The sequence below is a fragment of the Photinus pyralis genome, unplaced genomic scaffold (genome assembly GCF_008802855.1).
Source record: "Photinus pyralis isolate 1611_PpyrPB1 unplaced genomic scaffold, Ppyr1.3 Ppyr1.4_LG8, whole genome shotgun sequence".
NCBI classification, from domain to species: Eukaryota; Metazoa; Arthropoda; class Insecta; order Coleoptera; family Lampyridae; genus Photinus; species Photinus pyralis.
Genome location: NW_022170819.1, coordinates 33509085 through 33579690, shown reverse-complemented (window position 1 = coordinate 33579690; position 70606 = coordinate 33509085). Strand labels below are relative to the sequence as shown.

Below are 70606 nucleotides of genomic sequence, written 5' to 3'. Positions count from 1 at the left end.
TCGTACTCGCGATAAGAGTTTATAAATACGATGCGCAAGGTTTCAGAAAGCGCACTGCAATTTTATTTACGCGGTCATCTTTTTGCTTTTCGGTCGTCGAAATTCGGTATAGATATTTTTTAACATTAGATAGTTGCTTCTTCGTAACTTAACGCGTCGTTTCGTTAGCCAATTAATTTTGCGTAACTCAAGCAACAAAAATCTGCACGTTTCACAGCTAAATTGTTTACCCGAACTGTAGCCAACTTTGCTTTCAGTCTTTATCCGTCTCCCTCTTTTCCTTTTTCTTTCGCTATTTATGGTAGAGGCAAACGGAACCACCGCGACCGGCTTCCCCTTTAAACCAATAGCAAACTTGCATTTGCATTACTCGGCTTCGCCTAAACGGGCCGAACGAAGTTTCCCGCTATCTCGAAAAAAACTACATGTTCTAAATACGCACGCTAATAAACTGATTCGCGCCTACTACCCTCATGAAGCGGTACATATGCAATTTTATCACTTATAATTGCACAAGAGGTTTGTATTTTACCGAGTAAATTTGGGTTGTTTAGGTAATGAAAATCTGTTGCCTAGCAATTAGACGAGAAAAACTGTCAACTAATAAAAATGCGACACCGCAGGTGGAGCATTTTTAGGTTGACAGTTTTTCGAGTCCAATTGCTAAAAGGAAACAGATTTGAATTGCCACAACCCAAATTTACTCGGTTTAAATACAAACCTCGAGTGTAATTCGGCAGGACAATTTAACGAACAAGAAATTCACCAACTAATCAATTATTGACAGACGTCAAACTAGTCATATGGGAAAGGATAATGCGATAATTGGTTCGAAAATGAATAAGTGAAAAAACCACTAGTGCATTTGTCGCTGGAAAAGTTGCAGGTAACTTTTGCCGCTGTCAAAGTGACAATTTCACTGCGGCTTATGCGATTTTTTATACATGAGTTGAATTGTCCATATATAAAATTCGAAAAATTTAGACTGCAAAGCGGGCTTCCGTTACAACCTTAATCTCGATTGAAGTGAAATTGTCCAAATTTAAACCACTTCGTTTAATGTTTGTGATTTGTATAACACAACTACCATAAACTATAGCAGAGATTGCCACTATTTGTAGTATATAAGTAATGACTTTTAATTTACTTAGTTTCGACAACATTTTGAGGGTCGACATAAATGTACGCAGTTTCAAGGTTTCAATAAACACCGACAAAAGGTGCATAATGGTGTATTTCTTTTTAACTTACCTTATTTGCATAATGGTAATGAAGATTTGAATATTTCATGGGGCATGAACAGAGAAAAATTAGTGCACTTAATAAATTTGAAAGTGAAAATAAACTTATGGTTATGTATTTGTCTTGTGCACCCAATGCTCCCTAGTTCCATTTCCCGAAATTTAATCATTCTCGTTTTTGTTGTTTGGCTGAAGAAAAGTGGTGCAGCCATTTAAAAAAAGTGGTGCAGCCATCGCATACGCAAGAACGACTAAAGTTCATCATTTATTTGTAATCTTTCTCAGTTTTAATGTGAGCTATTTACAAGTCTTACGAAACTCTAGGACGATAAGTGTAAATCCCAATACTTCACATGGACCTTCCCACAAAACAGGAATCAATGCAGTGGATCGCGACCTATGATGCCTATCGCAGGCCTCGAGTGTTTACTGCAGCTGTCAGCAAGGCCAGAATTGAGCTTTAAATTTAGGTTCGGTAAAATACAGGCCATTTCACTGCAACTGGAAGTAGGGTCACAATTGAGCGGGTGTCGGTCACTAGAGTGAAGCGTAGCGGAGCGCATTTTCGTGCCCATGCGCCTTAGTGGCACCATTTTTGTATTATCATATTTCACTTTCAAGGTTATCAGGGGCCAACGACCCCATTTTTTACACTGCAGGGGAGTGGTTTTTGCCCTGGTATTGACTGTGTTCCTAATAGTTAACTATGAGTCGAATAGGGTAAGCCTGATCTGGGTGCCAACGCACTGCCGAATAGGGAGCAACGATAGTAGTAGTGTCTTCTTCGCGCTTGAGTCCACCCAAGGGATTGTTCCCCCCGTTATTAAGGCGAGGATAAAAGACTAGGTGCCCAGTCCATTCGGCGTAACGGTTTAAGACTCGAACTTTCACCTCACAGGTTGTGAGTTCGAATCCCATAACTTGCCAGTTTTTAGTGGTACAAAAACGTCTCTTGACTACCATGATTCGGGGAACATATAAAACTAGCGGTCCCAGCAGTCATACTACGACTGCCCTTTTTAACATCTCCCCCCCCCCCGGAAAATCTGGGTATTCTAAGCTTCTTAAACTCAATAGCAACCAGATTACGAAGGAACCGGGAAGAGTGAAACAAGAAAAGGGGTAGATTCAATAGCAGTGGCGTAACAACAATGCCTCAAACGTACGCAATGAGAACGAGTCCCGAATTAAAAGGGGCTCCGGCAAAAATATACAAACAATTTAATTCGATTATACAAAATAATTTAAAAAAATTTAAATTTTCCGAACTCCTTCAATGGTATGCTTCTATTAATTATATACATATTTTCCGTTACTAAAGGAAGAGATAAAACTTTAAAAAAAGCCTAATGCAAATGCTGGCAAACGTTTAATTTACGAAGGGTCATGCACCTGCTTTTTTTACGGTTTACAATTACAGTCCGAAGAAAATTCTGAATCAATGTTCACGGAGGGTAAATATAAGTAAAAAGTAAAAAGTCTAGAGCAATGTCTGCAATAACAAAATTAACAAAAATTAACAATCCAAGGAAGTACCTCTTGAATTTGAATAATTTTAATCTGACTTTAATCTAATACAAAATTTGATATGCTCAAAAGTAGCCACTCGACTCCTTTCCATTTGTGAAAAATAACATTCAAGTTTCTTACATAACGTAAATGAAATACTTTGTTAATTAGCGGGACCTTCTCCAATCCAGAAGGTATCTGGAGGTCCTGGATACGGTAACCTTAGAGTGAAGTTGTATTTCGAGATGAATGCCGCTAAATAATTTTAACACTCCAGCATTTACCTCTGCACGGAGAAAACAGTTAAAGACATTAAAAAAAGGCCGATTCATACACAAAGAATTGAAGTCGCTAATCAAACTAAATGAGTTTAAACATCGAAGAAACTGGCTAATATTAAACAAATCAAAATAAGAATAAAATTTTAAGTGAAACAATGAAATAATAAACAAATTCAAGGGTTACCTACCCCTATACTCTGTTTTTTAACTAGGAAGACGAATTTAAAATTTCCCGCAAAAAATCTTAGTTTCTATTGACTCGCGCTGCGCCCGTTTTACACCCGGTAAAATTACTATTGACATGATCCCAGAACAAAAAAAAAAAGTTTGTTGTTCTATGGACATGATTTAACTGTCAAATTTAATCGCGATTCTCATCCTTAACTGTTGTACTTATTTTTGAGTTTTCGTGTGTTCCGAGTCCTTTTGCATAAATTTTAACAAAGTATAACAGTTCTTTTTTTTAAGAACTAAAGTTGATATTTCGCGTCCTAAGTGTACTGGCATTGGTGATGGATTCAACTCCAAGTACCAGTAAAGCAAGCTTGTCTCCTTTGAAAAAACGTTGTCGCTTAAACTTAGGTCATTTTATCAGTCTCCGAAAAGCAATTTATTATAAACACTTATAAACAAATGTTATCTGATACTCCGGATATGAATTTTGCTACGCTTGTGTTGAAGATTACATCTATCACAGGTAACGTAAATAATGATGTAGGTATATATTTAGTTATTAAGTATGACACATATTAGGAGTTGCACGATCAACAGTATACCGGATAATTAAAGAAGATCGAAGTACTGGGATTGTTACCCCTTCGAAACGTTCCGGTGGTCATAAGGCTGTTGCAAATGTGAGCTCTGACGATTGGCGGAAGTGTGTGCAACACGTTATTAAGGAAGAAAATAAGATGTGTAGATTGGATGGCCTAATGGATACACTTATAGAATCATTAATTATTTCACTCGGATCGGAGGACAGTGACAGTTTTAGTGAACTTTCGGAAGACAGTGTCTAAATCGCTTATACATAAAACAGTGAACTGTGCTGTTTAATAATATGAATATAATTCCATTGCTCTGAATTTGTTCAATAACTTAACATTTGTTGTAAATTGTAATGTGGATTGTGTAGTATTACAACTGATAAAACATTTAAAACTACAATTCAAAACAATGTTTCAAAGGTCAAAAAATGTGTGCAGCATTATTACCTATTATCAATTATTACCTATTTATTATAATTCGCTTTTAAAAGTGTGATGTATGCATAATATAAAGTAGTTCCTATCAAATAATAACCCAAAAGCATAAATAATGAAATCTATCCAAATGTGAAAGAAAAACACATCACGCAACACACAATACATGTCTGTATAAAATGAGTCTATTATTTTTGTTACTAGATTCTAGTGACATTTTCAGTGTAAATCAGGTTTTTAAATCCGTCTTCCTAGTTAAAAAACAGAGATTAGTTACAAATAGCTGAAGAGTTACAATTAAAATTAACTACATTCAGAGCTGGGTACTGCTCGCGAGCGTTTCGCTCGAAAAAGCGCTCCAAACGGAAAAAGCGCTTGCGAGCGGTCCCCTCGCGAGGACTTTTCGGAGTGGCCGCTTGGTGCTCGATATTCGAGCGTTTACTTAAAGTGCTCGACGCTCTGCTCGCGAGCAGTTTTTCCGGTCATGAGTGTTTTTCTCGTTTGCAAGCTCTTTTTTCCCTTCCCGAGCGGTTTTTTCCGCTTCCGAGTGCTTTTTCCGCTCTTGAGCGTTTTTTCCGCTTACGAGCACTTTTCCCGAGTGCTCGCGATAAACCGCTTAGCAAAATAGCTCGATACCCGCGAGCATTTTTGAGACGATTAGAGCGCCCGTCCCTCGTCGCTCGAGCGGTTTTTTAAAACGCTCGACCAATACTCAACCTCCTTCGAATTAACAGAGGATTTCCTATGTCCAGCCTGACGATGCAACACGCTGTATACGATATGTAACAGGCATATATGGGTTAAATCCAATGATCCGTATGGTCACTCCGAAGTGCTCTGCCGCTTTTTTAGCGCATTTTTTTTTAAATTATTGTTTGCGTTTTGTCCGACTATCCGCCCGTCCGTCCGGGCCCATTTCTGCCATTTTGAATGGCCCTATAGTCCTTGATTTTTTTGCACAAGGTAGCCTATACCTTGAAGCTGTGTCAGAAGGCCATCAAATTTCACTGTCTTAAAGGTGGGGCCCCCCATGAATTATTTCGTTAGATGCTGTTTTTGAACGTGCAGAACTTTTACATACGACAACCAATTAGTCTCAGAATTTGCATATGCATGCCTTTAGTGGTGCCAAGTTAAACTTTTGAAAATGAGGGGGGGGGGGGGGATAGAAATTAATTTTATCTTTCATGGTATTATAATTAAAAGTCTCAACGAAAGGAAACGTTTTATATACCAACTGCTGCTGACTTTCTGGGCCCTTATCAATAGAGGGGGGTGGAGGAAGGGCAGTGGAACTGGTTTTATCCTTCATGGTACTCTAATGAAAGGTCTCAACAAAAGGAATTAATTTCTACCAACCATAATCCTCCTCCTCAACCCCTTATCGTGATCGGATATAAGAACGGATGGACGGAAAAGGGTACTCACAAAGGGCGATTGTGAAGAAATATATCCATTGGAGATTTCAAAACTTTAAGAACGAATATCTGGAAAGCGATTTGTCAGAGGAACGTACTCTTACAGGAAAAATGAATCGACTGGACGAGACATATTTACTGGTGAAATCGAAGTTTTCGGTACAAATATCTGCAGAATGGAGTGTCGGAGGATTTTGAATGTATGCCAGGCGGTGTTTAAATGTTTATATGTAAAGAGTCTCCTCTCCTTATAACCCAACCATTTCCTAAGCTATTTAGATTTAAAAAAAATTCCTTTCCTTTTCTTTAAAGAATGAATTTTTGGATTGGGCCCAATTTTTAATTGCGATAAGTACAAAGATAGTCCGTTATCTTAACAGACGCAAATCGGCCCTGTGATGTATCAGAAACGTTAAACTTAGCGATAATTTTAAAGTTTAATTAGGTACACGTGCTCAGAACTGTACATGATCAATATGAGAACCTTTTGTGACACGACAGATGTCACATACAAACTCTGGCCATTAAGAGTGTCATGATCGATTGTTTCGATGGTCCGTTGCTGTGCTGTTGAAAACGACTAAACTAAAGTGCTAACGTGTGTAATTATAGTAGGAAGCCGCTCCTTACATTTTCATCGCCATTCCTTATCTAAAAATGGCACTTTTTGCACAATCCGTAAAAAACTACACTTTGGACCTCTAAAAAGCAGCACTTAAAGGTTGAGTATAACTATTCTATAGGTATTTATAGTAATCGGTCTTCAGATAATAATTCCTGAGGTAGCTTCGAGGGGTCTTAAGGGACGAGCAAAAAACTATTTAACCCACTTTTATACAAATATCTACACAACAATTCTTCTACTGTCTTGGCTACATCATAATTTATCAAAACGCAAATGAGCTATATAAATTACAATCACGTTCGCGTCTAAGTAAACAAAAATTGAATAGAGCTATAATATTGTTAAACCATAAACGTTTACAACATTATACGATTAGCAAGTACATTAACTTCATTCGAGTCCATAAAATGGCGCTATGTGTCGATTATATCACAAATTCGAGGGATTACGTGGTGAAAAATTTCTCCTGCCTTACTTTACATTAGCATCCTCGGATCGAATAATTTAAACAATTTGTATTTTAATAATTTTCACGAGAAAGTTGTGTAATGTCAAGGTAAGAGTGAAATTTTACTTTCGTTGTCGGTTTTAATCCGGTTTTTAGAGGGGAAAAAAAATTCTTACCTGACGTATCAACGTCCCATAAAACAATTTTCGCGTTCAGTTTGGCAAGTTTAAGGGCTACGAGCCTTCCGATGCCGCCGGCGCCACCGGTGATTAGAACGATTTCGTTTTCGAAATTCTTCTTCTTCTTGTAGGATTTCGGTAGGCAGCCATAGATGATTGCTTTAATTACTAGTACTGTCGATACTAAAAAGAACGATACAAGGTCCATTATCGATTTAAGCACGTTAAACTCCATCTTTGTCATTTCCATTTTTATACAATAAGGCACACGAAAACGGGTCAATCACAGAATCGATTTCGGTATACGCGATGCAACCAGTTTGTTTAAGTAATTTTTACGTTAGCAACGCCACAAATTGAGCGCAAATGGAAAATTGTACAGTGAAAGTTGTCTGATCAATCTCAATTTGCTGCTATTATCAACTGTTAAAGAACCGAGGATCTACGGCGTTTTACACAAACCAAAACACAATCCATCAGTACAATAGCACTGTTTGCTTTAAAACAATATATAAATATTTAAACGGCTTCAACAACAAACACGCGGCGTGCGTACGCCTTCACCGAAAATCGGCTACTGAACGTATACCTTGCTATTTCAGTACGGAGAGAATGTTGGCGTCGCGACGCTTAACGCTAACCGTATTGAACGAGTGAGGAGTGAATTGTGTTGCTTTATTTAATAAAGCGCCGCATTCTACATTGATAACCTTGTTGGAACTGTGATAAAGCGTAACGTATCGCTCAAGACAAACTTTGAAAATGTACCTCTATCGAAAAGCCATCGAACTCTTTTCTAAAAACAAAACAAAATTGGGGATGATAAGAAAAAATGTTTAAAATACAATCACATTAGTAGGTATAGGTTACATGTGGAACCTTTCGGAATTAGCGTCCGTTTCCGGTACCGTTGACCATGCTCCCAATCTTCGGGTGAATGAGCACCCTTGTGGCCAGCGATTCACTCTTAATGGGGTTTCATGAAAAACATTAAATTATTTACAAAGATAAGTAAAAACGCGTAATCTGAGAAATTAAAATGAAGACGCATTTTTGCCTAAACAAAAGAGTGCCATTTCAAAAGGTAGACTATTATTATTTATTTATTGGCACTTGATTATTTTCCGCTGCGATTTCGTACCCTCGATAGTCGATATTGACGGATATATGATGACGGAAACAAGTACGTCACAAGTGACTTGAGGCGCATGTATCGATCGGTACGCGAAACAGTAGAGTGCGGCATCAACGAAAAAAGAAGTTTTTAAAAAATCCTACAATCCGATCGAAACCATCCGATGACAGACAGAGGCGCATAAAAAAATTCATCAAAATCCGTCCAGCCGTTTACAATCACAACACACGTACAGAAGAATTTTTTACAGTGAGCGGCTAAAATATGGAACAAATTCATTTAAAAATGAAGTGTTGGGTTAAAAAAAAATGGTCGCACACGTCTATCATAATTTTTTCTTGTGAATTTTATGCACTAAAGAGAAAATATACAGGGTGCGTCATACCGCGTTGATACCAAGTTTTTTAATGGAACAGTAATTTTTAAAATCCATTTCCGAATTATTTTTATTATGACGTACAATTCGAAAATGAATTTTAAAAAATACTGTTTCATTTAAAAAAATCAACTTTGGTATCAAAATCTACTTTTTACGCACCTTGTATATTTTCTCCTTAGTGCAAAAAATGATACATTTTTGAATTACCTTGTATATAAACTTACACAATACCAAACGTTATAGTGAATAGGTATATTTTTCATGTGTAATTTAAATTTAAAACGAAGGTTTCTCGGGTAAACGAGAACGTGTGCGCCATGCATATTCATTCGCTTGAGGCAGGCGCGTTTTACGCATTTATATGGCGTCTAATTGGCCATATTTAGTAGAAAAAGTGCTAATGTTGTTCCAAAAATGGTTTTCCACACACATCAACGAATAGAAACAATTTTCAACTCCAATCGAGTAAATTAGGACTTAGGAGAGATATTTACGTAGACCCCATGCGTAGACCTACTTCCACTTCATGTACGGGGAGGGCCGCTATTACACGGAAAGCTTTTGTTGTTTATGAAGCATTTGTCATTCAAATTGAAGATTACCTACTGATGACTGTGAAAAGGATGTAAAATTGGAAGGAAACCTTTGCCGTCATAATCTTGCGTTTGTCGTCGTTTCTACTCCGTAATTGTGTTGGAAACCAGGGTCGTTTATCTGCATTTTCCGTTAACGTAACAGTGACACGTATAGCTAGTATGCATTTCACAACTGAATCATCCGCCTGTGTCCTCCGCCATTTTGGAGCCCACTGATAATTAACGCTGGCAAATCGTTGCATGTCTTGCATGTATCATTTTAAGATAAACCATTGATTTTTTAACGTTTATTAATACATAAAGGTAAGACCAGTTTTATTTTTCTGTGCACAGATTTGGATTGTCAGTGGGCTTCAAAATGGCAGACGAGTCTGTTACTTTAATCAAGTATTGTAGTTACACCACCTGGTTTGAGATAAGGTACGGCTTGCATTATTCGTATATTAAACGAATTGCGTTTGCGTTTCTCTGAACAATTGTTTATATTGCTGCGCGTAAGACTTAGGGATAAAGTGTAATTCAATTTATCATTAGAATATTCTTTCAAATTAAGTAATGATTTTTTGTGAGCATTTAAATGTTACATAGAATTGTTTATACTGTAACCTATAACGTTTGCATCATAAATAAACTGCACCAATACAGACAACAAGCGGCATAGTTACTTCCGCTCGTTAATAAAGCAGACGATGTATTACCTGCATTTGACAGTATTTATTGATTTAACGATACAGGTAACATATTGATTTTGATCTTGCTGGGATATTTAAAATTAGCGCATTCATAATTTTTGCGTTAGAAGACGTACATCAGCTCCATATCGACGAAAATACAAAACCTTCCATGAATGGGAAGACAAAAATAACGTTTTGACTGTATCAAATTTATTTTATTAAATACCCAAAATCGATTCGGCTCATTCACAGACAATAATACAGTCTGTGTTAAAATTCTTCACGAATATTAACAAAAGTGTCTCTTATAACTTTTCTACATTTATGTGTTATTCTTGTGAAGTTTCCTGAAGTTGTCAGCGCTTTAAGCGCTTTAAGATACCTTGGTAGGTGTTTTAATCGATACATCGAATTTTTTAATCATTTAATGACCGAATTAATTCCAAATAACAAAATATCGACTCAAACCGTTAATCTTTTGTTTTTGCGACATTGTCAACCAACACAATGCGAAATTATGGCTTACTAGTAGGCTTGGGACACTTCGCGACCCGAAGGACCAACATTCAAATGAGTATAACTTTTGTTTGAAAAGTTATATTAAAAAACTGTTCGACAGTTTTGTTCCTTAACTCGTTTAGTATGTACACAACAAATTTCGTGGAATTATCTCTATTTTCGTTGTCCCGCCAAGAATTGCAGTGGAACTTTTTTTTTTTCGAATTTTCAAAAACTAATTTCAGATTCGTGATTTTCATGTTAAAAAAACCCCAGATACCAAATTTCGTCGAAATCAGAATTTTTTTTTGCACCCTAGTTTAGGGGTGCGCCCTTTAGGGGTAGGAATTTTGAAAAAAAAATTGCAAAATCGGAAAGAGCATACCCAAAAACCTATTCAAAGACATGCCACCCGACTTTGTAACTCTTATGGTTGCTGAGAAAAAAATTAAAGAAGAAAAGCAGATTTCAACACTCTTTGGGGGGTGGCTCCCAAACGAAACACGTTGGACCCTCGGTTTATTTGGAAAAAGTGCTTGTTTTGATGCCCTCTACAACCCGATTTTTTTTTTCGAACGGTCGTGTAACACCCTGTATAATACACATCATCGTGAAACATCATAACACTCCTTGTTTGCTGTTCATAAAACTCTTGAAAATTGCATTTAAAACAAGATAATAGTGGTAATAAATTTTCATTAGCAGTACTTGTCTCAATTAATCGCCATAATTATGTACTTTTTTTACTTTATTGTTAAAACATTCAATTTTTTGTTACAGCTGAGGATGTGCACTATGGACCCCCACCGAAATTATACACATTTTCAAGTAAACAGTTTATTTCTTGAAAAACGTTTTTAAATCAACAAAAAAAACTATGTTTTTCAGCCACCATTGGCTAAAATTTCTACCAGTAACGTCCCTATTGGGTAAATTTGAATTTGCTTTAGCTTAACGCGGATCGCCTTTTTCCTATTGACAAAAATCCTAAATCTCCTAATCTGTTTTTGTGCTTGTAATAACGGAAGAGTCGAGTTCTAGCATAGAAGATACTGGGATACCGCGATTACCAAATCATCCTATTGAGGCCACTTTGGAAGAAGAAGAATATTTCAAGAAAAATAGTCGATCAGTAACTAATAGTGCGTTTATTATGTTACTGTTGCCAAATAATGAACCCAACGGATCCAAACGATTGACCAACACTTGCGATTGCAATAGTTGAATAGTAATTCATTCATCAAAGGTCATTGATTCAAAAAGTATGACCAGTTTCCATTACATCCTTCATCTACGGCATAGATTTCACATGGCCGTTTTGAAATTCTGAATATTTCCCGATAAAATCAGGTCAATTCAATTTTCAATTATTGAAATGGATGTCAAGTGCACCAAAGTAATTGGTTAAACTTGGTGGGTTCTACCTAATTAGGTATACGGTTCGGTGATCCAAGCTCATGGGGTGCATACGAAATAGTAAAAGGTGAATGTCTAAATATTGTTCTTTGTTTTTCGCTGCTGTTAAATGTTTGCTTTAAGTACGTACATGTAACTTTTTACGCAATGATTAAACAAGTGATCGTAGAGATTTGTTGTAAATAAAGTTTGACCTTGTGCAATTTATTTTTATTGGCGCTTTATTGTTAAATTAATTGATGTAGGAATAATGTAATCGAGACCATACGCTGTGATATTCTCTGGATGTCGTTTAATTGCAAGTTCTTGTAATACTAGATTATCTAATATGTAATTTCATATACTTAGCGCGGAACGAGAAATACCATGGCTTTTTGCCCTTTCTGTTGCAACAGACAATTTACAAAACATCATTATACGAGATGTAAGCAAAGCGTGCGTGTTCATATAAATTTTCTGTATTTATGAATATAATACACAGTAACCAATAGTTTATAATGTTACACTTTCTAATTCGAGCCGAGTTCGATGCACCTGAGAAGTCTACTTATTCCCTCTAGAAAAATACTTCTGAAATCTTCACATTGTGACATCAGAATTAAATTTTTAAAAGTAGGAGTAGGTACTTCTTTAGATTGCAGAGACATCCTCTTCTGCATAAGGCATAACTCAAAGTTGCAGTGTGGATCTGTACAATATGCCGGTTCCATGTCTTTATAAATAATGTTTGAAAGTGAAACAATTCAAACATAAATGACGAGAGCGTATTTTGCTCCCAATAATATTAATGCTAATTGCTAAGGACAGGGAAAATACTGGTAGGAGCGGTAGGCACGAGATCCTTACCCAATTCTCTTTCAATAATGACCCGCCTATCGTCGAAGTCTATAGTTTTAAGTGTTCGTAGTGTTTACATATAAAGTTTCATTTAAATACTTATCTTCATACATAAAAGTTAGCATTTTTGACACTGTGTACCAAGCTCTTTCAAATGAGCCCTATATCGCCCAAATCAGTTCAGTGGTGTAGGAGTACGTGTGACGCACGGACGGACGGACGACAAAGTGCAGCCAATTGTCATTTTTCACTTTGAGGAAAATACGCTAAAAACCACCAAGTTAACTAAATCTTTGAATATAAACATTCAAAGACAGGCAAAACCTATAGCAAATAATTACCTAGGTACTGTTCAAATCATCTCAATCTATATGTATTCAAATAAGCTCATTAATTCGATGCAACCTCCGAATCAAGGGCAAAACATAAAAAGTTCCAAATTTAATTAATTTGCCATTCTATAAAGAATGAGAATGAGATGAGAACCTTCCTGGCACTCAAGGACGTCTACTACATTCTTACATAAAGGAAAACAATAGATAACAATTTTAATGGAATTGCAATTGACAGGTTCTGGAGGTCTGCCTCCTGGGATGATTCCGTAAGTGGACTAAGCGGGACTGATCGTATACAATATAAATCTAGAAATAAAATCATATGTACACCAATTTCATTATAAAAACGCCGATTTGCTTTATCTAGATGTCAAATGGCGAATTTTGCCAAAAAAAAGTAATTAGTCGATATTTAGCAGTTCTTCTTCTTGGAGTCCACAATCCTAGGATTGGTTGGACGCAGTCCTCCACCCTTTCCTCTGCGCTAATCTTTTCACTTCTACATAACTACCCTTGCCTACTTCCCTAACACTTTGGTATATGTATCTAAGCCTGTGTCGTCTTATCCCTCTCTTGCCCTCTGTCCTACCTTCTATAGCTAGCTGTACTAATTCTCCGTGTCTGAGCACGTGCCCTACCATTATATCTTGTCTTCTCTATATGGTTTTCCACATTTTCCTATTTTCCTGTACTAGCTCCAAGACTACTTGGTTTGTTACTCTGTCCATCCAGCTAATCATCATTATATCCTCCTCTAGCACCACATTTCGAATGCTTCTATCTTATTTTTATCTTCCCTGCCTATCGTCCAGGTTTCGCATCCGTATAGAGCTACACTGTAGGTACGTTTTTAGCAGTATTTTATTTCAATGTTTTTAGCAGTCTCTTCCTAATTCCTATATGTATCCCGGATCTTAGCAGATCCCGCGCTTTTGTCAAATTCATTTTTAGCCTGCGCCAACCTGGATTTTATATCTTCCTTGCTACGATTATCTTGTGACTTGTGTAACCTTTTACTACCTAAATGCAAAATTCCTTTACATTCCTGCTTCCCTCTATGTACCTACGGGTGACAACCTACAGCCCTGTCTAAGCCTCCTCTACACCTTGGCCTTCGCCTTCTCACCCTCTACGTTAATCATCGCTCTCTGTTCCTGTTGTAAATTACCCTCCTATTTTTATATACTATCCCCGACGCCTTCATTATCCTAAATAAAGTGTTCCAATTGACCCTATCGAATGATTTTTCTAAATCTACGAAATAACGAAATGCATGTAAGTTGTTTTTCCTACTCTTAACCTCTCCTCCAAGATTGTCCTATAGCTTCGCAGTGGCGTATTTACGGGGGGGGGGGGGTGTGAAGGGGATATATCCCCCCCCCCCCAGAAGAATTGAGTTATCATCATAGCTATTAGGTATTTAGGTAATACTCCGCTATCCGCTCCGCCCACTTTAAAATAAAGGCAATAATATATAGATACCTATATATAGAGAGCAATTTTGGTTTTGGTTAAAGTCTAAAGTCACTAAAATCTAAATATTCTGTAGTATTCAGTATTCACTATTCAGTGAGTGATCAATGTTGGCAGTCAACGATTTGGCTATTCGGCATCGATCGGCAATTAACTACATTGATGCCCAAAATAACAAATAGGTATCAGGTACTTAGTACTGCTACATGAGGTGAGGTACCTGCGTCCTGCCTTTCACGAAATGACGAAAATAAGAATTTTAAATTTTAAAGACAGGAATTTTTTTGCCCATAACTTTTGATTGAGACGTCTAATCGAAAAAGTACGAATCGTTTTGGATTTTACGCACCCAAATTAATAAGAAAAAGTTTTTTCCCGAGAAATTTTGGTGCAGTCGATTTTTGGAAAAAAAGGAAGGTTATACACTGCCTTTTTTTTGCCTCGAAAAAAAATTGTCTCAGATCGACCGGAAAAAAATATTTTCTTATAGAATGTTGCCTGTAGAATCCATAATTTCAAACAGTTCCAAGATCGGGCTACTAGATCAAAAGTTACAGCCCTTTGAATTTTTTGTCGATATTGGTGTTTGCCCATAAATATACCTATTATTCAAAGTTTTCGTTGACTAATTAAAGTAAAAGCAATAAAGGGGCCTGTCAGCAGTAAGAAATAATACCGTTCTAATCTAATCTTTTTCGCCTGTGCAACCCAATTTCTATTTCTTGGGGTAAGCTTCAGCTGGGTGCCAGGAATATGAGGCAACGAAAGGGCGGACAAATTGACTCGCTAAGGCAGTAGGACTGTCAGGACCGGACAGTTCAACTTTTTCAAGGTCTTCTTATTGGGGCCCTCGGGAAATCTGAGTCTTAAAACTGAATAGCGGTCAGATTAGGACGATCATCAGAGTCTTCACGGGTCAACTATCACCTGCAAAACATTGGCCTTATAGGGGAGCCAAAATGTAGGATAATTTATGAATAAGAAAATTTATTTTCTTTAACCTTGAACTTAGTCAAAACAGAACGGATTTGTTCGCACCTCCCTGTATATAATTATATTGTTGCGCAGTGCTGGCAACGAGACTTAAAAAATTCCAAGAACACAAAATGGAGGACTTAAAATTGACAGATACTTTGCAACGATATTTTTCCGATTTTTTTGTATGTTGCGACGAGGAAAATACTGGAAAAGTGTCAGTTAGCAAAGCTTTAGAGTTAATTAAGTCGGGGAACGTGCCCCAAGACGTCATACTGCAAGTAAGACGATATAAATTGGCCTTTCCGTTTTAACCTATCTTCCGCTAGATTTCAGAGCTATGCTGGAATCAAAACACAATCTATTTAAATAGGAAACAGTTCTATTCGGCTTTAAAATTAGTAGCCGCCTATCAGTTCAATATGCCATTGAGAGGCGAATTAATTAACGCACCATTAGACTTACCCTTACCGAGGTTCTCGTGGCCAAACTCGGAAGTGCAAAGCCCGTATAAGGATCTTATAGAGCTCAGGACTGAGGACCATAATGAATACATTGAGCACATCGACACCACTAGTACAGATTCCGAATTTGAAAATAGTGATACTAATGTTACGTTACGTACGGGGTCTCCCGAGATATCAAGTGCCGCATCCGACAGTCCCACGCCTACTAATAGCGTGCAAGATAAAAGTTGGGCCATTACGAATACCTGGCAGGGTTTAGTGTCCGAAGAACAGAGGCAACTTCTCGGTGAGTAGTGCATTTCTCAAGGGGCGATTCGCAGACAGAATTATGAAATTCTAAAAGTCCTTAGAATACTTTACAGGTATGTCTGGATGATTGCGACTTTACTTAAGTGTTATACAGGAATCTCAGAGAGTTTTAACAGTTAATGTAAAGAGACTCGGCCTATCTGAGGCTGAGGATTTCAGCAATGAGAAGTTGTAGAAAGCTTAGTGGGATCTAGTTTGATAGTATATGGTTCCCCATTATGCATCAATTTCATTGGGGAACTCGTAAAACATTACACCCTCTTTTTGATTAGGTTTGTGTTTGTGGGTCCAAATGTGACCTAATCAAAGGAACATAAGATTTGCTTCCTGTGCATCAGAGCAATGTAATGTGTTTAGCTTTTTCCACGAAGAAATTGGGGATAAATGAGATATTTCTCTTTCAACCATGCTTTCAATTTAACCATAAGAAGAGCATATTATATAGCTCCTGTACATCAAGGAAATGGGTTTTACTATTTTTTCAACGAAATTGTGAAGTTCTTACTGTTCCGAGACATTCTCAGAAGTATTCGATATGTTGTTGTTACCAACTGCAGAGCAATTAATACCTAAATTATAGAAGACACTGCATTAACATTTGGAGCATACTATTGGTGCTTTTGTTTTATATGAATTCTTAGGAGGTTCTAGGAAAGCCAGGTGCCAAATTATAGACAGAACAGCTTCCTAGCCCAAACCAGATATGTCTAATGTGGACTGCCAAAGTGTTAACGAAAGCAAAATAACTTTTCGTGTGCTCTTTTTTGAAGAAAAATTCTGTAATTGTTCCCCTTAGAACACTGCATTATTCGACGACGGCCATACCACATTAAAAACACCGAAGTTAAGCAATGTCGGGATCGATCAGTACTTGGATGGGTGACTGCTTGGGAACACCGCGTGCTATTGTCTCTCTTTTTTTTATTTTTGCTTATGTTTGTCTATTGATTTTAGATTTTATTTTAATGTCACAAAGCAACATACAATTAATAATCGTAATTGATAATTTGAATTACCTAATTTACGTTTTATTTATTATTTAAGATCGTTATTAGCTAAGGTATGATTAACAAAATTGGGATTCAGAGAAGGCCGTGGAAATTTTAGATCACCTCTACTATTCATTAAGTTGACAGCTCCCATTCAAAGGTAAATTAACTAATAATAATAATACTTCTTTATTTCTTACTATATACAAATGAAGTACTTTCAATGCATAAGAAGTAACTAATCAGTAGACCAATTTCGAAAGAAAATTCAAAGGGCTGTAACTTTTGAACTAGTAGCCCAATCTTGGAACTGTTTGAAATTATGGATTTTACAGGCCACGTTCTATAAGAAAAATTTTTTCCGGGTCGATCTTAGACAATCTTTTTTTCGGGGCAAAAAAAAATCAGTGTATAACCTTCCTTTTTACCAAAAATCGACTGCACCAAAATTTCTCGGGAAAAAACTTTTCCTTATTAATTTTGGTGCGTAGAATCCAAAACAGTTCGTACTTTTTCGATCAGACTTCTCAATCAAAAGTTATAGACCAATTTCGAAAGAAAATTCAAAGGGCTGTAACTTTTGAACTAATAGCCCAATCTTGGAACTGTTTGAAATTATGGATTCTACAGGCCACGTTCTATAAGAAAAATTTTTTTCCGGGTCTATCTGAGACAATTTTTTTTTCAGGGCAAAAAAAAGGCAGTGTATAACCTACCTTTTTTCCAAAAATCGACTGCACCAAAATTTTTCGGGAAAAAATTAATTTTGGTGCGTAGAATCCGAAACAATTCGTACTTTTTCGATCAGACTTCTCAATCAAAAGTTGTAGAGACCTAATGTATTACATGCATCTACTATTCTAAAAATTCGTTATTGGAATAGGGTTCCATGTTTATTAAAAATTGTTTTAATCTTTTTTTTAAATTCGTGAATATCCATAATCAGTTTAATACTTTTCGGAAGATGGCTATAGAATTGTATTGAATTCTAGTAGGTGCTCCTCCTAAACAATGACAGGTGGTATTCAGGCAGGTGCAATTCACTACAATTCCACATGACCGATACATCTATCTCCATGTTTCAGGATCAACTCGAATCACTTTTTTGTTGACCATACCTTATACACTGTGTCCAGGATAAGGAGGTCTATCAGACCAGAAAAGTCGAAATTTGCCGATTTCGTTTTTATTTGTTTCTGATGTTATTTGAACAGATACAAAAAATAAAAACCACTTTCTCATTGTTACTTTTTGAGCTCTACAAGACACTATCGTTTCGGAAAAGTCATCAACTTTCTTTTTTTATATGACTCGTAAAAAAGTACATACTGTATTAAGTAGCATTTTTTACAAAGGAAACATCGATGGTACGACACAAAAAAAAACAAAAGTTGGAAACTTGGTTTGAACAGGATGGTGCACCCATGCACAACGCCCAAATAATGCGAGAATACCTATAGAAAAATTTTACATTTTCCAGGAAATTTGTTTAACACCGAGACTAACACCATTAAGGTGTTTTTCGCGGGTACACCATCCTCTTGATAACACCATAATTTTTGTTTTTATTGTGTGCCGTACATCGTTGTATTCGCGCATAATAAAAAAAAATGTTTACTTTTGACTTACTCAAAAAAAAGGGTTTCCAAAAAACTCGCGATTTCTTGAAATTGGCACAGTAGTTTTCGAAATCAAAAATTTTCGAAGGTGATAAATCGTGTTGGTCACTCCACGGCAGAGCTGGGTACTGCTCACGGGCTCGAAAAAGCGCTTGCGAGCGATCCGCCCGCTAGCACTTTTCGGAGCGGCCGCTTGGTGCTCGATACTCCCGTTTACTTAAACTGCTCGGCGGTCGATCTCTGCCCGGGGGCGGTTTTTTCCGCTCGCAAGCTCTTGTTCCGCTCCCGAGCACTTTTTCCGCTCATGATCGTTTTTTGTTCTCGCTCGCAAAGCTCTTTTTTCGCTCGCGAGCGCTTTTTCCGCTCCTGAGCGGTTTTTTTTTGTTCGTGAGCGCTTTTAACCCTCAAGCGCTAATGGAGCGTTTGTTCCGCTCACGAGCACTTTTCCCGAGCGCTCGCAATAAACCGCTCGGGACTCGCAAGCGGTTTCGCTTTGCAAAACAACTCGATGCTCGCGAGCATTTTTGAGAACATGAGCGCTCGTCGCTCGAGCGGTTATTTAGAACGCTCGACCCTGCTCTGCTCCACAGGTCGCATTTATCGGCCGATTCGAACAGTTTTAAAGCCAATACGTCCCAAATGTCTTCCGATTGGGGCCGTTACTTTCGGTTACCTGAATTTTGTCGACAGTTTTTTCGAAAAAAATTTATTAGTGAAGTGATGTTTTTTTTTCGAAAAAAAAAATATCTTCTCAATCCATGCAGCTATCGGGCCAATATTCGGTCAGCTCGTTAGACCCATCTACTGTATAAATTTGATCGGAATCGCACAAGTGGTTTTTGAGTGATGGCAAAACAAGATCGAAAAAAACTCGACATTTTGAGCCGTCATTCGCATTTCTGCCTACACAGGTCACATTTTTTGACCGATTTAAAAGTTCTGTTTTTTTCGAACGTGTGCAACTGCTGTTCACACGACACCCTTCTCCACGTCAGACCTCCAGGTGCTCGCTGAAGTGTTTGTGACCACTACCGAGATCTGCGGCTCCAGAAGACCTCGCTCCCGGTCCTTCCGCGCCCACCGTCCCGACCCCCCCATGCCCATGCCACCGATGGCGAAGTATAAACACGACGTTTAAACGCCATCCATTTTTAGAACTGATAACTTCGTCAGGTGAGTTGTTCCACACGCCTTAGCGGATTCCGCCTACCATGGTCACCGTCCTGCTTACCAACGCCTTTTCTGATTTCTAATGAGCGTGGATTTGGGCACTTTAACTTCACGTTTGGTTCAATTGGCAAATTGCCTACTTGGCACTCCAGATCCGATCTCGCGCTTTCGTATGTCGGGCAAGCCGGAGATCTCACACATTTAAAGTTTGAGAATAGGTTGAGGTCAATGACATCGCCTGGGTAAACGAGTCTGTCCGAAGTTGTCCGATTAGACACGATTTGAGACTGTCAACCTATAAATTAATAAACGTCAATTAATAGGGGCTTCATTTTTTATTTCTGATCTACAAAGTACAATAAAAATAAAAAGACCCGTGTGTCCTCAATTTTTATTTGCGAGTAAAATAAACCCAAAATAAATTATTGAACAGCTGTGTTTTTAGTCCGAATTTGAAACGCTTCAGTCTAAATACGTCACAAACCTGCAACCAATCACGTAGAAGTGAGCCGGCAACCTTGCGCGAGGGTCTGACGTTTGTCGGATTTGACGTTTTAAAAGGCAGATTTAACTGCATCTAAAGCCTAATTTACATTTGGCAAGTTTACTGGCCGAAAGTACTTTCTGCCAGTAAACTTGCTACCCTATTTCTACTTAACTGACACTTTCCGCGCATTTACACGTGGCAAGTTTACTGGCCGACAGTACTTCCGCCAGTAAATGTAAATTAGGCTTAACGCGAAAGTGAGCGACAAGTGATAAGTGCCTGTGACAGGTGACGCAAGTTACAAATGACATTCTCCTGCAATATTGCCAAGTCGTGTGTCATCTGAATGGTTCTAGGCCTAGCAGCTGATTGGTCGGGCTTATTACGTCACAGAGCCCACCACAATCATCTCGTTTTGAATAAACCCCTAATACCGCATATGCTCATTGTTTTTTTTCTAATCGGCCACTATTTTTAAATAAACTTTTACTGTCTAAAAAATTGTTTTATGGTTTCAGGTATACGCTTATTAAATTAGAACTACGGAATTCAACTATACTGTAAACCCCTATTAATCGCCTAGATATGCCAAAAAACCAAACCTATTCTTATTTGTGGACGTATAGAGGATAAGTGCTTGTTTACAATGAACGTATACGTAAGAAATACATAAAACGTAAAAATTTCGCAAAGTTGAACTGTGTAGAAACATACGAATGTGTTTACAATGAACGTAATTTGTACGTACGCATACGTAAGCGACATGTAAGTCTTGCGCATAGTCGCAGAGGTTGAAAATGTTTCAAAGTTACGTATGGTCAAAGATCATAATACATATAGTATGATCTTTGGTTTATTGTAAACAGCGAAGTAAATTTACGGAAACGATACGGATATGTACGAGTTACGGTTTATGAAATATTTATGTATATGTTCATTGTAAACAAACACTAATCAAGCGATTCACTCACCCACGACTACGGTGCCCTCTATCCGTGACCACCCATTTGGTATTGATAGCATAGGGCTAATAGCAGTCCATGTACTATATGGTCTAATCTAAGGTAGACATAGGAGAAAAACAATACACATAAATCCCTATGTCTACTTCGCTTAATAAATATCACTGTAGAATCGTACTCTATATTCTGTAGCGTTACGCATGAGATGATTTTACATATTCCCATACAAAACATTATAGTTATCAAGCGATAAGAAGTAGCCACTTCAGCAAAGAGAAGAGAAAGGTTTTTAGGTCCCTGGAAAATGAGATGAGGGCATGTTTTTCAAAAGCACATATTAATATTAAATATGTAAACACTATCATATCAGACGCATAGGTACTTCACATTTTAACACCAGATGGCAAATGTCCGCAAAATTTGTCCCTCTGTATGTGAGCACAATAACTCACGAGGAGGTCTTAGGGTCTTGGTATAGATATAGGTTCCTCTTGGTTTAAGAAGGAACCCTCAGAGGATGATTAGAAGTCTCTTATAAAGATATTAAAAGATTCTTGACGCGCAATGTATAAGGGGCGGACTTTAATTTACGAATCGCCCCTCCGCATTATATTGTGTATGTGTTTTGATATGTTGTTTTAGGCACCGAAGAGGAATCATCAGATCGACATAGCAGTGAAGATGATACGGAAATCTCAAATGAAGTGTGGACAATTACAAGAGAACAAAGAGAATATTATACAGCCCAGTTTCGTTCACTTCAACCAGACAGCAATGCTCTACTTGCAGGTTCAATAGCGCGTCTCTTTTTCGAAAAGTCTCGTCTGCCTGTTCAGGAATTGAGAAAAATTTGGCAACTGGCGGATGTCACAAAGGACGGGGCTTTAAGCCTGACCGAGTTTTTGACCGCAATGCATTTGGTAGTGCTTCGGCGCAATCATATTGAACTACCCGAAGTGCTACCACCACAACTGCTACCCAGTGCCGAAAGATCTCGCTCTATGAGTCCCGAAACGGAACCAATCCTATCCCCTCAAACTAAAGACACCTCAAAAGAGTGGACGAAATTTGTCGACAGCCCTACAAGTAGTATCTCATCACCTGGTCCAAAACCTGTCAATTTTGACTTCCAGAAGGGAGCCGTTGAAAAGGACCCCAAAATTTTACATCCAGTCCCCTTGCGACTAACGCCCGAATGTACAAACATTCAGCCGGAAGACCAGCAAGAAACTGAACCATCAAGCCCGCACAAATTCTTAGATATTCACCACCAGAATAATCTATTACCACAAAATTTAGGCCAAGCAAACGATATTAGAGGCATTCAACGACCACAACCAAAAAAGATAAGCGTGCCGGGTCCCGGTGCGATCCCCCCTCCTCCCGTCACCTCCCAATCCTCGATCGAGGAAGGTCCGGTGAGCTTACCCGTTTTCCCTCCTCCCAAAAAGGAAAAGCCACCACCTCCGCCGCCCCGACCCTTTAAAACACACGGCCGAAGTTCCTCCTTAGACCTAAATCGTTTAAACAAAAACCACTTGGGCGCCCCGCCGTCGGTACCGCCGCGCGTCAGCCCGAGCGTGCAGTCGTCCAACAAGAAACTGCTCGCGCGCCTGGCCGACCGCGAGAATCCTCAGTTCGCCAACTTCGAACAATTCGAGCAGAGCGAAAAGTACGAAAACGTCTCCGAAGGCGTGTTTCCGGGTGACGTTTACGAGGCGGAGCGAAAAAAGCTGTTCGCGCAGTTTTCGGTGCCAGAGAATAGCGATTTTGTGGACGCGCCCCAGAGGCACGGCGCGTTCGAGGTGTACCGAAAGCCGAAAAGTAGAGGCAGCCCCGAGGCGCAACAACCCCTCGACCAGTCTAAATGGGAACTGTTTCATAAATTACAAGAACAAAATACAGTCTTGCTGAGGCTTTGTCAGGAATTGAGTCAGGAGCTGGCGGATATTAGGGAAGAAAAAATGACCTTGAAAGTCAAACTGCAGATGCAACAGCAGCAACAGTTGAAGCAAAACGGGGGGTAGTACCACTGTCATTGACCCCTAATAAAGATCGGTAATTTCAATTGTGTCATATCTAAGATTAACGTCGCCGATCAGTGTACTCGATTATTTATTGTTTTGTTTTTTATTTTACTTTGTAAACACTGTTATCATTTCTAAGTTTACCGTCGAATATAAGCATGGAATACAAAACTTGCCAATTTTTTCACACTCGCTGCCTAATTGAATTGAAGAAAAATATATATTTGTTAATTTTAATCTGAGAAAAAGTAATTGTACGATAAGAAAATATATATATTATATGGTGATAAAAAAGAAAACTATTGATATTTACAAATTTTATTAAATCTCGGTAAGATTATTTTAGAATTTATTTGTTGTTGTACGTTGTTACCTCTTGAATTATTACGCATATATTTTTTTGCGTAGCTTAGCAAGACTGTATTTTTAATTTTCCTGAAGGTAATAAAATGAGAGAATATCTTATTGTTTTGAGTGGATATGTTGGAAACCAATCAGAAAATAAGCAGTTTGTTTTTAAAAAATCGATTACAACAAATCCCTTTCCGTTCCACTTTCAACTGTGTCTTCGAATAAATTAAACACCAGTGTTCACTGCCACAAAAAAACATCTACGATAACACGTGCTTATCCTGAGACTAATTAGCCTACGCCGCGATAACGTTCTTATCGTAATGACAGGAGATAACACAAAACAATAAATTTAGTATTTTACAATTACATAAAGAAAAATAGAAACGATTATTTAAACAAAAATTTTACGCCAAAAGAAAATTGAAACTCACACATACCGGGTGACCCATCATTATTATAGGTGCTGAAGTCAAGTATATACTGTCGAAGGAAGTTCGCCATGTCGATGGTTACAGTAGCACAGCAACAGTTCCATTTTCAGAATATCATTAAAAAGACCATTGCCTTATGTGTTGTATTTACAGCATCGTTGTAGATGTTTATTTCTGAAGTTCTTAAGATAGCACCCCATTGACTTGTTTCTTCATTTGGTCAACTGTAGGTATAGAAAGGGTTCATTAACATATAGCGTCGTTACAAAAGATGGATGTTGCACCAGTATAAAAATTTTTATTCCCCTCAGAAAGTCACGTATATAAAATGTTTTAAGAGCTAAAAGGCGGCACAAAACCACCAAATGCAGACTCCAACTCTCTAGCGACAGCAATACACAGGTGATCTTGATAAGGAGCTGCCACCACTTGAACACCAATAGGCAGGCCTTCGGAATCCAAACCTAGTGGCACTTGTGTTACCGGAAACTTCAGCAAGTTCCACACGGCGAAATATCCAAAATTATATGGACGCAACAGTGATGTGTTGTGGTACCTCGCCGACCACGGCGCAGATGGGTAGATCAACACTCCGTTATCACCCAGCGCGTCCTGAAACCGATCACTGAGCCTCCGTTTAACAACTGCAATATTTACCATAAGCGAATCCTTAAGTTGTTTTGTGAGATCGCGTGCTTTTTTCTCGTTCATTAACGGTAAATATGTGCCTATCAGATTGAAAATGGCGCCGCTGTTAAATTCGCTGCATTGGAATACCCACTTTAACACCTCCCAAATTGGAGATACCTAAAGGGAGTAATGGAGATGCGCTATTTAAAGAAGAGTAGACGACGAACCTGGCCCTTTCGATCGGTCAAATCTCGAGCGAAATTGGCGTTCGCTTCTTGGGTGAGCCAGTATCTCCACAACGCCATTCCGTATTTGAGCTCGGGTACGATCAGCTTTTTCGGTGATGCTTTCAAATCCACTTCAAAGTGCTTGACAACTCTGCAAAGGATTTAGTTTGTTTATTGAAAGCTGAGAAATGACAGAGCATTTTGTCCAAAAATGACAAAAACCATGTTGCACTCACTTTAAGATAGCTGCCGTCATTTCCCTTGTAAGTAAGCTCATTTTTGAATCCCCGGAACTGAGCATATAGTGTACCTTCAAATCCTTAACGTTCACTTGCTTGTCAAGCTGAAGTCTATTTACATTTTTGTCGAGGAGGACCTTAAGGAACGGAATTATATCGGAGCTGCTTCGTGTTAAGGTACCGGCACTCATTATCGTAGACGGCTCCTTTCCAGTTCTGTAGGTCAGACCTAAATATTCAATTAGCACGCCGTCTGCATTTGTGGTGGACAGTGTTACCTCTGGTTTGTATAAGTTCACCCGTTGGTTTGTGCCCGAAGATGCCACATTTAAAGGCGGGTATGCGTATAGAACCGCCGATGTCGGTACCTAAACAAATCTAGTGTAATAGATGTGCTCGTAATTTCGAGAAAATGTGGCAAATGAGCGAAGAGGAAAAAGGCTTGCAACAAGGGTTCCTTAGATCATTATTTGCAGTTCTTGGATAACTTAGATCTTGAGTAGTGCAGAGGCACGTCCCTAGGGTGATGGCTGTGTTATACAGGCTACCAGATGAGACAGCTCGAAGCGCCTTCAGAGGCAAAATCCAAGATTCTGATGAGGCATTCTTCTCCATAGGCTCTATGGATGATATTCTTCCACAAAGGAGCCTGGTTGAGTCCTCCTTGCATTTAGCGTCGATGAGGAATCCTATCGGGCACTCCGGAGGCAGAATGCCTCATAAGAATCTTGGGTTTACAGGGGACGCGTAAAAGGTCTGGGCCAGATGGAAGACTCCCTTAGACAGCCAATTGAATTGAACCCTAGGACTTGTATTTATGGTGATAGAGAAGGGCCTGGAACCTTAAACAAGCCCTTAAAAAATTAACAGATTGTTTGACAGAACCTTAAGGCTGCGTTCAGACACGGCAATAATCGCGGGATGATCACGCGGATCATTTTGGAACATTTTCATGATGATTATCGCCGTGTCTGAACGTAGCCTTAAATTCTGAACTCTGAAGAAATCAAGGGACATACAGATCAAGTCTTTTCAAATGGTCTATTCATTTTACCTTTACATTTCATTTGCCACATTTTTGAATTATCTGGCTTACCTATTCCGAACGGTACACCGCAGGCGGCAATAATTGCGCCCTCCCCACCGGACGACCCACCTACATCTCTGGTGGTATTGTACGGATTATTCGTTCGACCGTAAACCCGATTGTCGGTCTCCTGCCACATGTTCAAAACTGGTATGTTCGTGATAGCTAAAACGGACTAGATATCAGACTGTATGAGTTATTTAAATAATAACCGAACCGATCAAAATTCCACCAGCATTCTTCACTAAGCGCACTGCCTCTGCGTCTTCCTCGGCGCGTTTGTCCTTGCGGCACACAAGCCCATACGTACTCCTCATTCCCTTACATGCTGAGCTTTCCTTTGTACTGAATGGTACCCCTGAAACGGAAAATGAATACATACATGTCACCTCAGAGGAAAGGTCCAATTTTCATAAAACCTCCCCTAAAATTGGGACCTTGATGTTCACAAAGGACACTTAGAAGTGGTGTACTGAAATGCACCCCTGTTTCTTCATTCTAGTTATGAATCTGTCGCATATACTGAATAGCCGTTTTTGAAAAATTTGCATTTATAATTTATGTTATTTATTTTTTGACTTTATTTTTCAGTGGGCGGGGTTTCAGCCAAAGCTGCTCTAGAAACCCAACCCGCTATACATTTACAAATATCCATGCCCGAACCCGGAGTCGAACCAGGGACTCTTAGTACCGCAGTCGCGCTACCACGCCACAGTCCCACACAAATCGTACTTAGTTGCCATGACAAAACAAATGATTTGAGCACATAAATACTTGGTTATTTATTTTGCTGTTATTTTATTCCATTCCATCTATAACATGGGTTAAACAGAAGGAGAAAAGGTAGAAATAGTTGGCTTATACAGGGTGTTTGTTACAAAAAATAAAGAGGTTATTCTTTTTACTATTCTAGGGTTATTATATTATATATACTTTGCTGATTTTTGAAAAATACACTTTGTTGCAAAGATATACGAATACGAATTGTTATCTTAGCAACATTCCGAAGTTCGCTGCATTGGTCGAGGTAAACCTCACTTGTTACCTGCTTGATTCCGGACTTAAATCCCTTGGTTTATTTCATATGGGACTATCTAGAATCATTAGTTTACACTAGACCAGCGAAAGATTTAAGAGATCAAATAACTGCTGGGTGTAACTCAATAAGAAATGACCCTGGCCTTTTTGAAAGAGTCCGGGAGTCGATGTGGAGAAGATTGGATGATTGCATCCAAGCTGGAGGTAGCCATAGATTACGAAATGATAATTTTTAGTTATAAATTGATATTATTGTTGAAAAATGTTTTGCCATATATCTTCGCAACAAAGCACAGTTTCAAAAATCATCAAAGGATAAAATGTGCTTAGAATAGAGCATCTGAATTACCTTTTTAATTTTTGCCGCATGTTTAACAAACACCCTGTATTACATTACAACAAAATTTTTTTTGTTTATTTTATATTACAAAAATATTACAAAATTGTAAACGATCTCGAGGATCGTTAATAATGCAATCCTAGATGCAGTCGATCTCCCAATGTAATGAAATTTCCTTAATGTTATTTGGTCCAAATTTGCGACCCCATTGTAGCTCATGGGATCTCAATATGCTTCCCCCTCAGAAATTGTATAGATTATTTTGAATTAACGTGAATTAATTTGAATTAACGTGAATTCATTTGATATAACGTGAATTCATTTGAATTAACGTGAATTAATTTGAATTAACTTGAATTAGCGTGAATTAATGTGAATTCGTGTGAATTAATTTGAATCAACGTTAATTAATTTGAACTAACGTGAATTAATTTGAATTTGAATTTTTGGTGTAGGTACACCAAAAATGGTACTTGTTTCCCCCTAGTCTACATACGCAGTGACAGTTAGGCGGCGCTGAGGGCCATGTCAGCAGACAGGTTCTGATGGGCTATGGCGTATGATTTGTTTTGCCATATATTTTCGCAATAAAGCACAGTTTCAAAAATCATCAAAGGATAAAATGTGCTTAGAATAGACCATCTGAATTACCTTTTTAATTTTTGCCGCATATTATCAATCACCCTGTATTACAACAAAAAATTTTTTTGTTTATCTTATATTAAAAAAAAAGTCAACAAATATATTTTTGAAATCAGAAAGAAAAGATCTATTAAATTTTTGAAAAATATACAAGGCGTTCTATTAAAAATTTATCAACTTTGCGATATTCATTTGTTTTTTTCTGGCGATTTACAACCCCCCCCCTGTTGTATTTAAATTTGTTTATATCTCTTATAATAAACGCGCTGTCTATGTATACGGTATAACCGAGTACAGTGCAAACTCTAAAATTGGGACAATTAAATGCAAGAAGTGTTTCTAAATTATTAAATAGTAGGCTAAAAGTGTGTGAATGTACGTTAACAACTTCAGACACATTTTATAAATTTGTTTAATACAATAACAGCATAAATTCTCATGAATGAAATATATAATAACTAAACGTGAACATAGAGGTAATACCTTCGTTAAAAAAGTCATGGCACAAATTTTCTGGTCGCTTTTCGAGCCTTTTTTTTCCTATTTGCGCAATGGCAATCCAACCTGTTTATTTAATTTTCTTTAAAGTTTATCCTATTTGTTTGCAACTCTTATTGTACTTCCTCTACATACGTAAAATGCACATGAAGAAAACTTTTAAGCAAACAAAGATGTATATGTACGCACATATCATTCTGACATTAGCGCGTCCGGATTAGCATCTGTCTACTGCGACTACTGTAATTTTCGCAATATCCCATATGTTTTTGTTTCCTTTTTTGATTTTGTTTACACCGTCCACAAGCCACAGATTTATGTCTGTTGAACGACTGCTGCGGGGTAATATGTACAAACAAGTTTTGTAAGCTTTTATTTTTTTTAGGGATTTTGTTATAATGTTTGTTATTCAATCAATTAATGGGGTCATCCCGCCTTCATTTTTTATTTCTGATCCACAAAGTACATTAAAAATGTACCCATGTGTCCTCAATTTTTATTTCCGAGTAAAATAAACTCAAAATAAATTATTGAAAAGCTGTGTTTTTAGTCCGAATTTGAAACGCTTCAGGACTAAATACGTCACAAACCTACAACCAATCACGTAGAAGTGACCTGGCAACCTTACGCGAGGGTCTACCGTTTGTCACATTTGACGTTTTGAGAGGGATGTTTAACCGCATCTAGCACGAAAGTGACAAGTGCCTGTGACAGATGACGCAAGTTATAAATGCCATTCTCCTGCAATATTGCCAAGTCGTTATGTCATCTGAATGGTTCTAGGAGCTGATTGGTCGGGCTTATTACGTCACAGAGCCCGCCACAATCATATCGTTTTGAATAAACCTTTAAAACCGCACATGTTCATTATTTTTTTTGCTAATCAGCCTCTATTTTTAAATAAACATTTACTGTCCAAAAAAGTTTTATGGTTTCAGGTACACGCTTATTAAATTAGAACTGCGGAATTCAACTATACTGTAAACCCCCATTGTGTGTTTATTCGAACCCGGATAGTTTCCATGTCAGATTTTTCTTGTCGTGCCCAAGAATTATTTTTTATATTATTTTTGACCTTTATTTTTGAGTGGGCGTGGTTTCAGCCAAGGCTGCTCTACCAACCCAACTCACTACACATTTACAAATATTCCCGCCCGAACCCGGATTCGAACCAGGGACCCATAGTACCGCAGTTGAGTTGAAACTCAACTGCACCACACGGGCCATCAGGTGTTAATTTTAGGTAAATTTTGAAAAAATTATTGCTTGACGAGTTAAGCGAGGAGTTAAGTTAAAAAATATACAGGTGTTGCATTTCTCCATCTTATATGACGTGTTTCATGTAGGAAAAGTTCGTGCAATTCTTCTATCCGTTTTCTTTGCTTCCTGTAAAATGTTCCATTTTTCTACAATCTTTTCAAGGCATCCATGGACCATGTTACATTATCCTACCCAAACAACAATTTTATTGTAATGAAGTCGCTCTTTTAAAATTAATAATTTGGAGCTTATTAAAGGGCTATTTAGCTGTCCCTTGTCAAAAATTCAAAAATGAAAAAAGCAGGTTTCATCTATGTAAACTAGGTTTTTCTTTACTAGAAGCATCGCTATGGTTAAAATTTCAAAGAAATCTCTCCATGAATAAGAAAGCTGGCATTGCTCAGTCTGCGCACATTTAATTTTTACTATATGCGATATGTTTATCTTTACTATTTTCAACAAATTATATTAATAAATCAGAAAGTAGGTATTGCGCATGCGCACATTAATCGCCAAGATTATTCTTGACCCTGGTACCAGAGCTATGCTATAAGCTACCGAATTTTAAAAGAACAAACTAAATATATTAAAAAGCTGTATAGGAGTAGTCAATACCTTATACAGAAGGAAAGGGAAAGGGGCCATAATAGCGCCTAAAATGCGTTGAAAAGGCAATGCATTTGAGCATAACATTAGCGCTTCTATACGTGCCCTTGATCGAGCATAGATATTCCAGTTTCAGAGGAAGCCAAGATGCAGCCCCCTCTAAAACCAATACGAAAAGGTAACATTGGTGCCAGCACATTATACTAGCACAAACAAATGCAGCAAACCTGTTGATAATTTTTGCATATTGGGACATACCCAAAAATGGCTTCTCTGCAAATTCCTCCGAACTAACTGCACCATTCCTGATTCGCTCGTCGAGCTGCTTGGCCTCGGCGAGTGCATCCTCGAACCGCTCATCGACCACAGCGTTAATAAGCGGATTGACCTGCTTGATCCGATCGATGCAAGCACGTACTAGGGCCTCGGACGTGAGGTTTTGTTCGCGAATTCGCTTCGCCAAGGCGGTCGCAGATTCGATTACTATCGGGTTCGAGGGCTTAGGTACGATCTGCACGCGCGATTTGTAGTAGCAGCCGAAAACAAAGTCGATCAGTCTATCCAAGTATATTCGAACGAAGACGAACACTTCCAAAAGAAGGCTTTTGATTTTTTTGCAGGTGGTCCTATTGGGCCTTTGCTAAAATCGGGAGATTACGTTTGGGTTTTGATTTTTGTTTAATTACCTTAACTGCAGGAGTGCACATTGCGTACGTTGAGTTATGATTCACAGAGTTCAATGACAATTCAATATCCACTTCAGAGGTTCAGGTGCAAGTGAAGTGGGACGGAGTGTGCTGTACAGTAATTAATTTAATAATGTGCAGTCATTATGACCTGCACAAGGCAACTTTCACTTGAGAAATCATTATCAGTATCACACTGATTAGGTACTTCTTATCCTTACTAAATGACAACATTTATTGTGTACAAATTGTATCGATACTCGATAGTACCTATACTTAGTAATATAGTAACAAAAATTACTATTATTACAGATTTAAACACTCTTAAATCTGTGTTATTATTAATTTAATTCAACTGACAGTGTTAAATTAATTAAATGGAAGGATTTCTACAGTCAAGGACATGACCGTAGTCTGCCAAAAATCTACTAATAATCTAATCTAAATTTGAAATATGTACGTAGGTACATAATTACATTGAATTTAACCAATGTGTGATTAACATTAATGACCTTCATTTTTTCGATAAAGGTTAATTCACTCAACGGTTAAGTTCACTCAACGGTTAAGGGCATGCATCAACATCAGCTGATAGAACAGCTGTTTGAAGCCTCTGGCTTTAACTATAGTCTAGCTAGATTCTAGAATAGAATGCTAGAACGATGGTCTGTGGCTAGAACTATAATCAAAGAGCCATTTAGGGGCAAATAGGTATAGGCTTATGTGATGAGTAAGGGCCTAATTTTTTCGTTTACGGCACTCCCGTAGTGACTCGATTATTTTAGGTCTTTTCGGAAATTTAGAAATCCTGAAGTTGCGTCAATGAAGGTTTTTCTCTGAAAGTCTTCGGAAACAGCTCCGATTTGGATGATTCTTTTTAGCCCATTTTTTAAGAATAAAAAAAATGTGCTATTGGCCCATATGAATAAAAGTAAGCAAATGCTTATACCTACTTACAAAATTCAAAGTAAATACTCGTAAGTGCTCCTTCGCACTGGGCGACTTAGCAGCGCTGCTAAGCAGCAGGACAGGACGCAGTGCAGCGCTGCTAAACAAACCAGTATAAAGGGGCACTTACGAGTATTTACTTTAAATTTTGCAAGTATAAGCATTTGCTTACTTGTATTCATATGGGCCATTGTTTGCGTTTTGTCCGTCCGGACCCACTTTTGCCGTTTCGAACTACTTCTAGGGGAATGGTCCTAGCATATAGAGTCCTCGAATTTTTTGCAGTAGGTAGCCTTAGAGGTAGCCTATACCTTGAAGGGGTGCCAGACGGCCATCAAATTTCGCTGTCTAAAAGGGGGGCCCCCTCACGAATTATTTACAGAGATGTTTTTGAAAGTAAAACGTGCATAACTTTTACATACGACAACCATGGTCTCAGATTTTGCATACGCATGCCTTTATAGTGGTGCCAAGTTAAACTCTAGAAAATTGGGGAGAGGGGGGGAACACATGTTCTACCCTTCATGGTACTCTAATGAAAGGTCTCAACGAAAGGAATTAATTTCTACCAACCATAGCCCTCCTCCCCGACCTCTTATCGTTATCGGGTATATTCCCTTATACCTCAAGAACGAATTGTCGGAAGAGGGTAGGTAGGTACTCACAAAGGGCGATTGAGACGTCTGCAAAAAATATATATCCATTGATGATGCCAAAACAAAAGCTATTTCGGTTAAAAAAAAATGCGCTTTATCTGCACAAGAGTTGTGCAATTTATACTTGTTTTTAAATGGTTTCGAGATCATGAGCCTCGGCGAGAGTCTCGATCTAGACTCTCGTTTGGTCTCGAAATTTCTTTGTATATTTATGTTCACGTTCAAGTAGCACCAATTCCAATTGGTTAGGTACATAAAAAATCGCCGACCTTACTAATTTATGACATAATTATTATACCATAGGTGCTATACAATAACTTAAACTTTTCTTAAATACAGGAAGCCTTCAACAACTTTATTTTATTTTATTGTCAGACAATTGATTATTAACTCTATACCTACTTATTGTGTTTTCACGAGTTTATAGCAATAAATCCAATCGTTTCTAAGTACTATACAAAGTATGATTTGTAAGTAACTTTGTCAGATGATCTTTAAGTATATTTAAGTAACAAAGACTTCAATCTGTCTTTCCTAGTTATATCGTTAGGTACATTTTATGAAATCTAATATTTCTGCAGAGGTGTGAATGGTAGAGAAATCCTGAAAAAATTAAAATACGCATAATAGAAGAAATTATATTTCGTGATTAGCAGATAGCTAAGGAAGATCATCTATTATTATTTACTTGTCATGTTGGTAGAAATTTTGTTGAGATCCTTAATTAGAATACCATGAAAGATAAAAGCAATCCTAACACCTTCCCCCCCCCCCCCCAAACACATCTTCTCAAAAAGAAGTCTCGTATAGTAGGAAAGTTATAGTTTAGAAACCAGTTCACTTCGATGAGACCTTTTATTAGAGTACCACGAAGGGTAGAACGTCTGTTTATCCCCCCCCCCCCCCTTTGCATAAGTTTTACTTGGTGTCACTAGAGGGATGCGTATGCAAAATTTGATACAAATTGGTCATGTAATATAGAAGTTATGCACGTTTCATTTACTATACTTCAAGGGATATGCTACCGCTTGCAAAAAATTCCAGGACTCTAGGACAATTCCTCTAAAAGTAGTTAAAAATCGCAACAGTGGGTCCGGACGGACAGGCAGACAAAACGCTAATAAATAGCACTTTTTTTAATTCTTAAAAAAAATGTTCTACCTATACATACAAAGGAAATACATATATTGTTTTAACAGTAGAAATAACTATCCTCTCCCCCTGAAAGGCTTCTGATTTTATATAAAACAAAAAACCAAATTATTAAAAAAATCAACGAAATCAGAGCTGTTCTTAAGGACTTCCGAAGACTGCCTGTTTTATGTGTTCATTGACGCGACTATATTGGGACTATTTCTGCCTGAAAATTCATACAGACTGACAGAACACAGAACCGACTTGCTTTAGGGCTTAGATTGACAGAAAAATAACATGTTTGAAAGATTATAGGGTCTAGAGCAGTGTTTCTCAAAGTGGGTGAATATTTCATAAGGGTGTCGCGAAATTTTTGAATACATAATTAACGTAAAATTACATAAATTAAAAAAGGGGAGGGGGGCCTTGCACGTGCAGTTTGATATAGAGTATTTTTTTCGGATTTAAAAAATGTAAACATCAGTATTTTTTGATGTTGTTAAAATATCTTCTTTTCTGCATGGCAAACTTTGTCTTGGGCAGTGTATGTTCGTAGCTTTTTGCGTTTTTGCGAATTAATAGCGCCATTTATTATTAAAAAATTGTGATATTTACATTTTTGAAATTGGAAAAAATGCTCTATCAAATAACACAAAAAGTAAAAAGTTGTATTCGTCACAAGATGCAGTTGTTGATATGTATCTCAAGGGTCCCTGTGGTAGGGTCAGCCCTTTTCCTCTTTTACATGACTGATCAACGATCTCCAACTACACTTGGATCACGAAAAAGCAAACTGTTCTGTATCTGTATGCAGATGACACATCATTATTCATTGCTGATACTAACGGGATAAATCTTTAGAAAACTTATGTAACAAAAATTTATGTTACCTATAATTAATTATAGAAATAATTATACTTTAACTCTAAATCGCATAAACTACAGGAAGTGACCAGCACAAAATTGTTAGGTTTACATATAGTTGTGCAATTGAATTGGCAAGTACATTGTACTATAATAGTGAATAAGTTCCAATTATTTAATTAGAAACTTACAAATGTGCTCTATGACAATTACCTAGACTTCAGAAGGCACCATCTTCTATTATCCGTTACGGAATTTGTTTATGTTGACCATCTCCCATTATTCTAGTTGTCTTTCTCATTTACTACTATTACTTGGAACAGTTAATATATTTGCAAATTTGATTCTTGCCAAGGATTCCTCAGAAAATATCAACTTTTTCCTCTCACCACTGACTTTCGCCATAAAAGGGACCGAACTTCTATTCCTTTTCGCTTCGCCCTCATTAATCAATCTGCAAATTCATGAAAAAAACTAGTTGTACAAATAACTATTATGTGTGACATTACGTGGAGGCAACTTTTGTTTTTAAAAATAGCAACAAATTTGTTGCACGACAACATAAAATATATGCATATAGTTAATATACAAAAAAAATGGAGCAATTCGTTATTCCATATTTAGAAAACTTATGGAATCGAGTAAATCCGTGTGCTGCCAGGATGTGTGGATCGGTGTTACACGGGGATCGTATCGCGCAAAAGTAACTCTTCAAAACGGAACATTGAACAAGACTTGATGTAGGTCTTCTCTGTGTAACACAACAGACACCGCGCATCCTGACAGCACACGGTATGCTAGATTTCCCAAGTTTTCTAAATATTGAATGACGAATTTTTCCATTTTTTTGTATATCAATCATTTATGAATAATTTATGTTGTCATACAGCAAACCAAGGAAATTACACGCTGTTGCTGATGCAATGAAATCTCATGTGTATATTAAATATTTTTAATTCCAACACATTTTAAAGTTTCTATATTTTATAAAAGAACATGTACAAAAATTGGTCTATAAATAAATAACATTGGCACGAACTATTGTCGTGGATATATAAATTGCGTTTCGCTTCCCTTTCCTCTTGAGATTGTACGTACTTGAGTTCGTTGTTACCAGATAGACTTCGAAAATTTACAGTCAAAAGACCAACAATACAAAATAAAAACAAAACACCTCCCTTTTTTTATCACCCAAATAAAATCACAACGAAAAAATAATAAAAATAGACACTCTCTTTCTTCTTAACGATTAACCGTCTTTCTCCAATAGCTCCGCTTGCTCCAACGAGTCGAGGGTGTCGTTGGAACTGGAATGTGTCAAATCTGTCAGTTCGTCCAGGTGCTTCTGGCGTTTTCTGACATTCCAATGCAGACATTCGGCCAACGAGTCGAACCAATCCGATATTTGATCTTGGGCGCAGATGCTAGGTACCGGGTATATTGATGTGGTGACGCGTAAACTATAAATTTAATCAAGAGTTGTAAATGTATTTAAAATAACATAACCTTCTAAAGTTATATCAGTAGCATATTTAAAAAATGAAATTCGCGCATGCGCAAACCCAATTTTTAATAGCATGAGCACATGTTGCCGTAAATGATTTCGAATATTTACGTTTATAAGCAAGTAGCTGCTGTTAAATTTTTTTTAATATCCTCAACAATACGAACGTTGAAGCCTTTTCAAGAAAATTCTTTTAGTCTACCCACAAGCGTGGGTGAACTTAGGCATAGGCGAAGTAGAGCAAAGCCTAGGGCGGCATGTAAAACTGTGGCGAATCCGAAACATTTACAGGAAATTTTGGAAGTTATCATACAAGACGAGCGAGGCGACATACACGTAAAAGGGAAAAAATGTGACATGATCTGTAGACTTCGCAAGGCATTATAGGGATTCCATCAAGCAGGAGGAGGAGCATACACTAATCGCCGTTTATGTTGACGATATAATTGTTGCGTCCAAGGCCCCGTATACTCATTTTGAAAACATATTATTCAACAATCATTATAAAGAAACTTTTGTCATAAAAATTATTCTATATCTCTATTAACTAAGAATTCTAAAATTAACAATATTTTGATTTTCCCTGTATCTCATAAGAGCGAATATTTTTAAATTTTGAAATTGACAGCAATAGCAGATGAGTAGATTTCAGTAACTGACAAAACCCTATAAAACCACTTTAAAAAGAGTTTCATAGTTAATAAACGGAATCTACGTATCTAAAATAACTATTAAATTTCTATTGGCATGTACTGCTGTCAAATTGGTGGAAGGCGGGTTGCATAGCTGTCAGTCAAGTCAATGTATTGACTTGTACCTATATTTAAGAATAGAACATAGAAGATTTGTATCCTGCAACTTGTATGTTTTTAAAAATGGACGTATGGTCTATTTTAAGTGTATCAAAAAAACTTTAATAATTTGAATAGGTAGTGTGATTCTGCATAAGCTACTTAGCTCTTAATTAGCAACTGAATTACAAATGAGTCTCAAAGATTCCATACCTATCGCCATGCAGCAACTCTTGTCGCTTTCTGCCATCAAACGAAACCCACGCAGTATTTCGGCTGTCGGGCGATACAGACACCTGCAATAATTTTATAGGGTGGAGTTGAGGTGTCAAATACCTACCTTAAGTTCAACGCCGGCTGGTACGACAATCGGCCTAAAACTAAGCGAATGTGGACAAATTGGCGTGACCATTATCGCGGGCACGCTCGGATGTATCATCGACGCCCCGGCCGCTACAGCGTACGCAGTGCTACCGGTCGGCGTGCTAACTATTAAACCGTCACCTTGGACGCTCGTGATGTGCTTTCCGTCCAGGAATAGATCGACGTTTGACAGATAAGGTGACGGTCCTCTGTCCACGACAACCTCGTTCAGAACCAGAAGATTAGTCGACCCCTTTTTCTCTTTGGAGTTTTTATCCGACGCGTCTACCTCCCCTTTCTTAATAATTATACACCTCAAACGGCTGCGCAAGGTGAGCGCCGCGTTTCCCTCGAGCACGTTGTTGACCTGATCTTGAAAGTTGTTAAAACGGAACGGCGTCAGAAATCCTAGAGATCCCAGGTGAAAGGCCATAATCGGCGGCACCGACTGTTGAAACAGAAGGCTCGCGTACAGTAAGGTACCGTCGCCGCCCATGCAAATAATGAAGTCTATTTTGTCGGTGAGATCGTCCTTGCCATCTCGAAACGTCATCAGTTTGTCTTTCACGTTGCTAAAACTGGGAAACTGATCGAGATGGGTATCGTCGATGACGGCCGCTTCCACAAATACTACCATGTGCTTTTCCTATAGCCGATAACACATCATAAATTTGTGGTCAGGATTAGAATTGTTTCTTATTTAAGCAAGAATTCCGTCATTACTACAATAGTTAGGTCAAAGATCTCATACATATAGCCAGGAAAGCTGGTAAGACAATATGTGTACAGGGTGGCCAATTAAAAATGCGAAGTACTGTATCCGAGAATCTATCCATCGTATAAATCGGCTCAGTCGTTTCGAAGATACAGGGTGTTCTTTACGGAAACCTTTGAATACCCCCCACCAGTTCATTTTTAGAGGTACAGGAAAAATTGCCAAACAAAACGAGTTCAGATTATCGTCAACTTCAAAGACCGGACATTTTTTTGTTAGGTTAATATAGCGGAATTCACAGAAAAATCACTTTTTGGATTCCAGATTGCAGTTACGCCTCCTAGCGGCCATTGCAGAAACTTAAAAATATTTTCCAGGTTTTTCTCGTGGCCGTTTTAGTAATAAATTTTTTTACCGCAAGCCTCTACGATTGGCCACCCTGTACAAAGTTATACATCTTAAAAATTCATGAAAAATAATCAAAAAAAAGCTACAGCTTAATCTTGAAAATGGTATATTTTTTAGTAATAAAAGTCCCTCTGAAGGTTTCAAGGGGAATTCCATTAGTCCATGGAAAACAAAAGTATTTGAAAAACTTCATATGGCAAGATGCGATTGTAACAATTTTACACTACATTGATATGCAGCGTGTGTACGGCTAGTCAAAGATAGTACTCGTTATCATAGTAGACAGTACGAAACCTTTTTAAAAATCGCCATCAAAAAATTTGAAAAATCGCGGAAAAAAAGTTTTCCTTCAGAAATATTTTTCCTTTAAAGAAAAATCCTCAGGATTCTTCTTACTCATTCAAAACTGTCCAGAACTTTCTTAAATTTATTTTTTGAAATTTGTCGTTAGTTGCTCTAGGAATTTTGAACTACAAACTGCAAACCTTTTGCTAAGGAATTTCTTGCAATAAAACATTCTAAAAAAACGTCTTTTCTTGTAAACTTAGAAATTCCTTGAGAAATTTTCAGTCAACATGTTTAAAAAATGTTCTTGAAAACCTTAAAAAACATTTGTCGAGAATAGAAGTGTTGAAGGGCATTTGTTAATGAAAATATTGAGATCTGCACAAGTGAAAGCCTTGAGCGGTATGTAACCTCCAACCTCTGGGTGCAATAAACAGATCAACGAGTAAATAAAACCGTTTTACTGCCTAAATTTAATGCCGAGAAAAAAAAATTACCTCTATCAGCCATTCGACGAGTTGAACGAATGGCGAATAAACAGACAGATCTTTCACCTTTTTGATCACTAGGACGGTTAGTGGTGGTTTGTACCATGTCAACCTTTGACTAGCTGGATCTTGAATGGTCCTAAAACACACAATGTATATAATTCACGGAACAAGTACGCACATTTCTAAGAAAATACCCATAATGTAGAAATTGAAAACTTTGTGAAATGACAATCTCCCCTTTTGCCACCATTTTACATTTTCTGCTAAGCTTTCATTTGTAATGGTGAAAATCGCAAATCACTCTAGCAACAATTCTGATTTTTACAAGTAAAACGCGCGACTTTTTGAGTGTCCAATGCATGCTATCGAAAACAATGGTAATCAAGACTGAAACCACAATCAAATTGTAACCACATCACATCCCCCCTATCTCGCGCGTTAATAAAAGCAGTAAGTAGCGCGTTTATCAATACAAATAAAATGTCATCCACAATAAAAAGATTATTCATATCTCAGAATTAACATTTAGTAAGTAGGTACATATTTTTGAGAATATTCTGGAATTTTCCAAATGTTTTATTCCTGAATACTTATGAAAAAGAGTTAAAGTCCAATAACGTTCAATACTACGTGATTTTGTGGATTGTATGCAAATTTGTGCGTGAATAAATTTTTCACGTTTGTAAAGGCGATAGCCGCAGGCATATTTGACAACATTATTCCTACAAGTCTACAGAATGGTTCAAATTCGTGGTTCACCATTGGAATCTCCGTAACGGTGACATATGTAGTTCAGGTTAAGTGGGGACACAGTCTCCCCTCGTTTTATTACTAAAAAAGTTTTTTGAAATTTTTTCTTCATTCTTTCTACCTTAAACGGTCGGGAATGGACGTTTCCCATTAGCGCATTTTTCAGGCACTTTTTTTAAAGGAGAATCTGAAACTGTTATCAGAATTTCCATAGCACGCTATATATAGAAGTTACAGGCTACGACTTTCTTATTTCTTGTGGACGCCATATTGGATTTTTACTGAATGAGATAAAGAACAAAAAAGAAACATAATAACGTGTCACACTCTATACTTTCACATAAATTTACAAGAAAAATTTCAAAATCTAATCTAGTGGATGAATGTAAAACATTTGAATTTGAAATTTTTCTTGTATCTCATCTCTTATGTAAGAGTATAAACTGCGATACTGCCAATTTCAGTTTTAGGAGCTTATGTGAATATTCTTTTTACTTTTTGAAAATAATGCATCGCTAACTAGACAAAGCGTAAAAGTATTTTTGTCATTATTTCAATTTGTGCCTCATGTTTCGTTACTATTTGACTTTAGAAAAAGTTTCCTATCAAATAGTAGTATCAAACGTCTATCATAATTTTTTTCTAGCGTATTTTTGCCCTAAAGGGTACGTCAAAAAGTAGATCTTGATACCAAAGTTGTTTAAAAAAAAAGTTTTAAACCCACTTTCGAATTCTGTGTCAAATTCTACGCATAATAAAAATCTATTTCGATTTAAAAAATCAAAATTGGTATCAAAATCTAAAAAAATTATGATAAACGTGTGCGAGCATTTTTTTAAAAATCCAACACCTAATTTTTAAATGAATTTGTGCGATTTTTAACTGCTCAGATTGATTCCTTTAATAATTTTGTGATTACTGTCAATTAAATGTAACGCAATTTCGTAAAGAAAACCGATTGTTATTTTTTTATATAAATCAAAAAATTTACGTTACCTTAATTATAGCGTTTCCTATAATCAATGGTGTCCCTATGGTACAAAACGCTACAACTCTTCTCGAAACGATGGTGCCACAAAGCTTGACAATATAGAAACGAAATGTGGATCTCCTAAAGAATTATTGATGAAATTTTCTGGATATTAAGTATTTACGACTCCTTCGCCGTATGAAAATGATCGGAAAATGATCCTACTACTTATACTGTCCGCATTTAACCAGAATTATGGTCTCTCAACATAATTATTAGCACACTGATTTATGCGCCGGAAAAGTCCGTTCGTACTGTTATAAATCTTAGCTTTAGTTATACGTAAATAATTTCGAACGTAGACTTGCATTACTAAGACAGTTTATGATATAGAATTTTTTATGACACTCTCTTCTGAATAAGGTCACCGAACACTCCCGATTAACTTAGTTGCCAAAACACCTCTATATTCACGATGATTCACGTGGTTCTTCAATTTGATTATTGACCACCGTTCCAATTTGGAATGGCGGACGGTTTAGTTTTCTGACTTGAGCTCCCAAAACGAATTAAAAATCACGGTTATTTTGACGTGAGCTCTATGACGAGCCAACTCGTATTAATCTTTATTTTGCCCGCAATGAGCTCTCTCCGACGGCTCCAAACGAATGATTTTTTTCCGCTCGCTTCGAATTTACTAATCCCCCCTTATCAACGATCGGATATGACTCAGCTTTACTGGACCTTATTTATCGTGAACCTGAGCTATAGCCCCTAAGTTGGCGCTGATAAATTTTTATCAGAGCGCTAAAATAATATGTTAAGGTCCAAGATAAGGATGCCTATCATGAAGATCTCCAAAATCAAGAAGATATGACGATGGTCAAATTAGAGAAAAAATATACAATTAAAGAATTATTATCATGCTTTAAACAAAACCAGACAATTCCAATTACTGCCGAAGATATGACAGAAATACAGACATTTGCAGATTTCGTTTTTATTTTTTTCTGATGTTATTTCGAATAGATACAAAAAAATAAAATACCACTTTCTCATTGCCACGTTTTGAGCTATACAAGACACCGTTAAGATATTTTAAGTACAACGTTTCGTTTCTGAGAAATCATCTAAACTTTATTTTTTATATGACCCGTAAAAAAAATACATAATACAACGATGTACAACAAAAAAAAACAAAAGTTTGAAACTGTTGGTTTCAACAAAATGGCGCACTCGCACACAACGCTGTAATTGTGCGAGAATACTTATGGGACAAATTTCCTGGAAAATGGAAAATATGTCCGATAGCGTTGTGCGTGGGTGCACCATCCTGTCGAAACCAACAGTTTCCAACTTTTATTGGTTTTGTGTACGTTGGATTTGGTAAATCAATTTTAAAAAAGTTTACATTAAGGTCGCCCATTACTACCATTTCGTCAGGCAGATATACACTATTGCATAAGATATCCTCAAGTTCATGGAGAGAAGTATAATGAGCAGACGGAGGTCGGTAAAGAACGCCTAAAACTATACTTACTTATTTGCATTTTATTTTATCAAAATTTTTCGTAAACTATCTAGCATGTGACACATTAATATACTAGTATTATTTATTGATACAGTAGCAATCACATCAAACTCAGATATAATGTACTTTCAGCTACCTATCTAAAGACATTTAGGCTAATAATAATAATGCACGCACTGTTTATCACATAATAACACAAAAAGGTACAGGGTGGTTCAAACTCGTGACTCACCATTGGGATCTCCGTAACGGTGAGAGATACAGTGTAAGTTAAATGGGGGCGTAGTGGCCCCTTTTTGTGACAAAAAAAACATACCTACCTATTTAAATTTTTTAAAAAATCTTTGAAAATAACTGAGATATCACCGAAAAATTGAAAATGTGAAATTTCGTGTTCATTTTCCCTAGCTTGAACGGTCGGAAGTGGACGGTTCCCGTTAGCACCTTCTATGGACACATTTTTTTTCGGAGAATCTGAATCTCTCATTAGAATTTCCATAACGCGCTAGATCTAGAAGTGACAGGCTACTATACTTTCTTATTTCTTATGGACGCCATATTGGATGGTTATGGAATGAGATAGGGGACAAAAAAGAGACATTTGAATGAATCGCCACCATAGCCATGTTGATTCAGCAAGATCTAGTTAGAGAGGATGTTTTATTGAGAAATGAATTTAATTTGATTTTGAAATTTTTCTTGTAAATTCATGTAAAAGTATACAGTGTGACAGGTCACTATTTTTCTTTTTTTTGTCCTCTGTCCCAGTCCGTAAAAATCCAAAATGGCCCCCATAACAGATAAGAAAGAGTAGTAGCCTACAGCTGGAAATTCTGATAAGTAACAGATTCTCCGAAAAAAGTGAGATAGAAGGTGCTAACGGGAACCGTCCATTTCCGACCGTTTAAGCTAGAAAAAATGAAAATGAAATTTGATATTTTGACTTTTTCGAACAGAGTATACTCCAACAACGCATCTCTCGCTCCACATTCAAAACACAAATCTTAAGAAACAAAGTATAAACAAAAAAGTTGTAGGTAATTAAATACAGAATGACCCATTTTTGTCTTTTTCAGTAACCAACCCTTCAAAAAAGGACTCTTTCATAAGAGAAAAAATATTTTTGTCTTGCATTTGGTTTTGCTTTTAGAGACATAATTATCTCTCGAATTATCTACATCTTTATTCTTTGTAGTTTTTCTAAAGCAATAATAACGACCAAAAGAAATAACAAAAAACATTTTTATCAGATATCTCGCAAGATATCTCGTTAGCCATGCATTTTTGAAAAACAGCAAAAACGGAGATTGGAATCACAAGGCCGACACTGCTCATAAAAACTTCAAAACACTACCCTTGTGAAGAAAATAGGATAAAGGCGCAGATATAATCTTTTCAGTAAGAACACTGAACAAGTTAAGCCCTAACAGGTAACAGAACCCCAAAGTAATTGTCCGGTTCTTCAATGGCCTAAAGCTACTACCAAAAAAGTCAAGGAAGTTGCAAAAATCCTCAGAGGATTACTTAGGTGACCCATGACCATGGCCTTCTTAAGGCCCTAGTCCTCACACCATTAATAATAATAATAATAATTCCATGATTTTCCATCAATTTGGTAATTTTGATTAAAAATTTGGAAAGATCCTATATAAAATCGTAGGGTATTTTCTTAAAAACCGTGCAAAGTACTTACATGACCATGGTAGAATTTTTCATTATTCGGCCACATGGTCCAAACTGCTGTACGGGCGAGGGTGCATTTAATGATCTTGTACGCCTGTAACAACATTAAATTACAGTTACCATTACGGAATAGATTAAACCACCTATGCATGCTAAGTCTCTATGGTTACTGCCGGAAGATTTTTCTTTAATAGACATCTCATCAGATAAGATATCTAATTAAAGTGGTATTAAGTTAAGTATCTTAGAGAAAAGCACTTATCTATCAGACTATACAGAGTGAGTCACAAATACCTACTCGGACATCTACTGAAAGGGTGTGTTTCTCGATGAGAAACAGAGAATAATGTGTGAAAATGAACAAAATAAAACTAAATTACGGAAATGTGTATATTTAGATTATCACGCGTCATTTCCTCTAATTTAAAGATAAGATCCCGGGTCACTTACGGCCAAGTCCCGACCCGTCGTCTTCGACTGAAGTAGTCCTCGTCCTCCTCGAAACTCTCCTTTTCGGTAACATCACAAAGGCCATTGCTGTACTTCTTATTGTTGTTATGTAGGCAGGACAGTCTGTACTGCAATTTATCGGCCTGTCGACACTTGTGTAATGTGGATAAATCGACATCAGAGCCGATCCATGATGATTCCATTGCGAGGTCAGTGCGAATAACTAATGATGAAATTGTGTCCTTGACTTATCATTACGACGACGCCGATTAGGGAACTTTTCCCAATTAAAAAGGAAAGCACTCATCAAATTGGCAATAGCTGATTGTTAAAAATTGCTTGAACATTCCATAGTTCTTGTTTCAAGGCAGCCTTGGTTTTGTTGGTTATATTTATATTTGCATGGGGGTAGGCAACTGGAAGTGCACTAGCTTTGTTTCATCATGTAGAGGGCGACACCGGGCCATTTTTCGTATTTCAAATTCACCCAGTACTGCAGAGCAAAACTACAGAGGCAACTTCTGCAGTCTACCAAATTGAAAAAGCACCTTTTACCCAAAAATGTGAGGTAAATACAATTAATTGTAGTCAGGAGTTTGTCCCTGCCTCATTGATTTCAGACATACGTTAGAGAACTGCAACATGTAACAAGTGTTATAAGCTATACAAAACTTATCTGAAATTGATTCACACATCAATGACGCAGGGATACAGACTACTTTATCTATTTAGGTAGGCCACGATTTACACAAATTAATGTATTGGTTATATTTATATTTGCAGTAATTCTTGGTCCTTTCCACTTACAAACTTGCCCACTCCTTAATTAAGAATCCCGGAGGTCGTTTATATTTTTTTGTCTGTCTGTCCGTGTGCACGATATGAGCCGGATTGAAAGTCGTTTTTCCAAATGCGAGCCGTCGTAAAAAAATTCCCTTACTGAAAATCGTATGCGCTGCGTCGTATCTTATCAGTTTGCGACTTTTCGCTTCTTGCAGTCTCTAATCCAATGGCCCGGTTGGCGGCAGTAATAGCACATACTGGGTTTAGTACCAAAAACTGCTGCTTGTTTACCAGCTGCAAGAGCCGATAATCTTCCGAATGCTCGCCAGCTAGCGTGTCCTTCCCTCTTATATGGAGAGTCGGGATACAAGACAGTTTGTCACTACCACATAAATGCATATTATTGTGCGTTCAACATTTTTTTGACAATAGCGTGGGCGAATTTAGGATGTAGGTAGGTATACACTTTTTATGTAGGTAAACAGACAAATTTAAATTTTTTCCAATTATACCTACCTACTACCGTGTACCATCATATTGCCCGCCAACTTGTGCATAACAATTTCAAGTTCAAGGAACAAAGAACTAAATTTTACGCCTTCTACCTATTTTTGGTAAAGGTCGAGGTCAAGTGAGATTTTCATTACATCACAATATTTGGCCGCACACACTACAGAACAATTTAACTGAATGGCCAAAAACTAAATTCTATCGCAAAAATGCTAAAAATTGCAGAACAAAATATTAAAAGCAATATACCTATTTTGTATCTTTTGTCAGCTCACATACCTACCTATCGTTTGGTCGTGTAATTAGAACGTAACTCATTCCGATGAGTGATTACTCATCACGCACTGTTATGTGCTTTGATACTGGACTAAAATAATTGTCGCATGACCCTTCTCAAAAATATTAGATCGGAATTTAAAAAAAAAACGTGCGATGGCCGGGAATCGAACCCGGATCAACTGCTTGGAAGGCAACTATGCTGACCATTACACCACCATCGCCCATGAGTGTATGTTTTCAACTAAGGAATATGTTTCTCTGTGTGACATAGTTAAATACAGTAATTATAAATAACATTTATTTGTTCATTTAATATTCGGAAATAATTATATAATGCTTTCTTAATATAATAATACTTTTATTTATAATTGCAATTATTCCGGCTCTTTAGTACAGTATAATAAGCAAGTTGTAGTATCAATCCGGTATGGTCTAGTGGCTAGGATACCTGGCTCTCACCCAGGAGGCTCGGGTTCGATTCCCGGTACCGGAAACTTTTTATTTCTCGATTTTAAACCTCAATCTTTCATATAGTTTTGTTACTCGATCTTAATCATAATATTAATATAAATCATATATATAATATAATATATTATATAATATATATAATATATAATCATAAGATAAAATCATTCCGGCTAATCGCGATTTTATCACGCTTTTGATTTCGAGTGTTTTTCTGTTTTTCCATTGTGGGTAACAAAATAACATTATCCGATTAAAAATCAAGCTCCTGTGTATTTACCCCAGAATCATATGTATGTAATACCATAGTGTAATTACACTAAGGTAATACTATGAGTTTTCCAATCTGTCTAAAAATAAAAATGCATTGGGATTTGGAAAGACCAACACTGCATTGAATTGTATGAGATGTCATGCAATTAAAGTGCGCACTGCTGGTGTAGTGGTATCATGCAAGATTCCCATTCTTGCGACCCGGGTTCGATTCCCGGGCAGTGCACGATTTTTTTTTCTTTTGATAATTTTTTTTTTCCGTTTTCTTCTGATAATAAAATAATACAATACAAAAGTGTTGACATTTTTATACAAAACGTATGGTCGGTATCGTAAATTCGTAACGACTAAGCGATGTCGGAATACCATTTGCTTTGCTGAGATAGCGACCGATTTATATAACGATTGACAATCAGTAGTGGAACTATAATCCCAAAAATGGGATAAAATACTGGAAAGTCATAATTCCATGAAGTGTAATCATGCGTGTAATAAAAAAAAAATCCTTCGAGCCGGATTTGAACCAGCGACCTATGGATATCAATTTGTGCTTTCAACTACAGTCCACCGCTCTACCAACTGAGCTATCGAAGGTTACAAATCTATGAAGGAATCGATTCACATAAACTAATTCTTTGATTATTAATAAAATTTGAAATAGAAAAAATTTCGTGAGAGTTACTTTTTATTGCTCGACATTTGCGACGAATTAAATGCAAAAAAATAAACCGCCCGAGCAGGGACTTGAACCCTGGACCCTTGGATTAAAAGTCCAATGCTCTACCGACTGAGCTACCCGGGCATTTGCTAAGAACTACAAGAAACTATAATTTAAAGTTGCTATTTATTTATATTAGTATTTATTTATATTACTTACAACTCACCTAAAAGATTTCAATTTTGACTGCGGCGTATTATTTTCCAGTGATACACATCCACTATCAATATTGACGGCCTTTACAGCCCTCCTCTCTTCCTCGTGCGCTACCAAAGCTCTTGCTAATTGCAGATCCTCTTCATTCATCTACAACATTAGGCGCACGTGTATTTAATTTTGCCGCAAGAAAAACGTTAAAGTATGCACCTTAAGCACTCAAATTAGATGGTATCGAAAGAGCGAAAATACGGGTTTTTACAAAAGTTAAACAATCTTTTGATCATAGGTAAATTAAGGCAAGGTTAACAATGTTTTAGGTACTATCTACCTTGACAACTTTGTTTGCACTGTCCCTGACCTGATTAAATGCTTTCTTACACTTTATATGTTTAATCTTCCACGTGTTTTACATGCGACTAATCTTTTTGGGTTTTCCAAAAAATCGCGCTAAATTAGGTGGACAGGTAATAGCGTCGGTAATTACCAATGTTACAAAGACGCCATCGTCACACACTTGGTCACACATTAACTACCTATGTACGAGGGGACATTTTTATGTATTAGAACCTATAGATATGAAAAAAAAGGTAAAACAAAATTTATTTTCCCGCAACTTGTCTACACGACTGTTTCTTCTTTTGGTATAGTTCTTCAAAATCCTCGAATCTGGCCCTGTTTTTTGTTTAGACAAGGAATCATAACTGGAGTCATCCAATAACTCCCAATAAGCTAAAACCTTTTTCATAAAGTGCCTATTGTCCCAGGAACATCAATCGGTCAGCTGGGAAGTTCCCATCTGGAAGTCCACTATAATATATTGAATTCACATGGAATTGTCTTTAATGCGTGTATGCGTTATTTAATCATTTTGTTAGTGTATAATATGTACTTATACATGCTTACATTCGATGAAAAACATCACAGTCTTGAAGTCACCACGGTGATGTACGAAGATCTCTCTCCTCTCCTCTAAAAATCAAAATGATTCCGAACGGCAAATTCAACATTTAATTTTTTAGGTCTTACTAACCTATCATAGCACATTTTATATCTGTGATACGCGGGCTAAAGTACCACTTTATGCCCTAGGGCATTAAGTATCACCATAGTAACTCATTTATACTTAATGACAAAACAAATATTTGCAGGTCATTGAAAATTAGAAACGTCAATTATTAATTGTCAATACCTACTAAATCACAAAATTGGCCTTATTTCGTATAGTTTCTGGAACTTCTTCCTCATTCCCGATGAATTGAATTATTTAAAATTACGTTTGACGTTTGGATGGTTTCAAACAAATTCGAACCACGCATACTTGATCAAACATAATGAATTATTTTGTAAACGAATATTTACTTTGACGAAGAAAACTTGTAAGTTACTATTAATAATACGGAACATGTGGAAATTAGTGAATCGCAACTCATATCGCACATAGATTCTAAACTGAAGAGTTTTTGTGTTAGTGCCACCCCTAGAACAAACAGCAATTATGGACCCTTCGTGCGGGGATTCTTCGCCCATAGTTGAGATTTGAGACTGTTCCGGCATTAGGTGTCGTACCTATAAAATGTGATTAGGTACAGTTATTACGACCGCCTCGTTTACGGCGAAATTGTTAGTTTACACACATCAAACTTCAAACAATTTGTTTAAAAAAAATTATCACAATTTATAACTGTAACTTGGGCTAAGTAATCGAAATGTAAACAAAATTGGGCAAACATTTACACCAAAAATGTAAACGATTGACGGTATTTTTCATACACGTGATGCACTGATGCTAAATCATGACAATTTGAAGAACAAAGATTGAAAAATATAAAAAATATAAAATGTTGCTTACAAAACAAAATTATAACGAAATGTAAGAGTTATTATCTGAATTAAATAATACAAAAATATCAACAAAAGTAAACTGCACTACGCTTTCACGACGAAATTTAAAACGAAGATGACGTTACCTAGTTAGTGCTGGTACTCTAGTTAGACCGCATCTACGAGTACAGATTTCCTCTTCTTGTAAAAAAAACGCGCGGTTACCAGCTCTTGAAATGTGTGCATCATCGTAGGTTGTATATGTTACCGGCAAACTGCGAAATCCGGCATTTTGCAAAATGCCTAGGCATTTATATACAGGATGGAATCTCTCAAACCTTAGATTCCATTGTTCGCTTAGGGGCGTGGTCGTGACTATTCTCTCAAATCTTGAAGGACCTATCCAAAAGTAATATTATTCTGTTTTACTTCTGTTGCTAGTGGTTTATTATTCTTCGCGGGGACCTCTCAAACAACGTGTGAGAATGAGAGAAGATTTGCTTAAGACTCAAAATTATTCTTGTCCAATAGCATCAGCAAATCTATAAGCGGGACCTACACGAGCACATTTTGGAATCACTCTTTTTACCAAGTTGCCGATGCAACCGCCGTAAGACATTTCTTCATTTGAGTAAAGTATCCGAGAAAAAACTTGGAATTCAAAAACTTTCTACAGAGCATCAAGTGGCTGACATGGCGAAGCCGTTGCCAAAAACACGTTTTTATACTTATTGTCCATTTTGTCCTCTTGCAAACGAAATAACTGCTTTTATATTTCCAGAGAGAAGAGATTGTTTTACCAGGCACAATATAAATGACAACACTGTGGTTATCTGGATTGGAAATCGCAGGTAGAACCAAAATGTACATACAGTGCCACCATGCTCAGAAAAGCCCCGGAAAATATGCGAACTAATTTTGAAATAATTCAGGCTGGCCAATAGAAAGTCTGCAAAACGACGCGATACATTCCGCGCCATAATTATTAATTATTCGGTTTTGACAGTTGACGTTTCACGTTATTTTAGTTTACACTTTGCTTCTTGTATTTGCTTTTTTTACGTTTTCCGTCTCCAGTTTTATATAAACTCGTCTTTTTCAAGACGCATATAGCTTGGATCTACGATCTGATAAGGTATTTAATTCCCTTCGTGTTTTTAAATTTTGCATCAGAATGTACGGTCTAAATTTCTAGCGCCCTCGGACACGCCCTGTCAGGGACTTTCTGAGCGTGGTGCCACTGTATTTCCGAAGGAGAAGTGTACATTTTTCGTTTATCACCTTGTATATCCACCTAAAACAGTCGATAACCACAAAATCTGCCAAAATTGCCGATAAAGTAGAGCACGAACAGTTAGCTGATCGACTCGGCCGTAAACTGTAATTCCTTTTCCTCTTAAAGATTTCGGTTCGGCATTAAAGACCGATGCCTAAAAAGCGACGAAAAACCGTAATAAAACTTCTTCTTCCGTATCATCAATTAATCTTTAACGTTAAGTGAATAATGTCCGAAAGCGATACCAGTCCCAGTTTATTAAATCTAAAGGAGTTCAGAATTCAAAAGAAATCCAATTTTTCACACACACCTGACACTGTAAACAGTTGCTTGTCCACATGTAAGTACATAGAATAATTACAAATAGCGGCAAGGCTTGCTATCTGGAGAAATTCCGTAATAATCGTAAATTGAAATTAATACACAGCGACAGAAATCAGTCCTGTTCATAGAATAAAGCCGGTTCGGAAACGTATACTGCCGATCAGTGAATCCGATTCAGATTGCGAGACATCAGTAAAAATGTCACATATAGAAATCATAGAGATCGATGACGACGATGACGATTACGGTGATGCAATCAGTTCAATTGTTATAAATAATGTCGTTTCGTTAAGCGATAGCCAAACTAACGAGGAGTTCATTCAAACAGACACAAACGGAATTTCGACCATAAATCCTGATTCGGTCATCACCCCAAACACTGAGGAAGACACAAATGGCACAAGCCGCTTGAAAAAATCTGACTCCATTATAGAGAAAGAGAAACAGATGCGATTTCTACGTGAGAGGTACCCCTCAATGGAGTCCATGGTATCGGAAATTTAAATTAGTCTCGTCCACAATAATCTGTTAATTGTAGGCAATTCACGACGTCCTTTCCAAACATAATTTTAATGTAGATAATGCGATTAAGGAATTACAGACATCTACCGGGTCAAACGGACCAGTCGACAGTTACGCGAATTGGAAAGTGGAACAAGAGAAGAAGGAGGCCGAACATAAAACTGAAGTTAAAACAGAGGGTGTACGTAATGCATTTAACCCGAAGAAAAGATCAAAAATCGGAGAGTTCAGTAATACAACCAAGAAAAAAGGTACGACACGATACAGTTGTATTCATTTTCTAATCATCAGTTCATGTACAGCTAAACGGATGCGCACCGAGGCAGTTAGTGATGAAAGTGATGTGGAGACGAACGATTACAAGGACCGGCGAGTCTTCGATAGGTGAGTTTGAGCCGGGTTCGACTCGAATCCCTACTCAAATGCCTTGTAGTGACGAAGATTCCGATGTGGAAATAAGTAATCATCTCACCAGTGATAAGAAGAAAGTTTTGGAATTTTTTAATACTGCGATACCGAGTGAATTGCAGTTGATGGCAACTTGTTCGAAAAAAAAGGCAGATGTTCTTATCGAATTTCGACCTTTTAATGATTGGGTTGATCTTGTAAGTGTCTTTGCTTAACAGAAACAAAAGAAAAAAATCTGAAATGAAGGGCTTCTCTGTGATCACTTAATGACTAATTGGGATTTTATTGTTGTTATTGTTTATAAAACCCCTACAGCATAATACAGAGTATTACGTAGGGTTTGGACACACAAAATGTAGGTTACTTATATTAAGAGCAAACAATTCGGCCATTAGGCTTAGGTCAAAATTTTGTGGGCTGTCGTGATGAGTCACAGCCAACTAACAAAATTTAATTTTTGATTTCTTTGTATTTATTTATTATCAAAATATCAACACGGTCACAGTTTGACATCAATTAACATTATAAATGAAATATACATAGAATTTTAGAACCCAAAAATGAAATACTATACAGGGTGTTCTATTTCAAATAAGCAAGTTGCCATCAACTTTCTAAATAACCACCAACCTGAAAATATTTTAGAGGAACTCCCTTTATTGATGCTAGTATATTGTCAAATTTTCAGACTATTCCCAAGTGTTTTTTTGAGATATAGATAGCCAGCATTTGTTGTGGGATACCCTGTATAGTGCGCAATTGGTAATTGGCATCCTAAACAATGATTAATTTTAAATTGACTTATTGAACAAACATTGAATTCGAATTCTTAAATTTTCTAATCGGCTGCCATTAGAAGTCACATGCTAAGTGTCAATTTGTGGCACGCACTCCTTGCTAAATTAGCTGCCCAGAATCAAATATGTTTTTGTGTTGAAATAAATACCATTGACACGTATACGGAAAAATTCAAAAAAACTAAAAACAAGTTAAGTCCTTATGTAAACATAAATGACGAGAGCGTATTTTTCTCCTAATAGTTAATGCTGTTTTCAAGTTTCTAGGTTTGCCGCTAGAGGGCGTAAGATTCATGGTTAATCAGAGAAAAGGTTGTTTTCCTAAAATATACCCAACAAACCAATTTTGGAGGAATTTTGATGGCTAGATCATAAAAGACGAGGGGTGAAGTAAAATTGTTCATTGACATTTTGCCATTGGCGGAGACTAGAAATAGATTTCCAGTGATTTCTGGAAAATTCAAACTAAAATCGCTTTCATTTCTTTTTACTTCTAAAAGTGTCTTTGGAAAAAGAACTTCATTTCGGATTTTTACCTTGAAAAACAGACTATGACACAGAAATTCTAATTTTTCTGCTTTACAGGTGCAAAAATTACAAGAGAACAAAAACCTGAACACTGATCTACTAAATGCGGCCCAAGAAGTCTTACTGACTCGAAGGAACATACAACGTCTAATGAAGTGCTGTAAAAATTTGGCTCAGCAAATGGAACGGGCGGTCGCTAAAGGCGCAGGCGTTAAGCAACAACCCGCATTGTTGGACCCATCGTATGTGCCTGATACTTTCATTTGCGTATGTCTTTAATTTTTTTCCATTAAGAAAACAACTTACTGGCTACCAAATGGTGGGTCTCAACTGGTTGGCGGTTTTGCACAAGCAGGGAGTCAACGGGATTTTGGCCGACGAAATGGGATTGGGGAAGACTATTCAGGTTATCGCGTTTCTCGCGCATTTAAAGGAGACTGGCGGTACTTTGGGCATTCCACATTTAATTGTCGTTCCATCATCCACTTTAGGTAGGACTCGGTAGACCAAGGTAAACGTGTTCCTGTCAGAGAGAGATACTTAATACCTCCTGTGCCCTACGTTGGGCGCTAAATAATTAACTGGTAGGTCCCTCAACTTCATTTTAAAAATACGAAGCCACTTACCTAATCATTTACTTTAAAACGTAGTGTTACTGTCAACTGTCTAATACGCATAAATTCTAATTAATAAAAAAGTTATTGAAACAAAAAAATCAAGCGCCCCCTATCAGACCAACGCTTTACTCTGCTAGTATTTATTTATCTGACAGAAACACGAGTTTCTATAAACAAGCGTCAACTTTGTATAGTTTTTACGGGTAATCACCGCAGATAATTGGCGAGTTGAGTTCGAAAGGTGGTGTCCCGAGCTGAAGGTGTTCATGTACTACGGCACCACGGAGGAGCGAAAAATGTACAGAATTCAATACTGGTCTAAGGGGAACATAAACCAATACGACGTCATATTAACGACGTATTCGATGGTCACGAACAGTTCGGAGGAGAGGAAGATGTTCAAGGTGACCCAAATGCATTACGTAATTTTCGACGAAGCGCACATGCTAAAAAATATGAATACTCAGCGGTACGAAAACTTAATTCGAATAAAGGTTACCGTTTGAATCACTAGATGGCGGCGTGCTAATATGTAATTGCAGGCGAAAAATCGTATACTATTAACTGGGACCCCGTTACAAAATAATCTATTAGAATTAATGTCGCTGCTCATCTTCGTAATGCCGGACATGTTCGCGGGGCGAAGTGACGATTTAAAAAATCTCTTTCAAAAAAATTCGGTAACCAGTCTCGGTGTATTGCTGAACATTTTCATGTATTCTTTTAGAAAGTGTCGAAAATAACCCCAGAAGAGGAGCTGCCAGCGTTCGAAAAGGATCAAATCAAACATGCCAAAGATATAATGAAACCTTTTCTGTTGCGAAGATTAAAGCAGGACGTTCTACAAGATCTGCCGCAAAAGACTGATGAACTGGTTGTGGTTCCCTTCCCTCCGACGCAGCTGGAGCAATATAATAATCTTGTATATCACTTCCAAAGCTTAGGAAAAGAGGTAAGTGCTCGTCAATCGCAAGTCGGTGGTGTTTAAACGCCATAACAGTGATGCTTATGTTTTGTTTCACTCGCGTGAAGTTAGTAATAGCAGAAAGTCATAGTAGGTAGGGGGGCACTTTAGGCTGGGAAAGTGTTGGGACTGTGAGAAAACATTTCAGCAGTTGGCTCGGGGTCAAATTTCGGCAGTTGGCCTGTGCCATATTTTGGCAATTGGCCCGGGGTGTAACGTCAAATTTTGGCATTTGATCCGTGGTGCGGGATCATATTTCAATGGTTGACCTGGAATGCAATGTCATATTTCGGCAGTTGATCCGAGGTACTTTGGGAGGTGGCCCGGGGTATTTTGGTAGTTGGTCTTGGGTATTTCGACAGTTTGTCCCCCGGGGTATTTCGGCAGCTGGCCCCTGGCTCCATATTTCAGTATTGGTCCACCATCTTGGATGCTGGACCCGTCACTTTGGCGTCATCGGTGACTGCTCCACACACGCTTCAACAATCACTAAAGGTCATCCTTGAAGTATTCATTTTTTGCTCTCATGGGCTTATACAGGGTGGTCCAGACCACTTATCCACCTGTTTTATAACTAACGGGCTTGAAAATTGTTAACAAATAGCCGTTATTTTAGTAATATTGTTGTTCTCTATTGAATGGCCCGAAAATTAGACCCCCCTCCCCCTCGTTTTTACCCAAAAAATGGGGAGAATTTATTCGAGATATTTTTTGTCGTGGTAACAGGTGGCGCTGTGATCATAGAAACTAATTTTAATTTTGTTAATGTTTATGTTTGTAAACATTTTACGTAACAAAAAAATATTTTGCATAAATTTTCCATACCTTTTAGAGTAGAATCGAGATATGGCATAAAAATTTGGGTTCCCATTTGAAACTACAAATTAGCCTCCTACCAACCCAATCAACGAATGATTTTTATCGCTAGACATACTTTTGTTCACGTTCGCTATGATGCGGTGTATGTGTAAATTTTCCTATGTTTAAGAAAACACAAATATGAAAATAAAACTGGAAATTTTAAAGCGACCACCGCCTCAAGGCATGTTTTATGCTCCCCCTTTTACAGTTTCACTCTTTTTGTCCTTTCGCTTTACGTAAGGTTCCTTACATCTTCACACTCAAATGCTTCATTTATGACCTTTTGGTATCTCCACTATATAAGATTTTCACATATCATCTTGAGGGCTGCTTCATGAATCTTCCACATATCTTTATTGCGTCTCCTTCACATCCCTTTCAAGAACCTTTTCTTCCCGACTATTCCAAGGTTTCTTTGCTTTTTGGCACATCCTTCTAACCTAACCATATAATATGCAGATGAAACAAATTTATTCAACATCATTCAATCAAATAAGCTGAAAGAAAGATAGGCACCCAGGGCCAGAAGATAAATGCCACGCAACAAGAGATCGATATTAATTAAAAAAGTCTTAATTACCTGAAGCTCCGCGACTTCAATTATTGAATCTCGATTTAAACGACACTGGGTTTGTTGTAATTACTGATGTAAAATACTCTTTGATGATGGAAAAACTCCCTTTAATGGGTACTGAGGAGCAACTACTTCTTCGAAAACTTCACTTTAATTTGACCTAGAATTTGACCTAAAACATTCACTTTCATCACAACGACTTAAATCTTTTCAAACACTCATTTAAATTTCATTCCTAGGACAAAATTAAACAAGACCGACTGTCTTTTTAAAAAGCTTCGATAACGGCAAAGCTACCAAACACACACAAGCCAATAAACAGTTATTTTTAAAACGCCACGATTAACGTCCGTCTCTTCTATTTAAAACAATCTCTCTTTCCGTTCCACTTCTAACTGCGTCTTCGAATAAATTAAATATCTGTGTTTTCTTATTTGCGATAACAAGTGCTTATCTTGAAACTAATTGACTTACGCAGCGATAACGCTCTTATCGCAACGACCGGAGATAAAATTCTAACAAAGGAATAAACTTAATCTTTTCACACGTCATTACAATTAAATAAATAAAATACAAGCGATTATTTTAAATAAAATTAACATTTCTTAAACAAAATCACATTGACCTTAAATTCAAATACCATGATCGAAATTGGGTTCATTCTGAATTGGCGACCAACATTTAAGGTCAAAGAAAATTGAAATTCACACATATAGGGTCACTCGGCATTACTGTAGGTGCTGATACCAATACGGTGATACCGTATAATTTTGCCAAACAGCACAAATTTGCACAAACATTTGGATTTAGGTTCTACATACTCTCTACTGACTGTTCCGGGAGTTGCCTTTACTTTGGGAGTCCCATCTCTTCTGAGGGGATGAAAAAGGTTTCATAAAAAATAAATCCGGGAAAGGATAGATGAATTAATTCTAAGCAACTTGTTGTTTTCAGATGGTTTTTCGAGCATATTTCAAAAAGTAATTTTTTTAAGCTTGTGATGATTTTTTTGTTCAGCCCTTATTTTTGAAAGGGTTTGAGGTAAGGCACGTTACTCTTTAAAAACATGAAAACTTTAAACAACCATATCTTTTCAGTTTTTATCCTACAGAAGAAAAAAACGAACATTTTCCAAAAAGTAAAACCTACAATTTTCCACTCAAACCTTTAATATTGATTCAAGATTTTAAAAATGTTTAAAAAATTCAAAAATTGTACTTTTTTGATACCACTAACAAGTACGGAGTCAATACTTAATTTTTGCATTTTTTAGTGTTACATTTTTAAAAAAGAATTTTATATGAAATCTTTTAGGTGTGATAGTGATATATTAGTGATAACTTTTTTACCTGACCCCGTATACTTACTTTGCAAAGGCAAAATACCAATATGCACCAATAATCAACCGCTCACGTACTAGGCTATCGAATAGGTCAAGTGACGTCACACGCTGAAACGAAATTATTTTTCCAATAGCAACTTTAAAGTCTGAACTTTTTCATTTGGGCAGGTGTTTTAATGATTCTTTTCTGTTTCATTTGACCTAAATTTTTAGAATTAATTTACAACAATAAACGGAAACATCTCTATTAGGGGATGGTGTAATGGTACCACTTTGTTTTAAATGTGTTGTTTTATTTGACTCATAAATTTGCTGACCAGGCGTAAAGCCACACCCAGATTGATAGATTGGACGTACCAGTTAAGTTACATCAACTACATTGAAAGCAAAGGTTTGTGATCCAGGTTTCCAAAAATTCGACCAATAAAAAACTTAACTCAAACGTGGCAGTAATTTTTGGGGAAGAGCTTATATAATTTTGTTTGGTAATCAGACTTGAATAAAAATTTGTTGATAATGAAATACAAATTTCGCGAAAAGAAAAAGACAATTCAAGATATCCATCTTGTGTCTCATCATGCAAATCTATTGCTGGACCGCTAATGCTAACTGCACTTTTTTGTATTAAAATTGGTCATCCATTTTCAAATGTGGCAAAAATTCCCATTGGCAAACTCAATCCGACATTTACAGGATACGAATGCCAATTCGTTTAGCGCGATGACCGTGATGTCTGACCTTCGCAAACTGAGCAATCATCCTTTACTGTTAAAGTATTTTTACGAGTACGAGGACATCAAAACAATGGCAGGTATTTTGGCGCGCTCGGCCACATACAAGGAAACCAATGTACAGTACATAACCGAGGATTTGCTGTGTATGTCGGATTTCGAGATTCACACACTTTGCAAGCATCAGCCGGTAAGACAATTAAGTTTTCGCGCTGCTCGGCGTAATTGTAATTTTCAGGGTTTGAATCAGTTCGAGTTGCCCGACAATTTAATTTTAACCTCTGGGAAATTTTTATATCTCGATAAGAAACTAGACGAATTAAAAAGGGGGGGACATCGTGTTTTAATTTTTAGTCAGTACGTCATCATGTTAAATGTAATGGAAGAGTATTTAACGCTTAAGAATTATTCGTATTTACGTTTGGATGGTAGTACGCCCGTGACTGTTAGACAGGAACTGATTGATCAGTTTACTAATGATCCCGATATATTTATATTCCTACTTTCGACCAAGGCTGGTGGATTGGGTATAAATCTCACCGCCGCCGATACAGTTATCATCCATGACATCGATTTCAATCCATACAACGACAAGCAGGCGGAGGATCGATGTCATCGTATGGGTCAACTGCGACCCGTGAATGTATATAGACTGATTTCAAAGGGAACGATAGAGGAAGGTATGTGGCAGATGAACCAGGAGAAGCTAAAATTGGAAAAAGAGGTTACAGCGAACGGTAAGTGCGTGCGCCAAGTAAGTATGGCAGTTTCAATGTGATTTTGCAGAATCGGAAAACCCGGACGTGAAGAGCGTCGTGCGACTATTGTCATCAGTATTAGGCATCGATAGCGAAAAGATAAACGCTTTGGCGACCCCTCCTCAGACAAATAAAAAATCATGATAGCGTCGATTAGTAGAAATTTTCATTTAGAAAATAATTGCAGTTGTGATTCTTTTTTTCCGTTTCCATTAGCTTTAGATGCGTTTGTAAACTTAATTAATGTAGCGTACCTTTTTTTATCAAAAAAATATATTTTCTGTGAGGAAGGGACTTAAGTTGTGTCATGTAAAAAGGACGGGAAACAAAATGGATCGTAGTAAAACTGAGAAGCTAGTGGGATAAGTCGAAACTAAATCTAATAAGAGGCCCTGACAAATCCAAATTAGAAAAGCACGTTTAGATCAAAATATACAACTGAAAAACACTAAATCGACTAAAGGTACTGTTTTCGTGGAGCTGTTGACGGTCGCTGTCAGCGGTGGACCACTGCACCTCATTATTTATTATGGACATGGTTTCCTTGGGACGCGACTGCTGCACGAACCAGTCTTATTTGCCGCACTATCCCTCTTGTTTGTGTTTTTATCTGTTACAGATAAGGCAGGAAAGCGTCCTTCTGAGCTCAAAAGGTCGTTACAACCTGAGTTCAAAGTAATTTTTTTAAGTTTTTGACTTCTTGATTACTTAATGGTTGATGCAATTTAAAAATCTCAAAAGTTATAAAATTAAAAGAATTTTAAACATGTGAATATGACGAATCTGTAAATTTTGGAAAAATGTGAGGAATTTCAACAACCGCGCGACTTAGAGGGGGAAAGCTGTTTGCGCCATCTTAAGAAGGAAAGCTTGTTACATTTGGCATCTTATATTTTACGTTTGTTGCGTTTTTTGTGTTATTTAATACAGAGTAATCTTAGCATTTCAGTATAATTTATTTGTGTTTTATATGCAACATTTCCTATTTTCTATACCTAATTTTCGATCTTTGTTTTTGAAATCGACTTGCTGTCCCAGGTAACTCGTTCTATCAAGTTACTCATATGGCGGTATTGGGTATCTTCCATTTTCGAAGAAGAAGCAATTATCATGGGTTGAAACAGCAGACCTACGCCGGTATCTTGAAACACTACTTCCAGCATATTCCGCACAATGCGCCAGTCTGGCCAACATTGTAATGTAGTTATTGTTTCAAGTGCTGCAGCCTATTATCCAATACTCGCAATCATACGCATAAAGGCAAGAAAGAACCCGCGTTAATGCCCACTATTTGTTTTTACTGGGATTACGTTGCCGCCATGGGCTTGTTACTTATAATTTTTCAAAATTTCTTTGACCAAGCGAAAGCGCACATAAGGTTCTCAGAAAAGTTTATAAACCGTAACAATAAAAAAAATACAATTAGTTGAAACAACCGATGCACAAATACATATGTAAGTAGTGTACATTTTGGTATCGAGAGAATTTTTTACCAGATAGAATTATTACATCTATAATTATGTGGAATGGAAGATGCAGAAAAACACAAGAATGTTTCTGATGAAAGTAGCTTTGTGATAGGTGTTATAAATAACAAGAGATCTGATATTCCACAGGTAAAATTTAATAATTGTTTCATCACCGTAAACTTACCGATTTATCCACGTTGTGTGTTATAGGGTTTACGGCTTTTAAGATGTAATTGAAGTTAATTAATCTAGTAAAAAACACACACAGCACCAGGAACCAGAGCACGTCTAGATTTGGTCCCAAAGCAATAAATTTGTGTTGTGTTGTGTTGTAGGTGAACGCAGCCAAAACAACCAAACGATGACAATCTGGTGACATTTCGTTCTACTTGCTTGAGTCGCTTGCTCTCCGTTAGGTTGGCAATGATGTATTTATAAGTTTACAATTTACCTCGGTGGCTTTTTTCATGAAAGTTGATTATTAATAATTAAAATTAAACCACTTAAATGCAAACGCTGGTGTAATTTCTATCACTAAAAGTTTCATTCGTAAACAAACCCGCTGACTACTTCGTAACGCCTCAAAATGATTGCGTTTGGACCGAAGAAAGATGGAAGCCCCAATGTTAAATACTTTGAATCTCCAGAAACGTTATCTTCTTTCGAAGTAATACGGCAGTGGTTGCAAAAATCAGCGAAAAAGGTAGAGCTTTTTATATTTGGCAAGTTTGTAGATTTACATTCATTCATATTACAGTATGTACAATCAGATCCACCGACGAACAAAAGCCTTGCAACTCTCGTGGTGCAGCTGTTACAATTTCAAGAGGATAACTTAGGCAAAAATGTACAGAAACCAACAATGACACGGATACCTGTAAGTTCTTTTAGTTTTTTTAACTAATGCTCTCCCATAACTAGGTTTGTATCCTTTTTTAACAATTTAACATTCCTTTTTGTTTTACTAACGCTAATTTTACGTAAAGCAAAAGGCCAGATTTAGCACATCTTATAATTTGTTACGTAGATAAAGTTTTTTATGGATTTTAAACCCGGTGGCGCTCTCTGCCACATATTGGCAACCGCATATCGCTTTAAAAGTGATCAGAATTGGAGGAAATTCGATTTCCAAATAGGAAAGGTAAGTGTGCCGCTGTAACAGTTCTTACTCTCATTTGGAAAGATTTTAGAGTCCAGCTCGTTTAGATCGATTTATCGAACTATTTCAACTGATGGAGAAGGCGCTCGTTCAAAATAAGTTCTACATGTTTCCGGTCATTTATATACGACCGGAGATCGACAAAAATCTGGGAATGAAACTGAAGGATATCGTGAGGAAGCGCAACGGGCAAACAATCGACAACGAAGAGCTGGCGACTCATATTCTGTATCCGCACTGCGATCCCCTGGAGGAAGAATACGCACGACCAGGTCTGAGAAGGGAGAAAATGATCATGATGCATTGGTACTATTTTCCTGATTCTTACGATACTTGGGTAGGGATGGAAGGAGCGCTGGAGGGTCTGCCTGCTGACTCGCCTTCGCCCCACTCCGGTCCGTGGCGGGTCTCCTCGACGTGGCTGCTAGATTCCGATCAGTACAACGAGTGGATGACCGAAGAGGATTACGAGGTCGACGAGACGGGACAGAAGAAGATTCATCAGATGAGAATGTCCGTCGAGGATCTTATGAATCCTTCTTCAGATCTTGATCGAAATAAGTAAGCACGATTTGGTGTAGTTTTCACCACTATAGCTTGCATTACCTATTGAAAGTAACTCTCAAAGTAGTAGAATCGTATACTAATTGAGAGAGTAATCTATCTCTTTATGGTGATAACTTTAGATAAACAATTGAGCGTTTTCTTTTAACATCGCCAGATAACTGTCAAATGATATTTGATTATAATTTGTTTTCCTTGGAAATAATAGGTACACTTGTATGTTGGTTCCACAATAAGGTAAAGTGTTTATTTAGTAGACCATCCTTTCTTCATAAATGGTCATCTGTTTACTCTTTGAAATACTCTATACCAGTGGTTCCCAAAGTTGACTGGGTTTTGACCCATTTAACAAACATTTTCAATCTTGGGACCCACCTCTTGGCTTTAACTTTCTTAAATTTTTAAGAATCATAAATAGCTGAATGAAATATGAAATTTATCACTCATATTTCTTTATTTGTGTCTTATATATCGCCCATTAGGGCCCATTCAATATTCGCTCAGGTGACCCATAGTTTGGGAAACACTGCCCTATACGAATGTTATCTGGTTTCAGTTTGTTTTTCCAGAAATGATGACAGGTAAGGTCATATGTTGGTGTCAAAATACGATACATTGTCACAAATAAATAAAGTGAGGTGGGGTTTTTGTTTGTTACACTGGTTGGCACAAAGCATCCATTGATTTTTTAAACACCCTATACAAAAATACCTGATTCAATTTTTTTTTTACATTGGGACAAATTTTTTACATGCTGCAGTCATTTGTCCATAAAGATTTCGCAAGGATTATGTCTGCACTTTTTGAACACTATCAATATGGTGAATTTTTTTATGGTACACTGCCATTTGTCTAAAAAGATCTCACAATGATCATCGATGTACCAGGGACATACGTTGCAATTAAAATAAGGAAGTGCAGGTGGTATCATATGTTTGTGTCAAATGATACCTACATATTTTTTATTTGGCTAATTTGTCCAAAAATATTTCAAAATTATCATTATTATTATTATTATATAAGAGATTTTTTTTAAACACTGCATCTGTCTCACAATGAGGCAAGTTATTTTTGTACCCTGTACAAACACTACATGGTACATTTTTTTTTCCTAAAAAAGCAATATGTGGGATCATATGTTACTCTCAAATGAAGATAGGTTTTTGTGCGGTACACCGCCATTTGTCTAAATCGAACTGATTCCTACTTCTCTCTCAAAATAAAAAATTGCGGTTACTTTTGTCTTATAAAAAGACAATAGATTATAAGTTGGTCTCAAAATGAGTATGATGAGTTTCAATTTTTTTCGAATATTCAGCTCCAAATATGCCCAGATTTTGGAAGAATTCATATTTCAGTTTCCCTGTGTAAAGCGATCTAAAATTCAATTTAAAAAAAATATTCCATATTCCAAAAAAGGAATAACGACAAACTGACAATTCGAAGTTACAGTGCAGAGTTTGAAACAAAATCTGAATGTGCACCACGTGGGTTTGGTAGAATCGCCATCTTGTAGATGATGTTACACAGACAATGAGACGGCACACCACACATACTTTGTGAATGTCCTGCTTTAGTTCAACTGTGATGATCCAGGGGTTATCCTAGCCAGACATGGCTATGATTAGAGCCGCCTCCCCTTCCAGCATCCTCAGGTTTATATCATGTGTGGGATGGCTTAAATGACCTTGAGGGGTCGAAAAACTAGTCAAACCTAGACCTCATAGGAGCACAGGTCTGTCAGTTGTGGGGCCTTGATTGTAATTGACCATGCAGGTCCATTTATCTCAACCCTTACATGCGTATGGTCCGAGACTGAGGTCTCGTCTGATGCATGCCAGATACATGTTTGCCCCAATTAGCAGAGTTGAGAGAGTAATATCTAACTGTCTAATTTTGTTCGCGTTTGCTATTTCAAGTGAGGTTGAATTGATATACCCAATTAGCAATTTACTCCTCTTGTTTGTGTCCGTACTACTCTTTGCTATGTGGTGCGCGTTGCCATTCAGCCCATGATTAGGTTGATGTTCCTCTGCTTGCAGTATTCAGAGCTTTTATTTCTGTGGGTATCCCCGCTGAGCTGAGGGGATTATCTACTGCAACCAGGTCCCTGGTATGAAACTTGCTTGGTTGATTTAAGCATCATTGCCGTCCTTGGTGCTCCATCTTTCATACTGTGGGGTGTGTATGAGCACAATCGTCACATTGGTTGTGGCAAACCTCTTACACAGCACGTCGGAGGCCGCGTTGTTGGGCTGGCGGTTTGCCTGTAGGAAGGCGATTTTGTCGCCTATGAGGTCTCCCTTAGGCACATTGGCTCCCTGGTCGAATGACTGTTTTCCGCAAGCCTTTACGATGGATAAATTCTCAGATACAGTACCTCGCATTCTTAGTTGGCCACCCTGTACACTGTAATTTGCCCAAAATGATCATGTATATCTTTTCTGAACACCTTGTAGAAATATACAGTAGGTGGAAGCATACGTTGGATTGAAAATAAGTTTTTTTTTGTTTGGTCTGTCATTTATCCAAAATAGTCTAAAAAAATGATCTATATATAGTTACTTCTTGAACACCCTATACAAACACTATCAAAACCAGATTTTTTTACAAGTATAGGTGTCAAATAGAACATGTGTTTTTTTTTGGTACATCGTCATTTCTCGAACAAGATTTTTCTATTAAATTTTGTTATACCAATGATACACGTGTCAGATTTTTTTGGTCTGTTTTTATTATTCTACACCGTCATTTGTCCAAAAATATTTCGAGATGAATAATCATTCTGTTTGCATTTGTCTCTTCAAATGGGGCAAATTTCTTGTATGATTTAGATTTCTACCCAGTCCAGGTTTTCTTTAAAAAAATAGCAAGGTGGACATAATTTCTCATTAGGTGGCCCGGTTTCTGAATGTTTCTAAATTTTAGTTTTGGTTTACACTCACATTTCCAACATTTTCCTGCACGCAAAAAATTAATTATAAAGATTCTGTTTTCACGAGTTTTTAGTCTAAGTAGCCATGGACTTATGATAAAAGAAAAACATAGTCCATGGCTACTTAGACTAAAAACTCGTGAAAACAGAATCTTGATAATTAATTTTTTGGCGTACAAGAAGAAGTAAAATAATCGTTTCACATGATTTAGATGCAGAATTTATATCTCTATACTTTTTATTTGAAGTATTTTTGCGTAAAATAATTAGGAAACGTTTGCGCAAAGAAAAAGTAATTTCCCATGTTAAACGCCTATGTTCCACTTTTCGATTTACACCCTGCACAGGGTGTTCCTACATATGATTTAAATACGGAAGGGACTAATTCTTTGGTTTTTTTATGACTAGTTATAAACGCAAACGCTTCAATACCAATGTACAGGGTGTTTAATAAAGCAAGATTTAAAAAAAATTTTTTTGTATCCTGTAGTTTTTGAGATATTTTGCTCAAATTTGAAATATGTTACGGTGCAGGGCTTCCATCATTGGTCTTGTCAATGATAGTGACAATCTACAGGGTGTTGTTTTTTTAGGGGTCATATTCCATTTTCTACCCCTGACCACTGTTTGATTGTAAAAGAAAAATTGCATTATCTGGTTTGTTTAGAAACTTTTTGGTTTCTTGTCATTTTTTCGTATCTGTGACCGTTACAAATTTACGGTAGTTGGCTAAATGAAAGTATAATTTTTAAAATGGTCCCGTAGGTCCTAGCTTTATTTGGATAATCAACCCTGTGATGTCACTAACGTTAAACTTAACGCGCAGGTTATCTGTCAAAAACGCCGTTTCGCCTATACCTAATAACACAAAATAACGTTTTTTGCCAGATAACCCGCACGTTAAGTTTGACGTTTCTGATACATCACGGGGCTGAATATCTCGTTTTTATTAATTTTGACAGTTATTGTGTTTGCATTAGCTTATAATAATTGTGAAGTGTGCGGTAGAACTATAACACTCTGTAGATCAGTAGCATAGCGTTTAGGTTTATATGAACTTTTAGTACAATTAATTCCGTACGTACATCATATTTAGGAACGCCCTGTATAGGGTCTTGGGCCTGTCTTTCACGTTACCATTAACGTGATCTGACTAATTTTTATGGAAACAAATGTATTCACATAGGAAGTGGGCTATCAAATAATAACCGAAATCTGTGAAGGAAGGAAAAATGCGCAATCTTTACTCCATTAAGAGAATCTTTATTGTCCTGTCAGTGAAATTTTTGCATGGAGCTTCAACTTTTATGAACCCCTCGCCTTGTACTATCGATTTTCTTATTCCTGCAGGAAGAACAAAAAACGTCGGCGATCCCCATCACCCTCAACACTCAAGGTGGGTAAACGCAAAAGCGGTAGAAGTCCGGCGGTCGGCAAAAAAACACGTCCCGATGAAATCGAACCGGAAGATCTAACGAAAGATATGGAAGAGCCTATTCCAGAACCGAACATAGTGGAAGTCAGTCCATCTGCGGCGAACCAGTTGGGTAAGAAGGACCACGAGCTGCAACCCTTAAAGGGGGGCTCTGTGACGGACTTGGATGAATCTGAAGATCGCTGCGAAGATTCCCAAACTGGTAAAAACAGCGACAGTAACACGCAGGACAAGGAAGATAGCCAAGAAGACAATGTAACCGAGCAAACTCATCACATCATCATTCCATCGTACTCCGCCTGGTTCGATTACAATTCAATTCACGATTTGGAAAAGCGAGCTTTGCCCGAATTTTTCAATGGGCGCAACAAATCCAAAACCCCGGAAATCTATATGGCGTATAGAAACTTCATGCTCGACACCTACAGATTAAATCCGACAGAGTACATCACGAGCACGGCATGCCGACGTAATCTCGCCGGTGACGTTTGCGCAATCATGCGCGTACACGCCTTTCTCGAACAGTGGGGATTGGTGAACTATCAAGTGGATACAGACTCCCGTCCGTCTCCAATGGGTCCTCCTCCCACCTCCCACTTCCACATTCTATCCGACACCCCATCCGGCTTGCAACCTGTGAATCCCCCGAAAACCTGCCAACCGAGCGCCGCCAAGACCTTACTGGATTTGGACCGTTCGCAAGAATATAAAAAAATGGACATGATGGATCACATGTCAAACTTCGGATTAAAACTTGATCAATACGCGAAGAAACCGGCTTTGCTACGAAACAAAACTGCCGCCTCCTTGTCACGCGATTGGACCGAACAAGAGACTCTGCTCCTTCTCGAAGGTCTCGAAATGTTTAAAGACGATTGGAATAAAGTGTGCGAGCATGTAGGATCACGTACCCAAGACGAATGCATTCTTCACTTCCTACGGTTACCCATTGAAGATCCCTACCTTGAAGATCCCGAAGCCGGTGGCGCCATTGGGCCTTTAGCTTTTCAGCCCATTCCGTTTAGCAAATCGGGAAATCCGATCATGTCGACGGTTGCATTTTTAGCGTCGATAGTGGATCCTAGAGTGGCAGCCGCAGCCGCCAAATCAGCTATGAACGAATTTGCCAACATCAAAGATGAGGTTCCTGCCGCTTTAATGGATGCTCACATGAAGAACGTCGAGGCGTCGTCGTCCGATGGAAAATTCGATCCTTCAGCCGGACTAGCTCTCAGTGGCATCGCGGGTACGGTTCCGGAAAAGGAAGAAGAGGATAAGGTGAAGAAGGAGGATGGAAAGGAGGAAGAAAAATCGGATGGGGAACAGAAAAAGAACGGAGTGGAATCTGAGGAGAAGTTGGAGGAAAAACCAATCAAGGAAGAGATTTCAGAGGAAAAGGAAGAAAAAATGGATATCTCCGAAAATAAAAGTGAAAAGCTATTGAGAGACAGTGAAATGCAAAGTGCAGCGGCTGCAGCTTTGGCCGCAGCGGCTGTTAAGGCCAAACATCTTGCGGCGGTCGAAGAACGTAAGATCAAGTCATTGGTAGCTTTGCTTGTCGAAACCCAAATGAAAAAATTGGAAATTAAACTCAGGCACTTTGAAGAATTGGAGACGACAATGGAACGTGAGCGGGAGGGTTTAGAATACCAAAGGCAGCAGCTAATTACTGAAAGACAACAATTCCATTTAGAACAGCTAAAAGCTGCCGAATTTCGGGCGCGTCAACAAGCCCACCAGAGAATGCAGGCGGAACAAGGTCAATGGGCGGCACAACAAAACACAGTAGCACACTCGACGCCATCTAGTGACGCGGGCGCTAGCACGACGCCCACCCCACCTTCGCCACAAGCCGCTGCGGTTGCATCGCCGGCACCTCCACATCACCACATATAGAGGAATGGTGTGGGTGTCTGTGTTGATCCTTATTTTTATAGTATTCCATTATCTTTACTTTAATGTTCGACGTAAAATAAGTATACATTAGTCATTTCGTAAATGAGTAAAATAGGGAATGAAATATGTTCACTACTTTGTGCAAAATAGAGGTGTGAAAACATTGTGATTTCATGATGTGTTTTATTTAATCAAAACATTTTTTGATAATTACAAAAAATACACCCGTATTCCGTAGATACATCCAAATATCTAATATGTAAAAATCCCTTTTCACAGTGTTTGTGGTCAGAAACGGCTTGACTGATTTTTATATATATTTAGTAGGTATGAGAATTTCACACCACTAGGTGATTATGATTATATAGTTCGGCGGTTGTGCGAGGTGAGGCAGCGCAACCGGCGAAAGCGAGCTCCAAGAAAACAAGATTTCCCGGTATGTAGTTCGCTGGGTTTAGAACTAACGTATAAAGTGTTTAAAGCAAACAAATGCAATACTATCTCCGCTACAGTATTGTAACGTTATTTATAAATTCGGGTTCGATTTATATCAATATTCGATTCGATTATTTATTTCACACACTTCGCAATTTATATTTCCGCGCTCTAATGTTTCATACGTACTCGATCTCGTTCGATAGTAAAAACTGCCGCGATGTTCGGTCCGCAACCATTTATACACGCAAGCAATGTAAGTCCAGAACATTCGCGCATTTACCAGACACGCTGCAAACATCCCTACCATCGCGCGTCTAGAAAATTCCAGAGCGCCAAAGGCGACGTCATGTCTGGAGCATTTCCGTTACACTGCCCCCTTCTTAATTCTGGACGTCTCGTTCAGAAACTGCGTTAGTATTACTTTTTAATGCCTCGTGTCGGAATCTGCAGTCAGAGCCTGCTCGACAAACACCTTTCTTGAAAAAGTAACAGTCCACAGTTTTGCGGAGGGTCGTCCCCTGTGGGTTGAAGCAGCATACTGTAATTCGAACGCTAGTGTTTCTAAAAATCACTTCGATCATGGTTCGCACTATCTTCCAGTCCAACCCATCTAAACCACATCCAATCTTCGGGATCGCCAAGCTATTTATGTCATAGTATGCCATGAGTTTCTTTAAGCTTTTTAAAGCAGACCAGAGGTTTTCATAGGTGGGTTTGCCTTCTGACGTTTTCTTTGAAACCAAGTAGAACAAAGAGCGTTGACTATCTTCCAAGCGCAGTACTTTACCCACTCGTGGTCTTTGCTTTAACAACTCGTCCATTCTTCCAAATCTTTTCCGGAATACGGAAGCTATACCTCTACCCATGCGAAGGTCTTCGGCGACACAATGGGCGATGGAAACGTTAACCGGAAGCTCAAAAATATTTTGACAAATTTCCTGAGTAACGCCAAATCGAGCTTTCTTCCGCTGGGCGTAATTTGACATAAAATCGTTAAAGTTTGGCTCGATCCCAAAGCTGCGTTCCTCTTCTCGAATACCTCTAACTTCTTCGTTGTTGTTGGATCCGGCATATCGTGCGAGTCGATTAATGTGGACAACTTTCGGTTTCCGGTGGTTCATTCTGATACGATATATCACGTCATTTATTTTCTTGATCACCTCATACG

General features: G+C 37.5%; 6 protein-coding genes and 5 non-coding genes across 16 annotated transcripts in view; 5 read left to right on the top strand and 6 right to left on the bottom strand.

Annotated features, from left to right (window-relative positions):
• The window catches only part of LOC116178869 (estradiol 17-beta-dehydrogenase 11-like), a 19804-nt gene extending 12245 nt beyond the window's left edge, over nt 1-7559 (bottom strand). Inside the window, exon 1 of the mRNA XM_031498500.1 lies at nt 6901-7559. Within this exon, the coding sequence (XP_031354360.1) occupies nt 6901-7153 (253 nt within the window). The 5' untranslated portion in view covers nt 7154-7559. The remainder of the gene's footprint in view (nt 1-6900) is intronic.
• A 7778-nt stretch (nt 7560-15337) lies between these two features.
• LOC116177925 (ralBP1-associated Eps domain-containing protein 1) lies at nt 15338-23422 on the top strand. Its single transcript, XM_031497106.1, has 3 exons — nt 15338-15502; nt 15551-15974; nt 21867-23422. Exons 1-3 carry the CDS (start codon nt 15353-15355, stop codon nt 23249-23251), a joined length of 1959 nt encoding a protein of 652 aa, XP_031352966.1. The 5' UTR covers nt 15338-15352; the 3' UTR covers nt 23252-23422.
• Nucleotides 23423-24312: 890 nt separating this feature from the next.
• Nucleotides 24313-31635, bottom strand: LOC116177926 (fatty-acid amide hydrolase 2). The gene is made up of 9 exons (XM_031497107.1): nt 31290-31635; nt 30862-31243; nt 26437-26577; nt 26229-26384; nt 25411-25500; nt 25130-25361; nt 24894-25044; nt 24694-24843; nt 24313-24648 (listed from the first exon to the last, which is right to left on the bottom strand). The coding sequence occupies exons 1-9, from the start codon at nt 31308-31310 to the stop codon at nt 24370-24372; spliced, it is 1602 nt and encodes a 533-aa protein (XP_031352967.1). The 5' UTR covers nt 31311-31635; the 3' UTR covers nt 24313-24369.
• Nucleotides 31636-35855: 4220 nt separating this feature from the next.
• On the bottom strand, nt 35856-48386 carry LOC116178257 (NAD kinase-like). Of its 3 annotated transcripts, XM_031497711.1 has the most exons (7): nt 48227-48386; nt 48027-48166; nt 44393-44476; nt 39455-39584; nt 37527-38195; nt 37400-37482; nt 35856-36351 (listed from the first exon to the last, which is right to left on the bottom strand). In XM_031497711.1, exons 2-7 carry the CDS (start codon nt 48164-48166, stop codon nt 36141-36143), a joined length of 1317 nt encoding a protein of 438 aa, XP_031353571.1. In that variant the 5' UTR covers nt 48227-48386; the 3' UTR covers nt 35856-36140. The 3 variants fall into 3 exon arrangements, with proteins under 3 accessions (XP_031353571.1, XP_031353570.1, XP_031353572.1); XM_031497710.1 differs by lacking the exons at nt 48027-48166; nt 48227-48386 and adding an exon at nt 44833-45304; XM_031497712.1 differs by lacking the exons at nt 44393-44476; nt 48027-48166; nt 48227-48386 and adding an exon at nt 39643-39903.
• On the bottom strand, nt 46554-46625 carry Trnag-ucc. The gene has a single exon. It is a non-coding gene; the product is annotated as a tRNA-Gly (tRNA).
• On the top strand, nt 46826-46897 carry Trnae-cuc. Its single transcript has one exon. It is a non-coding gene; the product is annotated as a tRNA-Glu (tRNA).
• Trnag-ccc lies at nt 47298-47368 on the top strand. The gene has a single exon. It is a non-coding gene; the product is annotated as a tRNA-Gly (tRNA).
• Trnay-gua lies at nt 47646-47736 on the bottom strand. Its single transcript is given in 2 exon segments — nt 47646-47681; nt 47700-47736. It is a non-coding gene; the product is annotated as a tRNA-Tyr (tRNA).
• Trnak-uuu lies at nt 47872-47944 on the bottom strand. The gene has a single exon. It is a non-coding gene; the product is annotated as a tRNA-Lys (tRNA).
• A 2791-nt stretch (nt 48387-51177) lies between the features above and the next one.
• On the top strand, nt 51178-59836 carry LOC116179312 (SWI/SNF-related matrix-associated actin-dependent regulator of chromatin subfamily A containing DEAD/H box 1 homolog). Of its 3 annotated transcripts, XM_031499075.1 has the most exons (13): nt 51179-51456; nt 51544-51929; nt 51979-52213; nt 52265-52346; nt 52396-52567; nt 53753-53937; nt 53990-54186; nt 54529-54806; nt 54855-54992; nt 55040-55264; nt 58747-58974; nt 59023-59521; nt 59571-59836. In XM_031499075.1, exons 1-13 carry the CDS (start codon nt 51345-51347, stop codon nt 59684-59686), a joined length of 2853 nt encoding a protein of 950 aa, XP_031354935.1. In that variant the 5' UTR covers nt 51179-51344; the 3' UTR covers nt 59687-59836. The 3 variants fall into 3 exon arrangements, with proteins under 3 accessions (XP_031354936.1, XP_031354934.1, XP_031354935.1); XM_031499076.1 differs by having other exon boundaries at nt 51178-51456; nt 51769-51929; nt 58747-59521; XM_031499074.1 differs by having other exon boundaries at nt 51178-51456; nt 58747-59521.
• A 1379-nt stretch (nt 59837-61215) lies between these two features.
• LOC116179313 (SWI/SNF complex subunit SMARCC2) lies at nt 61216-69174 on the top strand. 2 transcript variants are annotated; one of them, XM_031499078.1, is made up of 6 exons: nt 61216-61714; nt 61769-61888; nt 62039-62152; nt 62202-62442; nt 62512-62731; nt 67020-69174. In XM_031499078.1, exons 1-6 carry the CDS (start codon nt 61598-61600, stop codon nt 68998-69000), a joined length of 2793 nt encoding a protein of 930 aa, XP_031354938.1. In that variant the 5' UTR covers nt 61216-61597; the 3' UTR covers nt 69001-69174. The 2 variants fall into 2 exon arrangements, with proteins under 2 accessions (XP_031354938.1, XP_031354937.1); XM_031499077.1 differs by having other exon boundaries at nt 62202-62731.
• Nucleotides 69175-70606: the final 1432 nt, after the last annotated feature.

Bases quoted from the DNA above. Each gene is read 5' to 3' on its own strand.
- LOC116177925 (XM_031497106.1), top strand. From the start codon at position 15,353: ATGGAGGACTTAAAATTGACAGATACTTTGCAACGATATTTTTCCGAT. The intron at 15,503-15,550 runs GTAAGACGATAT...ATCTTCCGCTAG, and splicing joins CCCAAGACGTCATACTGCAA to ATTTCAGAGCTATGCTGGAA. The intron at 15,975-21,866 runs GTGAGTAGTGCA...ATGTTGTTTTAG, and splicing joins AGAACAGAGGCAACTTCTCG to GCACCGAAGAGGAATCATCA.
- LOC116177926 (XM_031497107.1), bottom strand. From the start codon at position 31,310: ATGTGCACTCCTGCAGTTAAG. The intron at 25,045-25,129 runs GTGAGTGCAACA...AATCCTTTGCAG, and splicing joins ATGACGGCAGCTATCTTAAA to AGTTGTCAAGCACTTTGAAG. The intron at 24,649-24,693 runs GTAAATATTGCA...GATCGGTTTCAG, and splicing joins AACTTAAGGATTCGCTTATG to GACGCGCTGGGTGATAACGG.
- LOC116178257 (XM_031497710.1), bottom strand. From the start codon at position 45,035: ATGGAATCATCATGGATCGGCTCTGATGTCGATTTATCCACATTACAC. The intron at 39,585-44,392 runs GTAAGTACTTTG...TGTGTGTTTTAG, and splicing joins AAAAATTCTACCATGGTCAT to GACCATTCAAGATCCAGCTA. The intron at 36,352-37,399 runs GTATGGAATCTT...TTAAATTTATAG, and splicing joins GAGTTGCTGCATGGCGATAG to TTTACGCGTCACCACATCAA.
- LOC116179312 (XM_031499074.1), top strand. From the start codon at position 51,345: ATGTCCGAAAGCGATACCAGTCCCAGTTTATTAAATCTAAAGGAGTTC. The intron at 52,214-52,264 runs GTACGACACGAT...GTTCATGTACAG, and splicing joins TAATACAACCAAGAAAAAAG to CTAAACGGATGCGCACCGAG. The intron at 54,993-55,039 runs GTAACCAGTCTC...GTATTCTTTTAG, and splicing joins ATCTCTTTCAAAAAAATTCG to AAAGTGTCGAAAATAACCCC.
- LOC116179313 (XM_031499077.1), top strand. From the start codon at position 61,598: ATGATTGCGTTTGGACCGAAGAAAGATGGAAGCCCCAATGTTAAATAC. The intron at 61,715-61,768 runs GTAGAGCTTTTT...TTCATATTACAG, and splicing joins TGCAAAAATCAGCGAAAAAG to TATGTACAATCAGATCCACC. The intron at 61,889-62,038 runs GTAAGTTCTTTT...TTTGTTACGTAG, and splicing joins CAACAATGACACGGATACCT to ATAAAGTTTTTTATGGATTT.